This window comes from Vitis riparia, chromosome 13 (genome assembly GCF_004353265.1).
Source record: "Vitis riparia cultivar Riparia Gloire de Montpellier isolate 1030 chromosome 13, EGFV_Vit.rip_1.0, whole genome shotgun sequence".
NCBI lineage: Eukaryota > Viridiplantae > Streptophyta > Magnoliopsida > Vitales > Vitaceae > Vitis > Vitis riparia.
The window spans coordinates 14,058,819-14,130,907 of record NC_048443.1 but is presented as its reverse complement, the minus strand read 5'-3'; the positions used below and the strand labels follow the sequence as shown (position 1 = coordinate 14,130,907).

At 30.8% G+C, this 72,089-nt stretch overlaps 3 protein-coding genes across 4 annotated transcripts; 1 reads left to right on the top strand and 2 right to left on the bottom strand.

Annotated features, from left to right (window-relative positions):
- The first annotated feature begins 12,976 nt into the window (after window positions 1-12,976).
- LOC117928960 (RPM1-interacting protein 4) lies at window positions 12,977-24,893 on the top strand. 2 transcript variants are annotated; one of them, XM_034849118.1, is made up of 5 exons: window positions 12,977-13,174; window positions 15,185-15,393; window positions 23,385-23,942; window positions 24,285-24,476; window positions 24,576-24,893. In XM_034849118.1, the coding sequence occupies exons 2-5, from the start codon at window positions 15,382-15,384 to the stop codon at window positions 24,603-24,605; spliced, it is 792 nt and encodes a 263-aa protein (XP_034705009.1). In that variant the 5' UTR covers window positions 12,977-13,174; window positions 15,185-15,381; the 3' UTR covers window positions 24,606-24,893. The 2 variants fall into 2 exon arrangements, with proteins under 2 accessions (XP_034705009.1, XP_034705010.1); XM_034849119.1 differs by lacking the exon at window positions 15,185-15,393 and having other exon boundaries at window positions 12,978-13,174.
- A 12,163-nt stretch (window positions 24,894-37,056) lies between these two features.
- LOC117928342 (putative xyloglucan endotransglucosylase/hydrolase protein 1) lies at window positions 37,057-38,862 on the bottom strand. The gene is made up of 4 exons (XM_034848239.1): window positions 38,667-38,862; window positions 38,444-38,544; window positions 37,525-37,730; window positions 37,057-37,438 (listed from the first exon to the last, which is right to left on the bottom strand). The coding sequence occupies exons 1-4, from the start codon at window positions 38,860-38,862 to the stop codon at window positions 37,057-37,059; spliced, it is 885 nt and encodes a 294-aa protein (XP_034704130.1).
- A 15,999-nt stretch (window positions 38,863-54,861) lies between these two features.
- On the bottom strand, window positions 54,862-60,144 carry LOC117929380 (E3 ubiquitin-protein ligase RNF4). Its single transcript, XM_034849682.1, has 6 exons — window positions 59,933-60,144; window positions 59,096-59,338; window positions 58,907-58,961; window positions 57,892-58,007; window positions 56,740-57,009; window positions 54,862-55,229 (listed from the first exon to the last, which is right to left on the bottom strand). Exons 2-5 carry the CDS (start codon window positions 59,312-59,314, stop codon window positions 56,770-56,772), a joined length of 630 nt encoding a protein of 209 aa, XP_034705573.1. The 5' UTR covers window positions 59,315-59,338; window positions 59,933-60,144; the 3' UTR covers window positions 54,862-55,229; window positions 56,740-56,769.
- Between the last annotated feature and the right edge of the window lie 11,945 nt (window positions 60,145-72,089).

The window sequence follows — 72,089 nt, the reverse complement described above, 5'->3', positions numbered from 1 at the left end:
TTACATAACACGTGTATGAGATTATGTGGTTCATAACATATTGCATGATCATGTTCATGCCACCTTGCATGGCATGTTTCATGACATGTGCATGACTTTATTTTGGAAAACTTGGAAGACTAATTAGACTCTTTTGATTTTTGTAGGACTCCTCTTATGGTGTACATGGCTATCATTGAAAAAAAAATATTGAAATTGAATTTTTTTTTAAGGAGAAAGACTAAGGTTACCATGATGGATAAGTGAAGATTATGAAAAGGGGTTGTCTATTTGACTCTCCCATAAGTGTACATGATCATTCTTGGAAATTGAATTTGTTTTAAGAAGGAAGACTAAGGTTATCATGATGGATAAGGGAAGATTATGAAAGTGGGCTACCCATTTGACTCTCCCATAAGTGTACACGACCATCCTTGAAAAAAAAATTTGAAATTGCATTTGTTTTAGGAAAGAATATCAAGGTTGCCATCATGGATTGAGAAAGGTGAGGTGGCTATCCATTGACTTACCATATGGACTAGGAAAGGTGAGGTGGTTGCTCATGGACTTTCCAAAGAGAATAGGAAGCATACCTTTGAAAAGAAGATTCAAACAACATCTTGAAGGAAGGTTAAGGCTAGACACAACAAATGAGGAATTTTTTTTAAGGAGAAAATGAGTTGCATTAGGGGTATATCCGATCACCTTTAAGGATGAGAGAAAAGAAAAGAAAAAAAAAATACACACACACGATCTCTTGGAGAGTTTTCTATAGCATGCATTGAGGGTCTACCCTTGATTCATGCATATACTACCCCATTGAAGGAAAAATAGAGAATACACATTTGAAAGAGATTACACTCCTAAAGGGTTGATCATTGGAGATTTTTCCTTCTTTCTAAGAAAAAAGGTAAGTTTCTTCTACTTTGTTTTGATTTTTATGATCATGGATATTATTTTTCTTTCTCTTTTGGTTCATTCTTGTTTTTTGATTTGAAATAAATTTTGGACACCTTCAATATGACAATGATTGAAGGATTTTAGTTAACTCTTGATGAGTAATGAGAGAATGATTGAGATCTTTTTGAAAGGAAGATTTTCTTGTTGGGTTCTTCATTGATGATAGTTACATAATTGTGATCTTAAAAGAGAGGACTTTAGGTTGATTCTTGATTGGTAATAATTGCATTTTTATGATTTCTTGAAAGAGAAGTTCTTTAGTTTTTTCTTAGTTTTCTTGATTATTGATGTTTGATATCTTCTTTTTTCATGATTCAATGTGAAATTTTGATATGTTTTAATATTTTAATGGATGAAGGATATTTGGTTAATTCTTAAAAGGTTGACTATTGCATATTTTAGTCATGGAGATTAATTCAATGTCAAAATTTGTTTTTGTTCATGATGTTTGTGAATCAAATATTAATGTCACATGTTATGAGTTCGAGTTTGGAGTTTAAATTATTCTAGGGTTCTTCTCACTTATCATGAATCATTGGATAAATACTGATAGTAGGTTTTACATGCCATTTGGTTTAATCTATTTCATTTTGTTTTTAGGTGCTTTCCTTGTTTGAGTTTTATGATTTTATGCATTTCAAGATTTTCAAAAATGTTTTCAATCATTTCTTAAATAAATTAATCCTTGAATTCCTTTTCAAAAACTGATTTTAGTTCATTTTGGATATGATAAACTATTTTTTCAAGAACATATGCAACCATTCTTTTTCGGTATGCACGCTTACTTTGGTTTTTACAATTTTCGATTTTATGAACATGGATAAAATTTACCATTTTAAAATTAATGGATCAATTCCTAGCTTCCATAATCTTTATCATAATTATTGGAGGTTGGAAAGAGAGGATTTAATTCATATAAATCAAATTGGGACTTGGTGAAATCCTTACATTCAAAATCTTTCAAAGTTGAAAATCTCACTACCATTTTTGTTAAGCTATTGTACATTTCAAATTGAAAATTAGAATTTGACCACGTAGGGGTTTTGTAATTTTTTTTTTTTTGATGTTTGCATAGCATTCTAAACATCTTAAATGTATTAAACAAATTTATTTTAACCCTAAAATGTTTTTCTAAGTAGGCGATTTAAATAAGATTTTCACTGGGTTAAGATTCAATACTATTTTGGACACTCAAATTGATTTCATCAAATTAAATTAGTTAGATTTTTTTAATTCCATTGGATATTTTTGTCTCAATATAAACCTCTTGAATTGTAATTTAGACACTTGAAATACTCCAAACCGATATTCCAATTGAGAGATAGAGATTTCCCTTGATGTACCCACTACACTATCCTAATTTTGAATTGAGGGGATGTTTGCTTACTTTTAAAATTAATTCATGTGCTTTCTAACCTTTCTATTATTTTTCTCAACAATTAAAAATTCTAAACATGTTTTTTTATGAGTTTTGTTTGAGTTTATCACAACTCTAAGTGGGTTAAAAAAATTAGTTTATGCATGCTTAGAATTCGGTCTTGTTTTGGACCTTTCTAGATGTTTAATAAATTGGGATTATTTAGAGCTTTAATAAATTGTTTGGAAATTTAGGTGATTATCTAGACATGTAGGAGAGGTTCCTTGATTTTTTTTTTCAATTAAATTGACATTCTAGATATTTGTTTAGGATTTTCTTTATGAAGGCTTTTGTTCTAATTATATGTTAGAAATTTTGTATTGTGCTTAACTTGTTAATTAATTTGGTGTTGATTGACATATCATGACTTGATCTTGGTTTTTTTTTTTTTTTTTTGGTAATATAGACATAATGAGGATGTTGTATGATTTTTTCCATGATGAAATAATGTTTCTAGGTATTTATTTAGGATTTTTTAAAGTGAATTTGACTATTTTGACCACTTATTACATGCTTTGAATTAGACACTAATTTTGGTGTTTCTAGTTCTCTTGTATATTAGTTTAGCATTGACAATGAATAGTATGTATGTCCTATGTGATAGCTAATGTTTCTTTAGATCTCAAACTAATTTTTGACATTTTATGAGGACTTGCCTTGTGATAGTGGTTGCATGAAATATGCACTTTTGTGTTTAGATTTTTCTTGATATTTAATTTTTTTAAGTTCTTGCCATTTCATTTGGATTGTATATATGCCATGTATAATACATATTGATATCATCATTTTTGTTATTATAATTGTTCTAACCCTCTCTAGCTATATGTAAGTTCATTGTAAGCTATATATGCTATCCGAGCATGTCACTCACATCTTCTATCCCTTTAGTTCTATAAATAGACATACTTTGTGTGTGAACATATTCATACATGATATTACTTTATTATGGTTTGATTAGTGCTTGATTTCATGAATGAGATGAAATGTGTATTGTATGTTGTATTATTTGTCGAAATAACTTTGATGTTTTCATGAAAGTGCTCTGGATTACTCACATACACTTATTTTCCTTTCTTATGTGCTTGAATTTTTTAATATGAATAGAATATTATTTGGCTTTAAATATAATCACCTTTGTATCCTTGATTTATGAATTAATTGTCATGCTTACCTCATCCTAGTTAGTAGAGATCTATTTTTAGGGCTTAGAAGGGTGTTATCTTTATGATACATTCTCGATAGGTAACCTGACCTTCGGACTTAGACTCAAGTTTTCAAAGACACACTTTTCCAAAAATAAAGAGTCATTTTTTAGGGTTTTATTTTCCCTTTATAAAATAAATAAAAATAAGTGACAACTCCAATTTTTATCAAAATCAGTTTTCCACTAAAAAATGAGTCTCGCCATCGAGTAGGGACGTATATGCAAAATATGGATTCACACCATATTATAATATTAGTCCAAGTAATTAGTTAGGCTAGGTCCATTGTAACAAAGAAAGTGATAAAGTAAAATAAACATGATATCTATAACAAAGAATAACTATGCATATAACATAATTGAGCATTCAAGACATTTGATAATTAATTTTGTAAAAACATAGTGCTCTAAAACTACATGTCTTTTTACAAGGTATCCTAGTATCATAAGAATCAAACCTACCTGGAGCAAGTCATGACCTTATTACTAGTTAGAGACCCTTTTAAATTGATCTCCTTGCCTTAACCATGAAAGGTACCTAAGGCAAGATCAACATACCTTAAAGTTTGGCCCTTAGACTATGCAAGTAGGACAGCGGTGGGTGATTCAACCACTTCATATCTAAGTTAAATGTGTAAACATTATCCTTGAACTATTGATGTCACCAAATAAGGAATCCCATTGCGGGGATGGTCGCTCCCACTACAGACTTGTTTAGTCTTGTCCATGTGAAGAGTCCATATTTTCTGATTCTTAGGGCTCGACTCACCGTGAGGATAGTAATAAACTCAAATCAAGATGGGCGCAATAATGGAGGCCATGGGCTTGCCTAGGGCCCTATCGCAGTTCATCTTTTGAGATAGATAAGAGCAATTTAATCCTTAGTAATTACCTTGATGAATAGATTATCTACTTAAAATTTTTCTAAAAATATTTATTTCCTGATTAAAAGCATAGTATAGGAGAATATTAACATGAAAATTTTAAATTTTCCATGAGAGTATTTTTCAAAATAAATTTTGATAAAATATCTATTCTGAAAATTTTAAAATCTATTTTCATAAAATTCTCCTTCTACATACAATTCCAATTAATAAATATTTTATTTAGGAAATGTTTTTCAAAGAAATCTATTTCCATCAAATTACTAAGTCTTTTGGTAATAAACTTTAATGATAAATTAACTCTAATAAAAATTTCATAAGTATTTATTTTCCAAAATTGGAAACTCTAGTGTAATAAGGAAATTAATAATTTGTGAAATTTTGAAAATCTTGAGAGCACCTTATCTAAAGTTAAAGTTCCTTTCTTAGATAAGGTGCTCTCAAGATTTATTTTTAGACCTTTATTTTTGAAAAATGATTAAGACCTTTATTTCCTTTTTAAAATTAAATTCCTCACAAATTTACTTTCCTTATCTTTACACATTTTGAAGTTAATAAATATTCTCATAGAAACTTCATAATAATTTATTTCATTAGATACTACAAAAGTCATAACCTTTTAGTAATTCTTAATGGATAAAATATTATCTATGAAAAACTTTTAAAATGTTTATTTCCTTAAAAGATATTAAACAATCATTTTTGGAAAGTACTTTCAAAATATTTTATATCTCCATTAAATTAATAAAGCTTCCAAAAATATTTTGGCAATCATTCTTATCATAAATTCACTATCATGAGATTTTGCGAATCCATTATTTATCATTTAAATTGGGACTCCTATGCTAAAAGAATTGCATTTTTATTCCTCATCATTGAACTATTCATATCCAAATTTAACAATTTCCTCATTCACTGAGGGGAAAGCCTTAAAAACCATCATAGGTGCAGTTCTCTTTCTCTCAAGGTGGGAGAGCTTATGCCTTAACCAAAATGATAGTTCCAAAAGAAATAACATTCTTATTAGCAATAACTAGTTTAAATAAATAAGCTTGAAAAATCTTCTCATGAAAATTTACTAAGAATACCATAATTTTTTCTTTAGGTTTTAACATTTATTTTGGTAACCTTCTTAATTATAAATAATCTATCATGAATTTCCAAAATCAACTTATTTTCTTTAAATTGAAATCTTGTGAAAAAAGAAAAAAAAATGTTATTTTATAAAAATTTGGAAAATTAAAAGCTTCTCCTTAAAAAGAAAGATTTTATTCTTAGAGATCTTAAAGATTTGAGAAGATTTTATAAAAAGAAAATCTCTAAGAATTAATTTTAAAAAGGAAATAAAGGTCTTAATCATTTTTCAACTTATTTTTTCTTAAAATAAAATTTCTTAACTATACACATTCCAATTTAAATAACTTTTCCAATTTTGAAAAATTCATGAAAATTTATTTCCAATTAAGAATACCAAAGCATCTTAAGGTCACATATGAAATATATAAAAAATATATGATCGATAATAAAAAAATAATTAAACAAATAAGTTCTTATGTCCTTTAAGGATGGTAACCCAAGAACTTGAATTTTTAAAATCCAAGGTTACCAAATCAAACCAACAACAAATATAGGGTTAGAAAAATAGAAAACAACTTCACAATCTTACTCCTATTGCCAAACAATCGTCATTTGTAGCGCCCAAAATTTTGAAAAGGGCATTGGATGTAACTTTGAGCATTGGAAGGAGTGCTCGATCACTCGAGTCGCTCGAGTGTTAAAACTACTTAAGCATTAATCTAAGCGCTTGAGAGTTACATCTGCACCTGCATACCCTAGTTTGTACAACCTTTTCTGGCTACTTTTCCATTGAAAAACTCTTCTTTGTTGATATGTTTCTCCATCAAGGATATTTTTGAACACTTGGATTGCAATTTTCCTTCTCTTGGGTTACAAAAAACAGATAAAAAAAATGATTTTTACAAGGAAGAAAAATCCTATGCTATTGGGATAAAGAATGGAAAACTTAATGTAAAATAGTGCAAAATTCATAATTGGTAACAAAATTTTAGTTGTAAATAAAAAAAAATGTCATTAAATCTCATATTTAATATAGTAAGTGTAATTGACTCTCTTTAGTGAACTGTTGAATCAGTTTTTGAATAAGCTTTCAAGGGAGTCAGTATTTTCCTATGAGCTCCAATGATCCTTGCTCAAGCTCAAATTCTTTATGAACAAAAAGGTTTGAGGGAAATTGGAGATTTAATCATATGTGTGCGTAAGGTTATTTAAGTAAAAATACAAGGTTGTAAAAGAACTTATGATTGTTTTTTTTTTTTGGTTTTTTTATATTAGTTTAATTAATTAATTAAAGTTCATTAAGACTAATTAATTAAGTAAGATCCATTGGGTTATATTAAGTGACACAATCCCAAGTTGAATCAAAGTCACTTAAGTCCATTGGTTCCTATATAAACCTCTTAGGTTTTAAGATTAAACTTTAATTTTTCAAATAAATTATTTTTAAGAAACCTTAACCCTTATCTCTCTCCTTTTTAAGGTCTATAGACACTTTACAAATGTGCCAAGGACTAAAGATACAACCATAAGATAGACGATCACAGGGTTTTTGAGATCACTGCATCAACTAGAATAGGATTTAGGAACATCTAGATTTAAAGGCATGGTTTTTAACACTTATATGTAACTTTTTATTTCTTTTGTTGTTGATAAATTCTAGTAGTCTTAGGATATAGAGAGCATGTACCCATCTGATTTGGTATTTGCACATAAAGAACCACCAAAAAGGAATACATACTTGGAGAAAGTATCACCTGATAATTGAGATAATTCAAAGAAGTGTTGTGATTGTGGAGCATATTTTTTTTTACAATGCCTAGTCTACTTTGATGGCTAGTGGGAGATTATTGTACAACCCTTAAAAGCATGATATGATGTAACAAAATGAGATTTCATTAATATATTTACATATTATGATTTTATTTTCCACTTTTCTATCCATGTTTGCATTCATATTTATCTAAGCATTCAAGTTGACATCACTTGCATCGTACATAACTTGGGTGCATTTGGATTTGCATGGAATACCCAACTCATGGGTATTGAGATAGATCCCTTAAAAGCATGACATGATGTAACAAAATAAAATTTTACTAATTATAATTTTAGTTTCTACTATTCTATCCTTGGTTGCATTAATATTCATTTGAGCATTCAAGCCTACATCATTTGCATTGTGCATAAGGTGGGTATAAGGAATCCTAGATCACTCCATTCTCTATCCTAGGCTCAGGTTAGGTGCAAGAAAATCTCCCTAAACTTCTAGATCCTATGCAAAAAAAGCAAAAGACAATTTTTTTTACATTAAAGGTTCTAGATCAATGGTTTAGAAAACTTTATTGAAGATTTTGATGTTCTTAAATCAAATATATGTGGTAAATAATCAAATTGTAGTCATTGAAAGTTTCATACTCACAATCTTTTGCCCAATGACTCTAACTCGATCATTGGCACTCAAACAATGGGGTGTTTTAGAGGGTGAATGTTAAAGCTCTCTCATTTCTCTATGGATGGTGGAAGATGACTAAAAAGTAAAAAAACCCTAACCCTTAAAAGGGCATTTATAGGGTCCTTACTAGACTTATGTGACTTGAGTCCATTAAGGACTTCAGTCATTTAATCAAACCCAAAAAATGTCCTAATTGATTAATTAACCCAATAGACTTGTCTAATTGATCAACTAGCCCAATCCAGACATGTTGTTCACTAACCAATGTAAAACTTTATGAAATTACCAAAATGCCTTATAAGTGAACCAAAAGCTAATTCAACCCTCATAAACCATGCCATTAAGGTATGTAATTTTGAGCGGGGACTATTGGGACTTATAGGACAGTATTGGGTATCTCATAATACAATTCTAAAGTTAATTCAACATTCCACTACAAAGGATCAACTACATTTTATTATCCTATAGAAATGATAATGAGACACTAAGTGCTTGAGTTCATTACTTGCTATCTATTGTATACATTCTCCCTATGAATTAGTGTTCGTAATCTAACAAGGTGAAAACTATCAACCTCTCAATACTAAATCTACTTTCCTTGAGTTACAAATTGACCTATTGTACAATCAAATGCCATATCTAAGATCACAAAAAGTTACGTCAAGCTTCTATTAAGGAACTACTATGACCATAATTTATATGAACAAACTTTCTCAAGATCACCTAAGAGGACAACTACCTTAATCCCATGAGATAACATGGTGTCTCTATTGAGAATGTCTATTGCTACAGACTTCCAAAAATAATGACCCAATCCATAAGGAATATATTATCACTTTAGGATCTCACCTGTAGGTTAAAGTCACTAGTAACTTTAGCATAAGCTCAGTAGTCTCTCAAGGTTGAGAGACAAGACAAGACAACAAAACAACTTGGTTAAGTCATGACTGCTCAACAACCTTATGTTATGACTTACCATAGGTTTTGTTCAATGTGTAACCATACACATTAGTGCACTTACCATTAAAAACACATCTCAATGGCTAAGACAAATTATTTCTCCAATTAAGAGGCAGTGCACTACAACCTCTAATAGGTTATCTAGGCCCATGAAACGAACATGAATAAGCCATCCACTTGCAAGGAAGTAATGACTTGGGTGTTTAATACAATTCCTAATGCACCAAAGTCACGTATAATGCAAAAGGTGTTGACTAGAATGTTTACATAGTATAATGCATGGAATGAGGATAAAGAAAAGTGAAACAAAAACTTTATTAATAAATAATAAACTTCAAAGTTTGTTACATTATATAATGCTTTTAGGGGTTATATCCTAACATTGGGTGCATCAAGATTTGTATGGAAGATCCAAATCATGTGTTCTTTTCAAGTTGATGAGTTCTTCATAGCCAATTAATGGACTTAGGCAATCCACATGAGTTGTTCATGTCATGCTTTTAGTATGCTTACATAGTATAATGCATGGAATGTGGATAAAGAAAAGTGAAACATAAACTTTATTAATAAATAATAAATTCCAAAGTTTATTACATTATGTCATGCTTTTAGGAGCAATATCCTAGCATTGGGTGCATTAAGATTTGTATGGAAGATCCAAATCATGTGTTCTTTACAAGTTGATAAGTTGTTCATAGTCAATTCATGGACTTAGGCAATTCATATGAAGTTATAATATACTGTCTCCTAACTAGAGGGATGATGACTTGTCTTGGTAATTAGGATGAGGTTCTCATGGTGAGTGTACTAGTGTATAGGGTTACACATTGGATAGAACTTACGATGAATGATGACATTTACTATCAAGGAATCATGATTTCACCAAGTTACTATGATATAGGGACTCTCAATCTTGAAAAAAATATTAAGCTAGTGTTGAGGTTTTTATTGACTTTCACCTAAGAGTGAGATCCTAAGATAGTCATATATTCAATACATGTTAAGTAACTATTGGCTAAGGCAAGTAACAACAAATATTCTCAATAGATGCACCATGATATCTCATGGAATTAATATAGTGTGTCCCTTTGGGTGATCTCATAGGTTTAAATCTATGGTGCTCTAGTAATTCCTTAAGTGAGATTCAACATGTCTTATATAGACTGCAATGTGTTAGTTAATCGCAAAATTGGAGGATCTAAGTAAGGATGAAAATGTCAGTTTTCACGGATATATCAGTAATTGGATTTTACAAATATATCGAGATATATTGACTACAATTTTGATAGAAAATGGCTATAGGATGAAAATTGATCATAACACATAAATGTTGGGAAAACTAAAGAAAAAATGACATATATATATATATATTTTAAAACCATTAATATTAAAATGATAATATGTTTAGCTTGAATATATTGAAGAATATAAAATAAATGGTGATATATAAATAAGTGTTTTTATTTACAAATATTGATAATTTTATCTATAATTTCATAGGGTAATGAAGTACAATCAACTTTAGAGGGAGGTTATGAGGGAGTCAATATTGTCCTGTATGTCTGAGAAGGGCATTTTGGATAAAATCTTAATGTTGCACACGAACTTATGTTATCTATTTTGAGTGTTGACTCATGAATGGTACGTCACACACCCAAGAAATTGATTAAATATGACCTAATGAATTTTCATCTCAATGTAATTTCATAAGGTGATGGAATGTAGTTGACTCTTGGACATGAGAAATTGATTAAATTGGATTTAATCAATTTTTACCTTGATGTAATTTCATAGGGTAATGGAATGCAGTTGACTCGTGAACCTGAGAAATTGATTTGATTGAATTTAATCAATTTTCAACTCAATATAATTTCATATGGTAATGGAGTGCAATTGGCTTGTGAACCCAAGAAATTCATTAAATTGGACATAATCAATTTACTTCTTGATGTAATTTCATAGGGTAATGAAGTGTAGTTGACTTATGGGGTGTTGAGTCAACTTCAGAATTGGTTTTAGGGAGAATCATTATTTTCTTATATATTTAGAATGACATTTCAATAAGAACTTAAGGTTGCATACATATTTTTGTTATATATTTTGAGGTTTTATGGAAAATTAATCATTTGTGTGCATAAGGATGTTTTGATAAAAATGCAAGGTTGTACAAAAATTATTGATTAATTATTTTAGTTTCTTCTAGATTAGACTAATTAGTTAATTATAGCTTAATAGAGTTAATTAGTTCATTAAGACTTAATAGACTAGATTAAGTGGCCCAAACTCAAGTTGGCCAAAGTCACTTAAACCTATAAGAACAACGATATAAACTCCCTTAAGGTTTAAGATTAGCTAATCCATTCATTTCATTATTCCAGAAAAGAGCTCTAGCATCCAATTTTCTCTCTTTCAAGTGTGTAAGCACTTTACACAAGTGCCGAGGATTGAAGACAAAGCCATTTTGTGAAAGATCGCAAGGTTTTGAGATTCTTGCATTGATTAGAGCGATATTTGGGAACATTGAAATCCAAAAAGTAAGGTTTTTATAACATTTAGATCTAACTTTTATTGCTTCCATTGCATTTAGATCTAATAGCCCTAGAATCTAGAGAGCATGCAACACTATGACATTGTTTCCAATAATGAATTCCTTGCAAGTTTATGAGTTATTTACAACTGATTTATTGACTTAGCGAATTCATCTGAGGCTATAATGTGCTCCCTCTTAATAGGAGAGATGGCTGATTATGACGATCAAAATGAATTTCTCATGGTGAATGCATTAGATTTGTCATAACCCTATGATCTAGAGAACATGCACCCCTATAATACTATTTCCAATAATGGGTTCCTCAGAAGTTAATGAATTATATACAATCGATTTATTAACTTAGATAATCCATCTAAAGCTATAGTGACTACCTTTTAATTGAAGGAATGACTTGTCATGGTCATCAATATGAGTTTTTGATAATGAGTGCGCTATTCTATATGACATATTGAACATGACTTATGGTAAATCATGATATTGACTATTGAGTAGTCATGATTGCACCAAGTTATTATGCCATATGAATCTTCAATTTTGAGAGAATATTTAGTTAGTGTTGAGGTCTTCAATGACTTTAACCTATGAGTGAAACTTAAGATGATCAATAAACAAGTTGTTTTTAGAGTTACCTTTAAATTTGAAAGTACTTGCATGTATAAAATAAGTAATTTAATATTTTCTAATCAATTTAATAAAATGTTTACAATATTGTTTTTAACAATGTTAAAAAAAATCTTTCAAATAAATTTGGTAAAAGAATGCTTTAACTTGAAAAAAAATTAGAGTTAACATTAATTTTAAAGGGCTTTTAGTAAAAAAAAAAAAAAATAAAGCCTTGTAAAATAAAGAATTAATTGGTTAAAAGAGATGAAATAATCCTCAATTTATGAATTTAATCTCTTTTGTGTTTTTGTTTTAACCCTTATATAAATTCGATTATTTTAAGTATTTACATTTTGTTTTAAAAGAAATGATTATTTTTACAAGAAAAGAATGAGAGTATTTTTATTAAAATGCGATAAAAAAAATGATGAATGGTTAGATTTCTAAAATTAGATTTTCAATTAGCTTTTAATCCTACAATCCTTAAATAAACTCTAGATATGAATAGAGAAATGAATGTACCAAACTACCAATAAATTATGTCGTTGAAGTTTCAATATCCAGTCCCCCGTGTGGCCTCCACCCCATACAATATAATAAAATTCAAAAAAAAAAAAAAAAGGAAAAATGGAAAAGAAAAAGGCTGGCTGGGAAGAGTCAGCATAAAGTTCTCTTTGGAAGCAGACAAACACGCCCTTATGACCGCTCTTAATTTTAGACAGCCGCCTTCAACCATGACAGCCTCAACTCAACCACCAGTTTCCTAATTTCTTTGCCAGAAGGAAATGTAAAAACAAAAATTAAAAAATAAAAATAAATAATAGCCTTTTTCGAATGGGTTTTAACTTTTAAGAAATATAGGGGAGAAAAATCTCTGAGTGAGGGAGACGTTTGAAACTGAGAAGAAACCGAGACTTACAGAGAGGAGAGAGAAAGAAAGAATGGTCAAACTTTACCGGTGGCGCCGGTCAACGGTTGATAAACTCCTCTCTTGCTCTCTCTAAAATCATCTCTTTTGGGGTTGAATTTTCTTTAAGGGATATCCTCTGCCATTTTGGGATCTTGTTTCAATCTTCTGAAGAGAGAAATGGCTGTAAGTTGGCTTAATTCATTTCTGCTTTCTATTCATTCTATTCCTGTTTGGTTGTTGGGAAAACAAGGGAGAAGCAAATAAGATGGAGGAAAATTTTTTACTGGTATTTTGTGTTGTTTGGTTTCCAAGGAATGGAAACTCACTTCAACAGAGTTATGGCTGCATTAGGCTCAGTTGAATGGCGGGCTCCCATATTTGAGCTTCAAGATTTGGATTTATTTTGTTTTCCTACCTTTTCTCAACAACCAAACAGATAATGTTATTTCCTTTATTCTACAACCTTTTGTAAATCTTTGTGGGATGTGGACGTTTCATAGAAATGAAACTTGGGATGCTTGAACTGGGTCCTTTGGTTGGCCTGAATTTTTACGCCTTCCCGTAGTGAATATTCTGTTTGTTGTTTGGCTTGGCAATGTTGTGTTTCTTAATCTGTTAGAATTAGGAATTTCCATAATAAGATGGGGTGTTTTGATTATAAGAATTTGTTTTGACTATGCTTTTATAGATTTAGACTTGGTTCATTTGGAAATTGTAGATCAGTGGGTCAATCTATGACTTGTGCCTTGTCGGTCTCATCATTCTGAAGTTTCTTTCAGCTTTATCTATACGATGATGAACAATATAATCATAGTTTTCTTTTTCTTCTTCTTTTTCTTTCTTTTTCTTTTTTTGGTAATTCCGTGTGTTCCTAGCGTGGTTGGAATTTGGGAAATTACAGCGTCAGGTTCTGAGAGTTATTCAGGAAAATGTAGGGAATAATTCAGAGAATTTATGAGGAATTTGTGAATAGGAGAAAATCTATGCCTGTTAATGAAGTGTGTAAGATTTTTTTCAAGTTAATAATTTTTCAGAAACATCTAAGAAGTTCAGTAATGATTCATGAATCATTCACTGGAACCCTGGATAGTTCTAAATATCTTGGAAAGATTGCAACACATACTCAGTTCAATGAAGGACTCAGAACAAATTCGGGAAGTACAAGAATAGCTTTCAGGATTTTATTACTAGACATGTGGTTCAATTAGAAAACCTGAATGAATTGAGAATTTGGAACTTTTATTTTAATGATTTCTGGGATTGTTTAAGTTAAAAAGGAGTTTCAGATTTAGTAATTTAATTGATTGTGCAAACTGTATTGACTCGTAGAGTCAGTGTTCTGTACTTTTTGATCCTCGGAAGTTGAAGTTCATGTTGAAATATTCTGGTATATGGACTGCATTTCATTGCTAATACCTATCATTTTCAAATGTTCTTACAGCCTTTTGTTTTATTTGTGGTTTTTTATAATCATATGAATACATTCCTGATATTTTATCATAGAGAGCAGATATTACATGGAAAGTTTGTGTGGAGGTTGAGGAGTTAAAATAATTGCCTCTGATATATTGTTGGAGTGAGAGTTTCTAATTTTGGAGTAGAGTTTGGAACTCAGGACTTGTACTTTCTTTATCCAAAAGAAAATGGCTTTATCCATTTGTTTTTTCTTCATATGTTTTGACAAAGCTAAGAGAGATTATTGTGGTTAACTGTGTCATTTGCTTTTGATGTTCCAAACAAATGCTATGTCTTTGCAATTGCATGGCAAGAAAATGTTTGTACAAAAGTTCTAAAAATTTTAACAGTGGATGAATACGATATATATCTTTGCAATTGCATGACAGATGTTTTTACTTGTCTCATTCATCTCATATCTGCATTACGCTTAATAGTGATAGCAGAAGCTAATGTTACATCCCTCATCAACAGAGTTGATGCACTGCTGATTTACTTGATGTATTGTTTAGGTCTAGAGAAAACCTCCTTAGGCGATTTTAAGGATTTCATTTCTTTCTCTTGTTTTTTTTTTTTCTGAGAAACAAATGGACTGTGAACATATGGCGTATTTATTGGTGCAAGTTGCACACTTTCGTTGTTCGAATCTTTACAATACTCTTTTCTAAATTTCTTTGATATTATTTTGACAAATCAATCAGAGATTTATTGATTTTTTTTTTTTTCTAAAAATGTCAGATAGCTCCAAGCCTTTGAAAGTTCTTTGATTTGTCGATTCCAAACATTCTGAATAAACTCAAAGGGGCAATCCTCTGTATTTCCCCCTCTTTTCTCCTTCAAAGACATGCCAGCTACATAGAATCTCCTTCAGTGACTCTGCTTCACAAAAGAGACTCTAAAGCTAAAGAAACCACAAGCTACAATAGATCCTCACAATGAATAAGGAGGTATTAGCCAATTCCTTATGTTTTCACACATGCACAGCTCAATAGGATCATTCCTTTTGTTATTTGGCCAATTGTAAAGACCTTTTCGCACATCGCTTGAAATTCAAGAGGCCTTCTGCTCTAATGGATGTTCTTTCTATTTGAAAAATAGAGAAACAACTGACCATTTGTTACATCATCGCCTTATTCTTTTGACCTCTGTCTTCTTGGAAATAATCTGAGAAGAGACAAAATTGGATAAAGAAACAAAGAGATGGAAGAAAAATTGGCTAGGCATGCCAATTAAGACACTATGTTAAAGACAAATATTTCCCTACTATTGCAGTTGGACTCTTGGAAATAATGTCCTAGGATGCAAAGCCCTCTCACGACTCTGCTCCGAGACTGCAATCCCAGGGAAAAAAAGAAGTTATCAGAGCCCAAGTTGAAGTGAAAGACGAAGATAAAACTAGATAGAAAGTAATATATTTTTGTGTGTATGCGTGTGCATATGTATGCATATGTATCAGTAATTCAAAATTTATTTTAATATATATTCACTGAAAGGATATGACTGTTCATGTTTTATCATAACTCAAATGAAGCAATGCTACCATTATCATTCATGAAGCATTGCTAGATTTCATGTTTTCATTCGAATAATGAATTGTATCATTTTAAAAGTAATTTTATATTTGTGTCTCTAGAATTCTTATTGTGCAAACACCTAACAATTAATTGTATTTTGAAAAAATCCTAACTTGTCTATGGTTCTTTCTTTGACAGTATTCTGTGGTGACCTAAGCATATTCATAGAATTTTTAAATCTTTTGAGGATTTCATAGAAGGAGATGAGTAGAGTGTTTTTTGTGGCGTGCTCATCTTGCCATGATTTGGCTGATTTGCCTAGTAGGATCTAGGAGGATAAAAGACATTCAATAAATGAAATTTGAGAGAGTATTTTTTTAACCTCTCTCTAGAAGATTGTGGTAAGAAGGGCGTTTTATGGCATTCTGCTTTACATCATCTCTGTGGACTGGAGAGTCGTTTGTCATGGTTGAAGAAGTGCCTGTGATTTGTTGCTGGGATCCTCTTCCCAGCGATAGTTTTATAGATTGATGGTTGTGATTTGGGAAACTCAGGTTGGTTGGGCATTGGAGTGTGATAAGATAACATGGGGGAGAGATGGTGCATCTTTTTCCCAAACCAGTAGGAAACGTGATGACCATTGAGGATGAGCTTTTAGCGCTCTTGGAAGGCTTGATTATTTGGTGATCTCCCAGTAGAAGGGGATTCCACCATCGTTATTTCACAAAAGGTTCCTTTAAGAAGTCGGGGCTTTTGGCAGCTTTATCACTGGTTGAGTAGGATTCGGACCCTTGTATTAACATCACTGAAACTACTATTGATGAAACTATTTTCTTGCATGATCATTCTTTAATACTAAACTTTAGTATCAGCCCATCGCTGATTATTCGTTGCCCCCATCTTGTTAACTACTAGTGACTAACCCATTTTCTTGGGAGTATAAGCAGTTTATTCAGGCAGATACAGATCACTACTTCATCCCTCTGCCATCTTCATTTTTTCAACTATGAAACACAACAATAGACAGAAAGGAAGTGTGAAATGGTTGAACTATCTTTTAAAATACTAATTGGTAAATTTATTGAAAATTCCAGAAGATGAATAACACAAGATAAGGGGAAATGTGGGAATATTAGTTATCTTCTGCAGGGTTGTTGGAATAATTTTTAGTGGCTGATTTCATTTCTCTCTAATTAGATATTATAGGAAGTTAGGAACTGACTGATGAGAACAAATCAGTCATCGGATCTGATGATCCTTCTTGGTGATGCTAGATGAAGAGTATGGGGACATGGGGCCATTATGCAACAGAAAAAACATTTGAATGGGTAAAAGTAGAATTAGAAGTGTGAGGGTGTGGTTGATCCATCCTGTAGGAAAATTAAACGTACCAATCTCTTTCTCTCTCACACCCTCTCTCTTAATTTTAGTGAAAAAAAGAAGACATTGAAACTAGACATAAGAAGAAAAAAATCCAAGGCTTTTTAGACAGGTCCATGATTTTCATGAAGAAATTTGAAGTTTGCTGCTGATCTTATAGCTGAGAAACCAGCACCATATTCTCCCTCACCGTTCTCCATCCTTATCAAGGAAATGAAATTTTAAAAATAAGCTGCAAAACAAGGCATTAGAAGCAAAAAGACCCAAAATCCCCTTAAACAGGCCAAGTTGTTTTTACAAAGAAGTTATGAGTTTGTTGCTTGTCTTATAGCTGAAAAATTACTGCCCTGTTCCCATATGTCATCATGCACAAGATTGAAGCATCTAAAGTTGAAAGACAATTAAAATATGTCAAAAAAGTGGCCAAATTGCCTAGAATTTAGGAGACCATCCGTGTTTGATTTAGTGCTACTGTTGCAATGGCCTTTCAAATGATCCAAGAAATTTCTGTCTCTTGATCTTTAATAGAACTCACAATATATTTTAATAAAGTTTCGAACTCTGGAAGGTCTAGAATATACAAAGTAATTTGCACGCATTGCTTGTGCAATACATCCAATTTGGCTTACTGCAGTGGGGGATTGGTCGTTGGAAAGGGAAAGGTTGCTTTGGTTGGATGCCTTTAAACTGTATTTTTTTTCCCACTTCTAGTTCTTTCATTTCTTCACCCCAATCTTTTTGAGATTCATATGTTGGAATAAACTTGGTGTTAGGATGATAAAATTTTGTAGGCTGGCAATTTGTTCTCAAGAAAGATTGACCTTGGAGTATTGTTTTATTTGGACCAAGAACAGAAACGTACAAGAATAACTGGTCACTTTAAGTGGCAAAAGTAATGAACAACATTGGATTTTAATTTCACTGGGGAGCTAAGGAACCCAAGAATAGAAATGATTGATAAGAGTTGACAAGAAGAACTTCTCAGATTGCCTTTAGAACACCATCATATCTCATATTTGAGCAACTTCTGATATATGCCTGTTCTTACATTTGTCTTGCATTTCAGTGAGGGTTTGAACTCAAGATATTTGATGTTTTAAGCTTTTTGCTCAATAATTCTTATCACAACATAAATGCATGAGAATAATATGTTAAAGCAAACTAGGTTAGGTACCTCATGTGATTATGAATCATGATACCGAAGTAAGAAGTGGGTATTATAAAAGGCAAAAATAGTTGGAGCATCCTGGTCCCCAAGCATGAAAGTGCATAATGGAGAAGCAAACAAATTTTATCATTATGTATTGAAAATAAAATAATTATTTGTTCAATCCTGTTATAGTTATATTTCATAATGACTGAAGGAAAAGATGTTAATAATCAGGGAGTTAAATATACCAAAACTCTTTCTTATTTAACCAATATGTTAAGAGCCTTTAGATTAAGGTCTATATCTTGAAGTGATCTCAAAACACAGAGAATGCACCCATTTGCATTTGTTGATTATATGTCTATGTCCTCTTTAATTCAGTCCTTTTGTTGCTTTTAAATGCATTGTAATCTTGTGGCACATTAGCAATATGTGATATGTAAGTCTTAGGAGTACTGAGGTTTGCATTTTATTTCCATATTATGTCAAGAAGGTCAAGAATATAATCTGTAAATGAAGATACCCTCACTTAATCCTATACATCTTCTCCTGGGAGAACCCCCCTTTATTATTTATTTGCTTTATATTTATATTTATATTTTTTTTACATTCTTGTTCCAATCAACCACTTAAGCTTTTGAATCTCCTCTAAGCTAACTCTTATATCGAGAAGAAGTTATTTAGGTTTTCTGTTATCTGTCCACATGATTTCCATGGTGTTTTATTAAATGTGTTTAGCCAGAGTGCAAAGAGGTCCTTCAACTTCTACAATTAAACTAATCTGACAGATACGTCCTTGTGTAGGGGAACTGTTATTAGTAATATAGTTAGAAAATAGTCCTCACTGTCTCAAGAGCTTGTGTACCTTCAACAGAAGTTGATTGGGCAAAAAAACATCTTCTTTTGAAGGATCTCCAGTGAGAAGCATCACTTAAAGCTCAGCAATGATATTTTATATAAGCTAGTAACTAGACACCTCCTGCAGTCTTCTTATCTGCTATGCAATTTTATAAGATGAATTTAACATTCTATCTACAAAACTATAGATATGTTATATTAACAAATAAAAAATACATTGGAAGGAGATCCTTTGTCCTAAATAAAACATAGAACCAACTTAGCACTAGTAACAAAATGATCTATAAGGTAGTTTACTGATTGTAAACGTATATGCGAGTCAACACACTTTTTCTCATGATATTTCCCAGGCTTGTCATGCATGCATTTTGTTTTCACCTTTCTTTATTAAAAAATCCTAAAGTTTGAGTTGAAGAAATTTTTATAGAGGATTCATTTCCAGAGAAGAGGTTCGCCATGTTGATTGTTGATGTGTCTATCTTTGAGTGAAAGAATGGAGCAGATTAAGAGGAGAGATCCATGGTGAATCTTGTAAGGAGCTTGGTGTTCTCTATCTGGTGGTTCTTCACTTTTCTTTTCTTAAATTGGAAATGGGAATCCTTTGGAAGTGTAATGTTTGTATTAATGAGATGTTAAACCCTATTTCAATGCAATTTGTCCCTAGATGTTAGTGGGTCCAGTTTCCTCCCCTACTGGCCAAGACTTTGTTGACATATGATAGTCTACTCTTACTAACGAAAGCCCCCATCTCTAGCCATCAACCAAGATCATCAAACCAATCCAAATACCTAGAGATGAGAAGTTCAGTACCACCATTGTGGTTCACTGAGTTTGTATAGGATCCTTGAGCCCTACTCTCTCCCTGGGCAGACGTTTTATTATCAGGGTGTGGTCCTAGAGGACATTTCCAAGAAGATAAGCCAATTTTTGTAATTCTGAAGATTGATTAATAAGAATGAGCCCCTTGATGTGTCAGCAAGGGGACTGAGGCTTGGAGTCCTTTTCATCCATGGCTAGAAGGAAATGAGTGGACAAGCACAATCACACATATGGGCCCAATAAGATCATGTAGGAAAAAGCTTTTGGACAGATGCTGCTCAGTATTTGGTAGAGGCATCATAGGGCTGTGCATCATGACCATTGATATTATTATTATTATTATTATTATTGGTCTGGCCTGCCAAACTAGCTAGGACAACCAAAAAATAAAAAATAAAAAAAAATCCCTTTTAGATAGTTTTATCATCTTTCCCTTTTTCTGTTATTTTTCTTTCGCCCTCAAACTGAAGTCAATATCCTTGAGTTACCTGACCCTCACGATTCTGTTGAGATCGAGATGTAAGACTATGATGGTGGTTACCCTAGACCACTGTTTTAGTGTGTTTTAGACTCTTAGATACTTTGACTTCCACTGCATGTGTGGGATAGAGCTTTTAGCATGTCACAATTCCTAAGTCATGGCTATGTAAATGTCAGTTGTGTCATCATTATAATCGTAAAACATGTGGTGCTGAACTCATCTAATGATTGTGAGGGTAATATTAGTAGTTAGTGTGCTTTTTCTCTATGGTGCTGATGTTGACATATAGTCACTTGATTATTTCTCTTCCTTAATGGAAGTTCTCATTTGCATAAAAAAGATTTCAAGAAAACTCCCATGAATCAGGTCTATCTGCTACTGTAAATAAAATAAATTCAATAAACTAAAATAAAAGTGAAGTTGAAGAAAAACCTTGAATAGATCCATGGAAGTTGGGCTCAAGGCCGTCTTCCTTATGGAAAGAGTTGCTAATTAGGTGAATGACTTGAGAATAAGAAGATTGGCCTACCAAATTTTAGCCAAAAAGGAATCATTAAGGAAAAATAGACATTACTCTTTTGAGAAATTATCAAGAAGTACATATGAACTGAAACTCTTATCCCCAGCGTCCTATTCCTTTCAACTTATATGCTCTAGATTATTTGTTTTGCTTCTCCATGATCCAAAGTGTTGAAGTTTACCTTTGACCTAGATCTTGATTCCCTAGGGAGTGGAAATATTTTATGAAAGTTCATTAATTGAGATGAATTTATGCAAAATCAGTATTTTGGCCTCAATTTTTCCTAAACTCTGATCTCCATGGAGATGAAATTTAAGTGATCTTAATAGATTGAGAATAATTATGGTATCATTTAAAACTGATGACCAATGGTGATTTAGTACTACATCTCGTAACTGTATGATATTAGGAAACATAATAAGCTTTTTGAAATAATAGGCTGTAGGGATAAATTGTGTTCTATGTGTGTGTGTACTGATCTTTGAAGAACTTTGTGTTTCACTGTTTGGAAATGATTTTTAAAGGCCCAGATGTTCCAATGGAGAAACAAAGTGGTAACCTAGAGAGAAGTGTAGACCTGAAATGGAAATAGAAAATCTCTCACTATGCTATTAGAACTCCAAAATGAAAAAGTGTAATGGATTTCAATTTCTCCAGTAAGGACAAGTTCAGCAATACTTGGATATCACATATCATAATAAAATTAGGGTTCCAAGATAGATCAATCAGCTAATAGCCTAATAGCAATCGAGTCTTAGAAACCTTAGAACCAGTACAAAAGGTGAAACTTGTGAAATAGGAAAGTTAAAGATGGAGAGGAACATCTCCCCATTAGAGATACAAGTTTCTTTCATATTTATGCTTGCTTGTTCGTTTGCACGATGCTGTATCATTACGTTGGTTGGCAGATCGTCTGCAATTTATTATTTGATTCATTCTTAGTGAACAGTATTTTTGTACCCTACTTACAATTTAAAGGAAAATTATATTGTTCCTAATTATGGTCAAATTTGGCTCCATAAGCCTTATTCACTATTTGTTTTCTTCCTAGGATTGGAAATAAGGTGTTTCTGTTCATAAAATTACCATTGACAAATAATTTCTCATGTGAAGTACATGATTGTATTACTTGTCCTAAAAGATTATTTCAATAATTTATTTAGGCATAGAACTTCCACGTCCTCAATACTGTGACAAGAAGTTCTTATTATCAAAATGGGCGGGGGGATGATAGTCAAATGCGTTCAGTTAGCAGTGTTGTTAATTACTTCATTCAGTCTTTGTTGTCATTTGGGTCATTCAGATCTTCTGTTTCCATATACTTCTGTTTGCATGAACCAACTCTTACTACAATAAATTCCATCCAAAAATTTTTCAGGCATGTACGTCAATTTGAAAATAAAAAGGGATACAAAAGAAGCATTATTGGATGATCTGTAGTAGTTACATTAGGCTTGTCCAGTCAGTTCATAACCCAACATCAGAAAAATGCATTCCCTATGCCCAAAAGGCATCTTCAGTGGATGGTGGGTAGGTGTTAGATGTGCAATTTAATATGATTATTTGCAGTTATATTTTGGATGGGTTTGGAACAATTTCCTCTCATTTGTAATAACCCTTGTGGAAAGATGTGAGCCTGGATTGCATGAGGAAAATACAAAGGAAGTTTTCTAAGGTGTCTGATAAAATAGATGGGACAAAATGGACCACGACACTTCTGTGCAGGGATAATGAAACATCTCTTTGTTTATGCCTGCTGCATACAGTTCCATAAGTGCAAACAGAGATTAGATTTAACATCAGTAATAAAAAAGAGAAATTCCACTCATAAAAATATACCAAAACAGTTACATAGATGAGGGCTACCTGGAACATGGCTCAGTTTTGTGCTACATAAATTTAACCATCTTTTCAGTAGTCAACTTTATGAATGACTTGGTGAATGACAACAATATGTCGTTAATTAGCTAGAGCTTGATTAAGCACTCATCCTTTGGAACCGAATTATAATTTCATACCTCCTTTACATGGTCTTTAACATGTATCTCTCGTCGCTGAAAATTGTTTTAACTCGTCAATTTTCTAAATTTATATCCCCAGGTAAAATGAAACATATTTATGGAAGTGTCTTAAGCAGGAACTCCATATTTTTTTGAAGTAATTTCATTTAACAGATGAATTGACTGTGGGAATAACAAGATCCTCTTTTGTGGCAGCAACGTTCTCATGTACCAAAGTTTGGCAATTGGGAAAGTGAAGAAAATGTTCCTTACACAGCCTACTTTGATAAGGCCCGAAAGGGCCGAACTGGAACAAAGATCATAAATCCAAATGACCCCCAAGAGAACCCGGATATGTTTTCTGATAATGCATCTGAAGCTCAATCTCCCCCCAGAACCAGAGCTGAACAGGAGGAATCGATGGGGCAGCAAGTAACACATGAACACCGGTTGAGCAAGGAAGATGGTGACCAAAAACAGGTCACTGATTCTCCAGCCCGTAATGACAATTTGGGGAGAAGACCTTCTACTGAGTCTACATATCAACGCCAGGGAGGTCGGGGAATGAATTCTGGTGAAACTTACAGAAAACCAAGAACAAGTGGCGGATCTGAGCATAGCATTGATAGGTCGCCACTTCATCCTCATCACCAGGCCAGGATTGCAGGAAGAGGTACTGGGTCACCTTCCTGGGAAGGAAAGGGTTCATCATATGATAGCAGCCATGGCACTCCTGGAAGATCCCGAATGAAACCTACTCGAGGCGATGAAAGTGTAAGCTTTTTACCTGTTGTCTTACCAGTGGCATAGACTTCGATAGCGTATAAGAAGAAACGAAGAGGACTGATATTCATTAATAGAAAGCTTGGCAGATTATCATCACACTAGGCTGCATTTGTTCCAGTTGAATTTTTTTCAGTCGCTGCTTTTTGTTAAAATCGCTTATAATACATCTTTGTACACCTGTGGGAATAATTCCATTTCCATCTCATTGCGCCTAAGTTGAAGTAACTGCTTACTGATCTTCTTAGCCTTGGTTTCTTTTCCATAGAAAAATCAGCTTTGTTTTTCTAAATTGTTCCTGACAAGAGTGTGATCTGGGACCTGATGTGGCAGCCTGACAAAGGTGCGGCTGTTCCAAAATTTGGCGACTGGGATGAGAACAACCCATCATCAGCAGATGGTTATACTCACATTTTCAACAAAGTGCGGGAGGAGAGGCAGACTGGAGCAGCAACAAGGGTACCGGGCATGGCTTCTGAGCCCTCTTATCAAACCAATCGGAAGCATAGTACCAGCAGTTCTAAGGTATACTTTATTAAGTTTCCATGTCTCATAAGCTCACAGCTTCTTATATATACATTCTGCTTCTCAAATGTTCTTACTTTCCACTCTCCTTTTCTCCAGAGCTGCTGCTTTCCATGGGGCAGAAAATGAGGTCTGTGAAATGTGTGGATGAATGCAAGGGTTGTGGAGCTGTAAATATAATATATACATATGAAGTAGCTCTTTTTTCAGAGTAACTTCCTAAAATTGTATTTTTTTTTCTCTCTTTTTGTGTGCTATGCTATGATAATAAACTTGAGATTGGAACAACTTTTTTTCTCCCTCTATTTTCTATTTTCTTCTTTTTGGATTTTGTCTTCATTGTAATGTAATGAACAACTTATCTCTCATTGCCCAATTATGTTGAGCTGGAAGAAAACCAGATCGAGATTCTTTTAATCCCTTGTCCTATGTTTCTTTTGTTTGGTCTTTGTTTATTTTCTTTCACATCTAGGCCTGTTTAGAAGTGATTTTTGTAAAAATGATTTTAGTCTATAGGATAACACACGTCTCATAACACTTTTATATGGAGTGTGTTTGGTAGTGATTTTAGAAAGTATTTCTATCATTTTTAATATTTTAATATTTTTAATATTTGAAAATTTTTATCATTCAAGTGTTAGAAATACTAGAAACGTTTTCTAAAATTACTTGAAAACGTACTTTTAAGTTTAAATATAAATTCTAAAAATATTTTTAAATATTTTTTTATAATAAGATAAAGGACAAAAAAGTGATTTTTAAAACAACCAATTACCTAGTGTTGTTGCAGATTTTTAATAATGATTTTTAAAGTTTGTCGGATGCTTAGGCCTTGTTTGATAATTATTTTTTAAAATAATTCTGAAAAATAATTTTTGAGAATAGTTTTTAAAAATTGTTTTTGATGTTTTGTAGAACAAAGTTTATTTAGAAAACTAAAATGTTTTTAACATTTTTCTAATATTTTTAAACATGCTTTAAAAATAAGTTTTATATCTAGTACTTTATTTTTAATTATTATATATATATATATATATAATTATTTGTTAAAATAGCTCTTAAAAAAAAAAGTAAAAACAACTAAAAGACGTTATTTAAAAATATATTGTTTTATGTTCTTAAGAACAAATAATAAAAAATGGTTTTCTATTGTCAAATGTATTTTCTTGTTTTTTGGTTTTAGAAAACAAAAAATTGTTATAAAATACAATTGCCAAAAACAAACCCCTAATTTTTATAAGAAAAACATTTTTGAATCCTTTAGAAATGATTTTCAAATGAATTCTAAGCTATTTCAATCAGTTTTTCAGAGGTTTAATTTTAATTTCTTGAAATGATATAAAATATAGTTGGGTCATTTCTCCATTTTTCTTTGCTCTTTAAGGTGCCTTTCAAAATAATAATATATGAAACTTCAACACAACTTAGAGTTTATTTGACAATAGTTTTACAATAATTTTTTTTTTTAAAAAAAAATCATATGATTGGTGAACTTTAATAAATATTTTTAAAGTTTTAAAAAATCACTTATATGACATTTGGAGACATACTTGATAGGCGATTCACCCAAAATGTTTCTAAACAAATTATTTTAATTAAAATCATTTCAAATAAAACTACTTGCAGGCACACTCTTAATTAACTCAACAAAAACATATCATGAAAGCCTTGGCTTTTCTCAAATTTATCCACAATTTTAATTTTTTTTTATTTGATCTCATTTTTTATACTCTTTAATGGAAGACATTTCTTTACTTCCGTTGCATGGTACTAAGATTCTTGCCTTTTGCTCAAGAATCAATTAGGTGACATTTGGGAAAACTTTTTATGATTTAAGATGATTTCAATCCGGATTTGTTGAATTACAAAATTAAAGTTCTATTATATTTATTTAATTAAAATTTATCACTTAATTATTTTTATAAGTATGAAGATTCTTTGGTAAAATCAACTTAAAATTTTCTCAAACCTATAAAACTGAATTATTTACCTAGAAAGAATTAATGGTGAAAGCTTATGAAAAGTTAAAATTTTGGCAAAAATGCTAGGTAATAATTTGATACTCATTGAACTTATTATGTCGACAATTAAAAGTATATGATGAAATTTAGGTTGTTGAATTGCATACAAAGTAATGATATTAAATTGTGTATATGACATGTTGTGATTTGTCAAAACACCAAGACCAATTCTAAGGGCATGATAGCAATTTCATATTTCAAGCATGAAAACTCAAAGTGAAATGACTTAAACAAGCATCTTACATCCATCAGTTACTCTTGTTTAGTGTCGGTCGTGTCCTAATTGTCCAACCTTTTTATGTTATTAGTGTCACATTCAAATTGTTTGACCTTTTTTAAGTTTCTGTTAGTGCTTGGTATGTTACTTTATTATCACACCACATGTGATTATGTTTCATGTTAGTGTTGAACCCAGATTGTTCAACCTTTTTATGTTTCTTTTAGTGTTACGACTTGATGATCTAACTTTTTGATGTTCCTTTATTGACATGCCCTCATTGTTTGGTCTTTTAAGTTTCTTATTAATGTCACATCCTAATTGTTTAGCCTTATTATGTCTCTTTTAGTGTTGCACATTGACTTCTAACCTTGTTATGTTCCTATTAGTTTCATGCTTAGACTACTTAGTCTTTTTATGCTTTCTTTAGTGTTGTGCCTCAACTGTCCAACCTTTTTATGTTTATATTAGTATTGCATTCTAACTATCCTATCTCTTTATATTCCTTTATTGTTGTGCCCTAACTATTCGACCTTTTATGTTTTTTGTTAGTGTCACATCTTGATTATCTAACTTTTTTATATCTCTTTTAATGTGGTGCTTTGATTGTTCGACCTTTTTATGTTTTTTTTTTATTATTGTACCCTAATTGTACGACATTTTTTATGTTTCTATTAGTGTCGCATCCTGATTGTCCAGTTTTTTTATGTTCCTGTTCGTGTCATGCCTTAATCATTTGGTTTCCTTTTGCTTTTATTTTAGTTACCTTGAGTTGCTCCTTCATTCACTAGTTTCCTCTCTTCTCTTACTCCTTATCTCATTCTCCCATTCATTCCCCCTTTTTTAGTAGTAGGAGCCCTTGGAGTTCCTCATAAATATCATTTGAGTTGCTCATTTGGTAGAGCCTTCCTTAAGTCTCATGCAGATATTTCATTTTTGTCCTTAACAACCATTGAACACATTTCATGATCTTAGAGCTCATGTTATTGGGAAAATTTTTATGGTCTTTGTTATTCTTTAGTATAATTTACATCATTTCACTTATTGTTCATATTTTCAATTTCATTTCAATTTTCACATTCTTTACATTTGTGAACTCTATCGAAGAAGGGCATATTTTTAGATTTCAAAATTTATCTTGAGCCATTTTTTTGCATAAATTTTAAACCCAATCCATTTATATTTAGCCCAATATTTCAACTCCACTCTTATTTTATTTTATTCATTTTTTATTTTTTAGCCCATCACATTTAGATTTTCAACATTTTTTTAGACCCACATTCAACTTTTTCAAAATAATAAATCCGAACTATTTTTTTTTTGTTAGATCCTCATCATACGTTTCAAACCCTAAAAAACCCAACTTATTCTCTCTTCCTCTCTCTTTAGCTACAACCTACCTCCCATTTCTTTCATTCCTTCTTTTTTTCTTTTTTTCTTTTTCTTCCTTGTATTTTGATTCTCACCACAACTATTGTTGTGCTTATAATAGTCATTGCACCTACTATCGTTACCATACCTACTACTATTTCAATGCTTCTATCTTTGCCAATCGCGTCACTGACACTCATTACTGCTATACCCTAATGCCCACTAACACTACACTCCAATGACCCCCTCCTCCTCTTTCTCTCTGTTTCTTGCTTTTTCTTTCTTTCCCATCCCCTTTCCCTTTCTCCATGGCCAATTATGTGCTCCCATAGGTGCCTCATCACATGCTTCTACCATTGTGGCTTCTCCCCTATCTCTAACCATTTATCCTTGCCCTCACCACCGATTTCCTCAACATCATTGCATCTACAATTGTGGGTTTGATGATAGGGTAAGTTTTATTCAATTTCTACAATACATGTTAATTTGCTTTTGATTTTTAAGCTTTGGATCTTGGTTTTAGTTTGATTGGTTTAGGCTTGTTTGTTGTTGGTGTAATTTATTGCATTGGTTTATGATTGTAATTTGAGCTCAATGGTTTGGATCATTGGATTTGGGCTAATCTAGTTGTTTTTGTTGATTTAGATTTGGTTATACTATTGGGCTTAGGCTATTTAATTTTTAATTTGATCATTGGGCTTGACATATATTGTGGCTTAAAATTTTTTTGGGCCTTGCATATTGTTTATTTGATCCACTGATTACTTAGGTTTTTTGTGTTATGTGTTAGGATTGAGCCCTAGAAAGCATGACATGATGTAATACATTATGATTCATTTATAAATTTTTTATCTATGTTTCTTGGTATCCTATTTATTATCTGGTATGCATTAATTGGTTATTTAGATATACACACCCACATTATTTGCATTATACATGACTTGGTTGTATTATGAGTTGCATAGAAGATCCAAGTCATGGTTTCTTATAGAGTGATAAGTAGTCTACAACTAGTTCATGGATTCAAACAATCCATTTAAGCCTATAGTACACTACCTCTTAAATGAAGAAATGACTTGTTTTGGTCATTAAGATGGTTTTTCTATGGTGAGTGCACTAGTGTATGTGTGGAAATCCGATATGATTTGAAGGGTGATTTGTAGGATATTGTGATTGAGGCCCTAATTATGGTAGATATTGTGGTGATTTGTGTGATTTTATTTTTTCCATATTTTTATTTATTTTTCCATATTTTGCTCTCTATGTATATGTTAAATAGGGACCTGATTATGTAAAAAACATACAATTGGATATACAATTCAATGATTCTCAGTTTCTTCATGGTATCAGAGCCTGGATTGCTCTAAATACCCTAATCAATCCATGGTTGTCCAAAAAGGAGACAACCATGAGTCTAGTCAATTGATAACCCATGAAAAAGAGTCGGAGATAAACTCCTCAATGGGCTCGGCCGGTGCATTCGACAACTCCCCACTTCATCTTACCATTGAAAAATTGAACCGTAAGAATTATAGAGAATGGGCATAGGCAATCAAGCTTGTTATTGACGGAAAGGGAAAGCCAGGGTTTCTTACCGATGAGACTCGACAACCACCTCCGACCAATGCAACAGCATCCCATAAATGGCGGTCCAAAAACTCCTTCATCACCTCAATTCTTGATTAACTCCATGAAGCTAACCACTTCCCAAATCTTTGAACTCAAGACGCGACTTTGGCAGATGAAGTAAAGAGATCGGGAAGTCACAGAATACTACACTGAGATGTTGGGTTTATGGCAAGATCTCGATCTCAATTGTGAAGAGGAATGATAGTGCATGAGCGACAATGTGCGCTTCAAGAAGAAGATGGAGAATGAGAGAGTTTTCGAGCTTCTAGCAGGGCTGAACTGCGAGCTTGACGACGTTAGGAGCAGAGTTCTTAGTTGCCAGCCACTGGCCTCCATCTGAGAGGTCTTCTCTGAGGTGTGATGAGAGGAAAGCATAATGAGAGTGATGTTGAGGGAACATCTCATGACTAGGCCTGAGGCTTCAGTCCTTGTAACTCATGGACCTCAAGCTGGATCTGGTGGGCCTCACGCTAGATCAGGCCCAAGACAATCTAAGAGGACTTATTGTGAGCATTGTAAGAAAATAGGCCATACTAAAGACACTTGCTAGACTTTAGATGGCAAGCCCGCGGATTGGAAGCCCAGATAACCCAATAAAGCCCATAGTCATCAGGCCTCCATCGAAACCTAGGCAGACAAAACACCCACAGAAATTCATCAGTTAACTTCTAGTGTGGGGTTTAATCCCAACCAGCTTGCGAAATTATATGAGCTTTTGTCTAATTTCCAAGCCTCTAGTCAGTCTTCTACTACTTTGTCTTTTGGTTTTTTAGCCCACAAAGGTACCTTTTTGACAGCACTTAGCACCATGTCTCATATTACTCCCTAGATTATTGACTCTAGTGCATCTGATCATATAATTGATGCTCATAATTTATTTTCTACATACTCTTCCTGTGCCGGTAATTTAAAAGTAAAAATTCCAGATGATACTTTATCCCCAGTTGTTGGGAAAGGGAGTATTCGTATTTCTAAGTCTATTACTCTCAACCTTGTCCTACATGTTCCTAATTTATCTTGCAATTTGCTGTTTATTTGCTAATTAACCAAACAGTCTAATTGCTTGGCTAAATTCCTACCCTCTCATTGTGTTTTTTAGGATCTATCATCGGGGAAGATGATTGGCAGTGCTAAGGAACGTGAGGGTCTATATTACTTCGACGAAACTAATGTGCATGGACAGTGTCCTCATACTATTTGTAATTTTGCATCTCGACCTAGGGAAAATGAACTTTTTTTATGGCACAAAAGGATGGGTCATCCTAGTTTTCAATACTTGCAACATTTATTTCCTTCACTATGTTCAAATAAAGCTTCATGGGATTTTCAGTGTGAAGTGTGTGAACTTGCCAAACATCATTGTGCATTTTTTCTTACATCTAAGTATAAACCATTCATACCATTTACTCTAATTCATAGTGATTTATGAGAACCCTCACGTACCCCTAATAGGACACATAAAAAATGGTTTATTACTTTTATTGATGATCACACTCATTTGTGTTGGGTATATTTGTTGACTGATAAAACTGAGGTTCGATCAGTCTTCATGAATTTTCACTCTATGATACAAACTTAGTTTCACACTAAAATTCAAATTCTTTATACTGATAATGGTACTGAGTATTTTAATCACTCCTTGAGCACTTATCTACAAGAAAATGGTATTATCCATCAAAGTTCTTGCGTTAACACCCTTCAGCAAAATGGGGTTGTAAAACAGAAAAATAGTCATATTCTTGAAGTTGCTCGTGCCTTACTGTTTACCTCTCACATGCCCTCACAATTTTGGGGTGACTCCATTTTGACTGCCATATACCTTATTAACCGAATACCTAGTCGGGTCCTATCTTTTGTCACACCCCTCCAAAAATTCCAAGACTTTTTCCCCATTCTAGACTTGGAGCACATCTTCCACTTCGTGTCTTTGGGTCCACTGTGTTTGTTCACACTCACGCACCTAAGCGGAACAAATTGGATCCCAGAGCACTTAAATGTGTCTTTCTTGGCTACTCTTTCACACAAAAGGGCTACAAATTCTATGTCCCAATTTCACAGAAGTTATATGTTAGCCTAGATGTCACATTCTTTGAGCATACTCCCTACTACTCACTTCAGGAGGAGTTTGTGAGTGAAGCTAAACCACCCTTAACCTTAGATGACCTCGATATTGCTGTGTTCAAATCCACTCCGTGCCTTATATCTACCCTTTCGCTTAATACAGAAGGACACTTGAACTCAGGGGGAGATACAAAAATACAGACAAATAGGGAAACACTCGTTTACTCAAGGAGGCCAAAATTGAAGTCCAATGAGATACTCACCTCTGAAGCACTAAAAGAGTCAGAGCCGGTGATAGTTCTAATCCCTTAAGAGTCTGGCTCCAAGGTAACAGATGACTTACCCATTGCTCTTAGGAAGTAACCTCATTCATGTACTCTTCATCCTGCCTCGAAATTTGTGTCTTATAATGCTCTTTCTGCAAAGTGTTATGCTTTTACAACTAACCTTGATAGAATCTAGATTCCTAAAAACATTCAAGAAGCCTTGGAGATTCCAAAATGGAAAAAGGCAGTGATGGAAGAAATAAGGGCATTGGAAAAAAATGGGACTTAGGAAGTAATGACTTTGCCATGATGGAAGAAACCGGTGGGCTGTAAATGGGTATTCAAAGTGAAATATAAGGTGGATGGCACAGTAGAACGATACAAAGCCTGTTTGGTTGCAAATGGGTTCAGTCAGACCTATGACATCGACTATATCAAGACATTTGCACCAGTGGCAAAGCTAAACACTATATGAGTTCTTTTATCCTTGGCAGCAAACCTAGACTGGCCACTCCATCAGTTTGATATCAAGAATGCCTTTTTGAATGGTGAGTTGGAAGAAGAAGTATTTATGATGCTACCACCAAGGTTTTGCAAGGAAGAAGAAGAAACCAGGATATGCAAATTAAAGAAATCTCTGTATGGTCTCAAGCAATCACTGAGAGCATGGTTCGATAGATTTACAAAGGTGATTAAGAGCCAAAGATACCAACAGGGACAGTCGGATCATACTATGTTCTTCAAATAGTCCAACGATGGAATGATGACTATCCTAATCGTGTATGTCGATGACATCATTCTCACTGGAGATAACACAAGAAAAGTGGAGAGGTTGAAGGTCTTAGCCACAAAGTTTGAGGTAAAAGATCTGGGTCAAATGTGGTATTTCCTAGGAATGGAGATCACCAAATCAAGGAAGGGAATTAGTATTTCCCAAAGAAAGTATGTACTCGACTTGTTGACTGAGATTGACATGCTTGGTTGCAAGCTAAGCGATACCCCTATCAAGGTAAGAAAAATGACAAAAAGCGATGGAAAACCCGTGGATAGAGAGAGATATCAACGACTAGTAGGTAGATTGATCTACATTTCTCACACTAGACCAGACATTACTTTCGCTGTAAGTGTGGTTAGACAGTACGTGCATTCACCAAAGGAAAGTCACCTAGAAGCATTGTATAAGATCCTTAGATATCTAAAGGGTTCTCCAGGGGGAGGACTATTCCTTAAGAAGGGTGACAATAAGAAGGTAGAGATCTATACAGATGCAGATTGGGCGAGATCAACAGAAGACAAAAGATCTACTACCAACTATTGTACCTATGTCTGGGGGAATCTAGTAACATGGAGAAGTAAGAAGCAGAGTGTAGTAGCCAAAAGCAGTGCTGAGGCTGAATTCAGAGTAGATGCACAAGGTATGTGTGAAGGACTATGGTTGCAGAAATTGTTGGAAGAACTACACATTACAATAGAGCTCCCCATCAATCTCTATTGCGACAACAAAGCCGCCATTAGTATTTCTCATAATCCTGCTCAGCATGACAAGACCAAACATATAGAAGTGGATAGAGACTTTATAAAGGAGAAAATTGAGAAGGGGACTATTTACATGAATTATATCCCTACAAGGGAACAATTGGCAGATATATTCACCAACAGGTTATAAAAATCAAGCTTTGAAGATTTTATTTGCAAGTTGGACATGATTAATATATATGATCCAACTTGAGGGGAAGTGTGAAAATCCGGTATGATTTGAAGGGTGATTTGTAGGATATTGTGATGGAGGCCCCAATCATGGCAAATATTATGGTAATTTGTGTGATTTTATTTTTTTTTCCATATTTTGTTCTCTGTGTATATGTTAAATAAGGACCTGATTATGTAAAAAACATACGATTGAATATACAATTCAATGATTCTCAGTTTCTTCAATATGTGATGACATTAAATAGGACTTATGGTGAATTATGACGTAAAGTTATCGATTGTCATAATTCACTAAACTACTATACCACATAGACTCTTAATCTTGAGAGGATATTGAACTTGTGTCAAAGTCAATAGGAAGCTTTGACCTATGAGTGATACCTTAAAGTAGTCACATATCCCTATAGATTGGGTTATTGTTGATAGAGGTTGGTGACAACATGAATTTATTTTTATGCCCTCATTATCTTCATGGAGTACCAGAAATATCACTAACCAATATAGGAATAACAAGATTGACCTTAAAATTTCTAAACTCTCTAGGTGTGCCAAGTGTCTCCTAAAATTATTCTTTATAAGTTAATCAACTATGTAGTTTGATTTCCTAGTTACTTTTAATTATTTAAATTAAGTTTGAAATTTTAATATTTTGAAGTTTTGAAATTTATTATTAAGAGGAATTAAATTAGCTATAAGAATTAGGAAAAAAAAACCCAAATAACATTTTAAAAAATATTTTTGTTTATTCCAATTTAACAAAAATCTTCAATCCTCTATATTAACATTCCTTAAAAAAAAAAAAAAAATTTAGTCCTTACATTCTCTTCAAGCTCAACCATCCAATCCTCTATCTTTTCCTTTCCTTCCATTTCAGGATCAAATAGATTGAATATCATTTCACACTCGTTATAAAGACACTATCGGTAGTTGTTCCTCTTACATAAGCTCATAGTTGACAATACCTACATAGGAGAGAATCAATCATTATAAATGGAATTGAAATTGATCATTGACTTCAGCATGAAAGCTTGAGTGAGTATTCGAACTATCTCCACAATCCCATGAGGTATGATTTAACACCCCAAAATAAACTTTAAGGGCAAAATAGTAAATTAAAAATTAATTAATTAAACTCATTAAAGGTAAAAGAGTCATTTTACAATTAAAAATCTTAGGTATAAATTAAATTTTCCTCTTATCTTCCTTATTTAGAAAACTCTATTAACCAAAAATCAAAGAATTGGAGAACGTAAGGCTAAAGGTTTGAAGGTCTAGAGTTTGAAATTCAGATTTTTCCAGGTAAGATTCTAACCCTAGTTAATATTTTATATTTGTTAATTAGTTTTGAACACTTTAGATATTCCTTGGAATATCTCAATTTTGATTAGAGTTCGTTTAATTAATTTCTAGGTCAAAAAGATTAAAAAGTTATGAACATAATTTGATTTATTAATGGAGATTGATAAATTTTGATTACTCAAATTAATAGATCTAGATAAATAAAAAAAATAAAAAATTATATAGTTTCAGATATGAAAATTACATAAAACTTGTGAGTGGAAGTTAAAAGTTTTGACTTTAGAGTGAGAAAAAAAATGAAAGATGCGTAGGAAGGATTTGGCATGTTGAAATAAATAAATAAATAAAAATAAAAATAAAAATAAAAATAAAATTACATGGGGTATTTGTTAAGTTTAGGGGATTTAAATAATAGTAATAATAGTTTAATGCAAATAAATATTCTTAAAATATTTAATTTAGATAAGTTAGAAAAAAAGAAATAAATTATTGTTTAGGAAGTTGAAAATATTATTGGATGGTAATAATATTAATATGAGAAATTAATTAGGATCTCTAATACTAAATAACATATTTTTAGGATTGTCAAATTTTTACCTTTAGATAATTGTGTATGAAATGTTAGGTGAGGAGTAAATTTGTCAAGTTAAATACTTCAAGTTTTTTAGCGCTTCTTCAAGGTAAGGGAAATTAATGCAGGTTTTTATAAAAGAAAATAATTTTCTTTTTATATTGTATTTTGAAATGTGTAAAAATATTATTTTTATCTTTTCGCATGGATCAAATATGTGTTTTGTATAAAAAGTATTTTTTTTGAGAATTTTCTTTGTTTATTTATGAAAAGTGAAAATTTTTGGAGATATGATATTTTGTTTTGCAAGTTTGAATTAATGAAATAAAGTGTTTGACTCTGGTTTCTATAGCCCTAGTCAACGGGTTATAATTGTTGATATATTCGATCCTAATCAACGGGTTATAATAGTTGATATTATATGACCCTAGTTAACGGGTTATAATAGTTGACTTTATGGCCCTAGTCAATGGGTTATAATTGTTGATATTTGGTTTTGTTCACTTTAACTATAACAAATTTGAAACTAGCCACTCATTTGTGAAATCCCACCTAATTGGGCACCATTTTTTGATAACCAGAGTAAAAATATTTTGAATGCATTTGATTTGGTTTTGATAAGAAATTATTTTGAAATGGATATGAGAAAGTTTGTTGAAAAGTTTGAATGTATTAGTATTTTGAATTCATAAGTTTTTATGAAAATAAGTATATGTTATATCTCCTAGTTGCAAGCATAATTGAAAAATGTTTGATCCATGAAACTGTATTAATGTTCCTTATTGGGCTTTGAGCTCACCTCCCTTCGTTGATATTTTTTTTCAGGTATTCTCAGTTCGGGCGAGGAGTGATGGTTAGGTTGGGGAATTTTTCTTTGTTAGGATTTTGGTTCAAAACTTTATTTTGGACATTGCTTAGATGTTAAAGTTTAATTCTTGTTTAAATTATTTAAATTTGGAATTATTTAGACAATAACACTATGATTGATTTGTTAGTTTTTTTTAAAATTGATACTTGGAGATTTTAGAATTTTGTCTTACTACTCTGAACAGGAATTAGGTAATTGATAAATTTCCAGTTACAATATAAATGTTTGTATCGTTTCCACCTTGAGCCTTTGGACTTAAGGTATGAAATGACCATTATGCCCTTGAAGTGGGTTTTGGGTTGTGACATATGATATTTTGTTTCATGGGAATGATTATGATATTCACATGAACTAACTATATAGGGAACCTTAATTTGGTAAGGTCCTACGGGCCTAGAATGCCCGTGGATAGTAAGTGTACAATAATTACATAGGCTCCATGGACATTATTTTACCTTAATTTGCAACTATAGATTAGTACAAATACACCAAGAATGTAATCATCTGCAAATAATTATTATGCATCCTTCAATATAAGATTGGTAGACAACCATTTTGATTACAAAATCATTCTAATGTTCGCCTTGGGCATTCTGGGTGAAGGCTTCCCCTATCAGAACAATAGCTATAAGTCAAATATTTCCGTCTCACCTTCTCATAAGTGACGATTTCAGTCTGGTCCAATCCCATGTACCTCGGTCCATTCCACCTATAGTGGGTAGAATTACATTGACTAGTACTGTCGATGTCTTTCAAGCAGCCATTAATATTGAATCCCTGAAAGTAAGCCACAAAGGGTGCTTGAGTCCAGTTAATTTGCTGCCCATGGGCTGCCCAAGTTGTGTCACTCCATAAACTTCCCACCACACTCATTGCTTGGGAAGGATAATTCACCCCAATGCCTGTATTGTTTTTAAACACTCTGATAGGGATTTTGTCCACATAAAACCTTCAAAAAAAATATCAGAACCAGGTTAAGAAGTGTTTAAGTATTGTCCAAGAAGGAAATTGACTTCTATATACACATTCTCTTACACTATCTGATGTTGGTTCCATAGAATTTTATATGTATGAAAATCAGCTGTGGGATCGAACCAGAGAGCAACCCTTTCTTCCCTACCACCATTATCATTTGAAAACACATTTGTTTGCAATGTGTATGGCGTTCCATGGCCTCCTAGGAACTCAAAATCAAGTTCATCATGATTTCCAGCAGGCTGATTATTTTGCTGTGAAGTAAGCTGTCATGAATCACCATTAAGCTGATCAGTATTTATCAATAAATTACTGATACATCACAACAAAAAAATGAAAACGAAAAGGTACTAAACAAGAAAAGAGATTGAGGTAAGAATTTTAGGGTATGTTTGGTAACTATTTCTATAACAATTTTTTAAATAATAGTTTCTAGAAAAAAAAAACTCATTGCACAACCAAAAAAAGAAAATAGTTTTTTTTTTTTTTTTTTTTTTTTTTTTTTTTTTTTTTTTTTTTTTACCTTAAAGACAGAAAATAGAGTATGTTTTTAACAATAGTTTTTCAGAAAAAAAAAAAACATAAAAAATTCATTTGACAACCAAAAAAAGAAAGTAGTTTTTTTTTATATAAAAAAAAACAGAAAATAGGTTATTTTCAAATAATATATTTTGGTTGTTTTAAGTTATTTTCACTTTTTTAAGGATTATTTTATAAAATAATTATATAAATATAGAAAATAATTAAAATAAAACACTACATAAAAAAAGTTAATTTTAAAATATATTTAGAAAATACAAAAAACATGTTTAAAATATTTCAAATTTTTAAATAGACATTTACACTAAAAAACACTGAGAGCAATTCTAAAAAAAATTGTTATTAAAAATTGTTTTTAAGAACCATATTTTAAAAACAGTTACTAAACAAAGCCCTTAAAACCCTCTTATTTACGAAAAAGAAAAAACAAAATCTTTACATAGAAGGTAGTGATGATTCCTAAGGAGTCCTTGTTTGGTATCTTCATCCTCATTCGAAAGAATCCGGAGCCATAAGTATGATTGGACATAAACCCTGACCCTACATCCGTTCAAGAACAAGAATGGATGTAAGATTTAGAAGTTATGATAAAGATGAACAAAGATCAGTAGACCAAAGTGTTATATATACATAGAAGTTGCATGTGTGAGAGGAATACAAACCAGAATATTCGTCTATAGAGAGCCGAACTTCTGTCCCATTGTTTATGGAGGAGAAATGATAAAATCCCCATGTGTTATAGTAGTTTTGATCAAAACTAACTTTATCAGGGTTGATTGCACAAGTGCTAAGTCTAAGATAAGCAAATAGAGAGACGAAGGAGAAAAAGGGTAGATAAGAAGACGTAATGAAAGGCATCGAGCTGATTGTTTGAGAAAGTGTTTACACATGGAATCATATGAATGTGGTTGCATAGTTTGATGTAGTTTCGGAAACTAAAATAGAAATTTGTTGGGTGGGTCAAGCTTGCATTCATTTGTGTCTGTTTCATTCCTTGTGTATAATGCATTTATGCCATGCATGTGTTACATGCAATTTTAAAAGCTAGGTTGTTACATTTCTTTATAATTTATGCCTTTTTAATACAAAGAAGAAAAGATCATTCATTGTTGTTTCCAAAAAGTAATGATTTTGAGGATGAAAATTGGTCAATATTAGGCCTTCATGGATATGGGTCAACGTTGGTGTCAAGAATATGATGAATATTTTTCTTGCTATTTGACCCAACAAATATTGTGCCTTGGTGAAACCATAACACATTTCCAATACATTTGGTTAAATGGACCTATCCAATGTTTTCAAAATCGGATCAATCGTTGAAGCAAAAAACTTAGAACTTTTTTATAATTATATTCAAAAACAGTTTTCTGTTCTCCAAAACAAAAAATTCAAGAAAACACGTTTAGTAATAAAAAATTATTTTCTGTTTTTTATTTTAAGAATAAAAAATATGATGTTTTCACATAACATCTTTTAGTTGTTTTATTTATTTATTGTTTTCACTTGTTTTTTTATAATTGTTTTAAAAAATAATCATACAAGCATATAAAATGATTAAAAATAAACACTAGATATAAAAATTATTTTTAAAACATATTTAAAATAGATGAAAAACATTTTAGGTTCCAAACATATTTTTGTTATATAAAATATTAGATAACAGTTTTTAAAAACCATTTTTTAAAACTATTTTGAAAATAATTACCAAACAAGGCCTTTCTAGTTCATGGTTTATTGGTCATATCGATAGTTGAATTGTAATCAAATTGATATGATTATATATATATATATATATATATATATATATATATATATATATATATATAATAATTAAATTTTAAAATAATTATAAGAATTTAAAATAGAAATAAATAAATAAATAATCAATAATTTTTATTTTTAACTTTGATATTATAATTAAATTATACATAAGTATAAATTTATTAATATTTTAAATTTTTATAAATAGAATAGGTATAATATTTAAATATGAATATGTTGAAAATCAAAGAAAATTCAATTATTTAATTTTAACTATATGTTAAAAGTTATATGTTTTGATTTTATAATGGTTAAAAATATAATATTATTTAATTTATATTATTTTTATATTTAATATCATAATTTTTTTAAAAATAATTACTTTTTAGATTTTGTTTGCAATATTAAACAATAAAATATAAGTACTCAAGTAGTGTCATGTCACGCATTGAAGTATAAAGTCAAGTCCCCATCCCACATCGAGCTTTAAGTATAAAGTCAAGTCCCCATCCCACATGGGATGGAGATCAGAATAAAGAGAGCTTTAAATCTTCTCATTCATCTATGCTATAATGCAGTGTCGTAATCTTTTTCATATTTTTTATAAATATTTTCACCATTATTTTATTTTATCATTTTTTTCTTGGTTACATATTAATAGTTTATCTAAATCTTTTGTGCTCCATTGGAAATTAAATTAATTAATTTTTGTTTATAAAACTAAATTAATTTTTTTAAATAATTAATTAAAATAATTTAAATATTAAAAATCAGAATATCTTGTAATCAATATCCTATTTAATATTAAATAATATTATTTTTAATATGATATCAATATATCAACGGTTAACATAATTTAAACTTTTATAAATATTATTATTTATAAATAATATATCCATAATAATTGCGATTATTTTTATATATTGAATTTAGTACATAAAATTAATTAATTTTATAGCACATATATTTTAAATACTTTTATTATTGAAATACATTATTAGTTAAAAATATAATTATAAATAAGAAGACCTTTAAGTGATAACTTTAACAAAATTGTTTTTGTCTTTTCTTTTCTTTTTTTCTTGTTTGGAGAAAACTGAAATCACCTTGATCTTGATTTTATAGCACAAACAATTTACTTTTTATTTTTTATTTTTTAAGAAATCTTCTTTTTAAGAAATGATTTTGTTTGGAAAGTTTTTTTGAAAGAAAATTTTTTAAAATAGTCTCTTTAAGAAACAATTTTTGCTTATTATTATTATTATTATTTAAGAAACAATTTCTTTTTAGAAATCACCTCTAAAACAATTTTTACTTTTATATATATATATTAAGAAATTTTCTCTTTCACCTCTTTAAGAAACAATTTTTGCTTATAAATTTTATTTTATTTTTTTTAAGAAATCTTCTCTTTTAAGTAACAATTTTGTTTGGAATTTTTTTTTGAAAGAATATTTAAAAATTGTCTCTTTAAGAAACAATTTTTGCTTATACTATATATATATATTATGAAATCATCTCATTAACAAATGATTTGTGTTTGATTTGTGTTTATAATTTTTTGTTTTTGTTTTTTATAAGAAATCATCTCTTTCAAGACACACGACTTTTTATTAATTTGGATATTAGGCCCCAACTTTTATAGTACCTTTCTTATGTGTTAAAAAAACAATAATTTTGGAAATATTTATTTTATTGTAGTATTTTACAATTTTTTTTAATTTAGTTTACAATTATCAAACACCCCTTGATTTGTATATTCATCACAGGATTAATAACCCCTTGATTATTTAGAGGGGCAAAATTTTCATGATAATATTGTATCGCTGCCGATCGAAGCACGATATTTCGATGATACATCGCAAAATTTTGACCCTTGTTGGATACTATGCCACCTGAATGTTTACAAACTTGATGGAATGTACTCGAAGAAAATAGTGATAAGTAGGTGGAAAGGAAGAATCTCTTCCCGGACCAGATTTGCTTGACCTCCTCGGGCACTTCCCTTTAGCATCTGGCTAACAAACTGTTGAATTAGCAGTGGTATTAGAAATATAAAAGAAAAGGAGAAGAGTAGAAAATTTACTCAAGGTTCTTGACCATCGATCTTCCCATGAAACTGAACTCTAATTGGATCAACAATTTACCATAAGATTGAAGGAGAAGCTTTATCCCTCAAAAATTCCTATGGAAAATTGTTGACCAACTAAAGGTCATCTATGGCTCACCATGACCATAACAAAATTCTTTATGCATGTGAGAGAAAAGGAGAATTCGTTTATATAGGGTCTCATAGCAGGTATTGTTGAACCTCATCCGAAGGATGATGATCAAAACTTTTGATCCTGGTCATTCAATTTAAAGCAACTTTGTTAAAGCCTTAGATATTTAGAATCTAAATATATATGGTATTTAGAATCCAAACTCCATTGGTATGAAAATCCACCTTAATGATTGTATCCACAAAAACCAAATCTACTCTATTGAGAAATCCATACCTAGGCATCAATGGAAAGTTATGTATTGTAGTGGTATAGGGCGCCTTGTTTTCTTCGGTCTTAATTGGCTGAAATAAAATGCTTGGTAATTTTTTAGTGACCTCATTCTATGATGGCTCTATATCTAAATATGACTTTGAATTTTGGTCAATATTTTTTCTATAGGAAAAGATATAGATTTTCATCAATTTAAAAATGTTGACAATTACCCTTTCCTCTTGATTTTGAGTGTTAGTGGTAAAGGAATTTATTAAGAGGTAACTCCATTTTTTTAAAATTAATGCATATTGCATATACAAGAAAAATTAATATTTATCTTTTGATAGGCAAAAAGAGAAATATATTGAGCACCAAAAAGAGCTAACACAAAATACACAAAGTACACAATGCAACGACAAAGCAAAAAATAAAAATAAAAATAAAAGGGAAAGGAAAATAAAAACAAATACTCCTCCCTTTACTTGCAACCTGAAACAACAAAATCAAACTCGGACATGGACATGGACCCAAACTATAGGGACCCTTTTGGTCTGCACTAAATAGTTCCACTTAAAAGAGGATTTGAGCTATTAATTTATAACTTCAGTTTTTCAATTGCGTTATTATTCTCTTCTTTCCAAATGGTCCAAAACAAACATAAAAGAGAAACTTTTCAGACTTTGTTCCTCTTCTCTCCAGCAAAACGACCCTACCAACTTAATAATGTTTTTTAACTAAGGAATACACAACCTATATAACTCCAAATAAGGAGAAGACCAGTTGTTGTAATAATCTTGCCTTGGAATAATGGAAGAGGATGTTCTCACTAGATTCCTCCTAATCTTTACATAAAAGTCATCTATTCAATAAAGTCCAACATGACCTCTTCATGTTATCCATAATTAAGATTCCTTTCCAAGCTACTTCCTATTTTTTTTTAAAAAAAAAAAAAAAAAAAAACACTTACTTTGGTGGGAGCCTATGAATTCCAAATAATATTTACCAAAAAATGATTCTAATCTCCTTTGCACCATCCTTTTTTTTTTTTGTTTAAAAAATAAAAATTTAACTAAAAAGTTGCCTTCCTCTACAACCATCACTTGAGATTCAAAATCTTGTGCTAAAGAGCATAGAGGTTTGAATCCTGTTCAAGGCATAATATTGAGAATGCTCATTGAACGAGCAATTCAATAAAAGATATTGGACCGAATCAATATTGATGATGCAACCTTGTCATCTACATCCCTTCTCATTGATTTTCCTTGCAATCTAAAAAAGAATGCTTCAAGTGTTGGGAATACTTGGGTATCATCTCTATTTGCATCCTTGGATTGTTAGGGTGCATGCAACTTTTTCCTATGGCTTTCTAGATCTAATCATAATAGAAGCTATAACATTAAAAACTTCAGATCTAGATAAGGAAAATGTCATCCTTATGATTTGGATGTTCCTTGATCAAATCCAATCCAATGAAGAAGCTTTGTAGGCATTGTAGATCTCGTACACCAAATAATCTTCCTCCCAATAACCCTCTTTCTTATATCTAGGTGCTAGAGGAGGTGAAATCCTCTTTGGATGGGTGAAGGCTCAGGTTCCTCATTGGAATTTGAATAGCAAGAGCACAAAATGAGACCCTAAACCCCTAAGGGAATTTATATAATCTTTCTCATGGGCTTAAGTGACTTAAGCTCATCTTAGGCTTGGTTAACTTAATCTAACCCACTTGATTTTTAATTAATTAATTAATCTTAATGGGTTCTAATTAATTAATTAGCCTTATTGAGATTTAATTAATTAATTAGTTTAGTTCAAAAAGACTATTCATAAGATCAAGTACAATCTTGCATTTTTACCAAATGTCCTTATGCACTCATATAACTAGGTAACCTAAAAATCCTTTGAAAAAAAGTGTCACTATGGAATGTGAGCTTGAACAAGGACCACTAAGAATGCAATTATGAAGTTAATTCAACATCTCAGTACAAAGAGTCAACTACACTCCAATATCCTATGATATTAGAATGAAATATAAACTCGAGTCAGTGACCTACAATCCACTATATGTAAACTCCTTATGAACCGGTACCCATAATATAATGAGATATGTGTTATCAATCTCTCAATATTACTTCCCAATCCTTGAGTTTTAGATCTTCCTATTTTGTGATCAACTAACATACTCTATCTCACAAATAACATATGTCAAATTCCAAATAAAGAATTATTACAATCATAGTAGTTCAATCTCCTCATGAACTTGTGTTTGTGGTTTAATAAAGAAAAAGTTATCAACCTTTCAAGATTACATCTACTATATATCCTTGAGTTGCAAATCTTCCTATTATGTGATCAACTAACATATCTTAACTCACAAAGAACTTATGTCAAGTTCCACTTAAGGAACTATTATGGCTATAGTTTACATGAACACATCTCCTTAGGATCACCCAAGATGATAATTTGTCTCAATCCCATAAGATATTATGGTGCCTTTGAGAAGGCTTATTGTTATCAGTTTCCATCAACAATGACCTAATCCATAAGGAATATATGATGACTTTAGAATCTCACCCGTATGTCAAAACCATTATTAACTTTGGCACAAGCTCAATATTCTCTCAAAGTTGAGAGACAACATAATGAAACAACTTGGTGAAGTCATGACTACTTGATAGCCTTATATCACGACTTACCGTAAGTTATGTCCAATGTGTAACCATACACACTAGTGTGCTCACTAGAGGAAACTCATCTCGATAGTCAAGACCAGTCATCTCTCTAATTATGAGGTAGTGCATTACAACCTATAATGGGTTGCCTAAGCACACAAACTAGCTATGAACAAATTATTTATTTACAAGGATTTCATGACTTGGATCTTCCATGCAACTCTTAATGTACCTAAATCATTTACAATGCAAGAGATGTTAGATGAGAATACTCGTAAAGTACAATGCATGGAATAAGGATAGATAAAAGTGAAACTAGAATATGATTAAGTAAATAATGAATTATAAATTTGTTATATCATGTCATGCTTTTAAAAGGCTTTATTCTAACATCTAATCCTTAGAGTTCTCCACCACCTAAATGCCTAGACTTAAGGATGAGTCATCAAGTGGAAGATTAGTGGTTTGTAAGATCTCTAGAGACTATTTTAACATTCAAAAATGTTCTTCACTACAAGGAACTGATCTATGAATATCCAGATCTTGGTAGAACTTCTAATATATAGATCTAGATCCATAAAAAGTTTTAAATTTGTTTTGCTTCCGTTGCTAAGACTAGTAGCCCTAGGGATAGTATCATGGACCTAACAAGATTCAAGGCTTGGGAATAGAATAATCCAAGTTTCCCTAAACAAAGGAACCCATGGCTTGGATTTTCTTTACAACTCTTTATGCACCCAAGTCATGTACAATGCAAGTGATAGGGGGTGAATGCTCAAATAATAATTAAAATAAATAAGGATGAAAAAAGGGAATCAAAATCTTAATAAATACATTTGTTAATTATACTTCATTTTGTTACACCATGTCATACTTTCAAGGGCTCTTTCATAACATCAATATAATCATACTCCCAATCATAGAGATTTCTTAAGAAACATGGGTTTGAATGCCCGCAACATTAGCTTACTCCCAAACATTTGCTAAGCAAGCATCCTTTGAGGTAACTTAACAAACAAAGATGGGAAAGAGCTTCTCAAGAAAGTGTTCCAGCAAAAATATCCCTTTAAAATCTTATAGTTCTTCTATTACTCACAATAAAATAAATCTTACTTTTGAAAGCACCCCACCCTTTCCTTATTGTCTTCCACAACCCTACATTATATACACCCCCCACCCTCTATAGAGCACCAATTCTCTTCTTCTTCCCCAAACTTCCTTATAATAAGGTGTTTCCACAATGACTCCCTTCTAACACAAATCTCTTATACACTTGCCTAGGAAAACGTTATTCAAAATAGAAAGATTCCAAAAGCCCAACTCTCCTTCCCTTTTTGGCAAAAAAATCTTGGTCTAATTCACCTAGTGGGATGTTTTTTCAAGAGTTTCCCTTCCCTAAAGAAAAGCACCTTGAATTTTTCAAGTCTCTGGCTCACTTTTCTTGGAATAATAAAAAAGAACACGAAATAAATGGGAAGACTAAAAAAAGTGCTTTTAGTAAGAGTTAGCCATTGTCCTTTTGACAAGTATTGTTTCTTTCACCTTGCAAGGTTTCTTAAGAACCTCCCATCCCCAATGTCCCACGCTGCCTTAGATTGAAATACTACACCCGAAGGTAAACCAAGATCCTCGAAAGGTAGTAATCCATCTTATACTCCAAAATATCCACTAACTTCTCCCCAATAAGAACACTCCCAATTGAGATCAATTCACTTTTTTCAAAGTTAATTTTTGACTCAAAAATTGCTTCAAACCACAAATTTATATAACTTTTTTAGGCTATAAAGATATGTAAAATATTTTTCTATATAGCTTCAGATTATAAGAATGTATAAATGAATTTTTCATATAGCTCCAAGTTGCTAAAATAACTATTATATTACTTCTAACTATAAAAGTACATGAGATTTTTTTTTTCTCTACATAACTTGTGACAATGTAACATAATAAAATATATTTTTCTATATAGTTTCTAGTCATAAGAAGCAACATTTCATATTATCATAGGGTAAAATAATTAGAAATTACAGTTGATTTAAGAAACTTACATAATAATTAGATAATAATTGAATAATAAAATGAAAAAATAATTCCATCAATTGCTAACTATGAATAATTTTATTTAAAAAAGTAAATAAATTTTGCATAGATTTTGGTTCTAAATTGTTAATTTAATTTTCACATAATTATATAAAAATAATTATAAAATAAATTTAATTCTAATTAAAATTCTTGTTGTTTGACTTCTTTTCTTGAGGATAAGTAGCACCTCCTGAATAAGATTTTCATGTCCATTGTTTGGTAATTTGAAGTTCATTGAAAAAATAATCAAATATGATAAATAATTATTTAAAAACCTTATAGATTTTCAAATTCTTTATTAACAAGAATATAAGGAGTGGAGAATCTCCACAAATAATAACATTTGATAAAATCAATATATCATTAGATAATTATATTATCAAGTAATTGATAATTTTAATTATTTTATAAGTCCTTTAACACCAATAAGAGAATAAAAAATTAAGAATAAAGTATTATTTATTTAATAAAGAGAAAAAAATAGAAGAAAATATACTGTGGCTATTAAGAAAAATATTAATATTCTTATTTTTATCACTTTTGATTACGTATAATAATTATGTAACTTCTACGTATACATTACTATTGGTTATAAGAATTTAATCATTTATTAATCTACTAATTTTATTTTTATTTTTTTTCGTGCCTTTTGGTTGTAAATAATAGTTCTTATCTATAGAACAAAACATTATCTATGTAGCTTATAGTTATATGAGTATCAATATTTATTAATGTAATAGCGTTTTCTACATGATTTCAGGCCATGAATAATTAAAATTGGGTGATACAGAAAAACAAAAATTATTGTAATATACATTTCCATGAGTATTGATGTAGAAATATTTGTAGTAGGAAATAAGCCTTTTCTATTCTTCTTGAACATGGAAGTAACAAGTAGAAACTTCTTTACTTAAAATCAATAAGGAGTTTGGAAGAAACACACTGTAGACCCCTTTTGTGGGGGGCTCGGGGGGAGAGTTTTTCTCTCTTCTTTGCATTTCTTTTTGAAATAAGGGGGACCCCTTTTTTCCTGGAAAACTAGTTGTAGAGACATGAAAAGAGCAGGGATGGCCATGTTGGTGGTTGAGGAGCCATGCCTGCTGATGAAGACATAGGAGAATGGGTGATAGGGGACATGAGGGTTTTGAGGTCAGGGGGAAGCTGAGGACGAGGGGAAAAAAAAGAAAGTGGGTTTAAGGGGGAGGACTAGAGAAAATAAGCGAGATGTCTGAAGAGGTTTGGAGTAGAAAGTAAGTCGTATCATCTTCGCTTGAAGACTTAGGTATGACCTTTATGAGCACTTTCATTTTGTATTTCTTGTTTTTCTTCTCTTCATATTGCTGAGTTTAAGCATATTCTACTGGGTTTTGTTATCATATTCGCTCTATTTTATTTGCACTCTGGTTCCTTTGTTTTCTCTCTCAAATGGCTCAGAATATGGTTTACCTTTTTCTTCTTTTTGAGGTTGATGTTTGAGTAAATATATGAAAACTAATTGCTCATCCCACTAACTGGCAAGACCCCACCTCTGCAAGCGGCCACAACCCAAAAACAGTCGCCCAAACAGGCTCCCCTGCATGAACCTTGAGTTACACCTCACCAAATATCCAGGATACTCACCCGCTCACCCTCATGCACCTCCATCTTCATACCCATTTTCTTTCAAACCTGTCATACATGCCCGACACCACATTTTCCCTCTCTACGTTTTCCATGTCCCACCTCTTTACGCCATGTGCATGCCCATTATCTCTCATGCACACCCCCAGTTCTTCATCCCCCACCTCACTCATCCATTATTGTTCCCACCACCTTTTCTCTCTCTAGCCATCATACCTATTCTCTTCTCACATGCATGAAAAACTTGCATGATTGCCCCCCCCCCCCCCCCCCCCCGCCGCCGCAACATCCACGTAAATACCCATCTCCATGCAAATCCTACCCCTCACCACCTTTTCTCTCTATATCCGCGTACCCACCATCACTCAGACCTCTATGCGCGCGAGCCCTCTTCAGTGGCTAGGGAATGGGCAGCAGCCAAGCAAGCCTTTCGTTCCCCACGAACCTCGTCGGAGTCGCCTTTGGGGTTCAGCGCCGCTGCTTCAGTTCAGAGCGCCTCTCTCTAGGACGTCGACGGCAGCCCGCGCGCCGTCCTCTTTGACTGCTTCCGCGATGTGGTCGACGGTGCCATCGGCGAAGACATCCATCTGTCGGTGTCGTGGCTTCGAAAGCCATATATCTCCACCGTCTTGGCACCGCCCTCGAAGCTGCCACCTCTTCCCTCTCCTCTACGTCGCTGCTGGTGGAGGTCTTGCCTGAGGGAGCTGCCCAGATGGAGAGGGATGCCTTGGGCTGTGATGGAGTTTGTGTTGGTGACGGGCTTGGGCTTGCCCATGATGGACACTGGGCTTGAGAAGAAGCCCAGCCCAGGTATGTTGATGGAGAGCAATATTCTCTTAAATGAACGGGCTGTGTTGAAAAGGTGGGTGCCTAGGGCTTGAGTTGGAGCCCAATCCAAGCATGTTGACGGAGGGTAGCTTGTTTTCTCAAATATATGGGCTGTGATGGAGTTAGAGTTTGGGCCTGTCCATGATGATGGACATGGGCTTGGTTGGAGCCCAAGCCCATTTGCATTGATGAAGGACCTCATGTCCCCTATGCTAGTCACTCTCATGGCCCATACCCATTTCAGGATAGCCCATTTGGCTACTTCATTTCTAAATAAGTTTTTAAACCTCTAATTTAGTAATTTATTAAGTCATTCATTCATTTTTATTTTTATCTTATTTCATTTTTACCAATTTAGTTAACTCAAACTTAAAGACAATTAAAAGACAAATTATTATTGTTAATTATATTTTTATCTTGAAATTTATACTATTCAATTTCACTAGTTTAAACATTATGATTGTTAATTATTATTATTATTTCGTATGTATCTATTTATCATCTTTTAAAAATCTCATTCATTAAAGTTAAATTCTAATCCTTCAAAAATCCCATATCTTAATCTAATATTTCAATAATTCGTTTAAATCTCATTTTCATCAATTAAGAATTATTATCATACATTTATCTAGTTATTTAAAGTCTAACCCTTTCAAAAAATCACATGTCTTAATTTAATTTTTCTATAATTGGTTTAAATCTTATTTTCATCACTTAGAATTATTATCATGTATTTATCTAGTTATTTAAAGTCCAAACCTTCAAAAATCCCATGTCTAAATCTAATATTTCAATAATCCGTTTAAATCTCATTTTCATCAGTTAAGAATTGTCATCATGTCTTTATCTAGTTATTTAAAGTCTAACCCTTTCAAAAATCCCACGTCTCAATTTAATCTTTCAATAATCCGTTTAAATCTTATTTTCATTAGTTAGAATTATCACCCCATATTTGTCTAGTTGTTTAAAGTCTAATCCTTCAAAAATCCCTTGTCTTAATTTAATTATTCAAATATTCGTTTAAATCTTATTTTTATCAATCAGAATCATTATCTCATATTTATTTAGTAATTTAATTTTTCAATAATCCGTTTAAATCTTATTTTTATCAATTAGAATCGTTATCCCATATTTATCTAGTCATCTAAAACCCAATCCTTCAAAAATCCCATGTCTTAATTTAATTTTTCAATCCTAAAAATTTCACTATTCATCTAAATCTTATTTTCATCATTTAGAATTATCATCCCCCACTTATCTATTTATTTAAAGTCCAATTCTTCAAAAATCCAACGTCCTAATTTAATTTTCAATCTTAAAAATTCCACTATTCATTTTTATCCGTTTAAAATGTTATTTCCGTTTCATTAGCGTTATCATTCCATATTTATTTGTTTGTTTTAATCGTTAAAATTTAATTCTCAAGAACCCGACTTTCCAAATCTAATCCCCAATCTCTAAAAATTTCATCTCTCATAATTATTTACCTGATCTTTATTATTTCACCATCGTCACTATCCCATTCATTTACTTATTCGCTCATTCGCTTATCCACTCATTTTAAATCCCGAACTCTCAAATCATTTTTAAATAACCTTCGAGATTCCAATTTTTCAAATAAATTTCAAAAATCCGATTTTCTCTCAAATAGTTTTAATTCCATTCTGGTCTTCAAACAATCTTCTGCTCCTCTTGGTTTTAATAAGCATGAACGAATTTCTCATAATTCCGAAATAATGGAGTCTGTGACATTAATTCATGCAAAATAAACGAGTTGTGGTGAGGGCCCTACATAAGTGATTTTATGAATTGATTGATTGATTTGATTATCACACATGACTAATTCATTCTGCTTTATGATATGCATGAGATTATTCTTTTAATTGTGTACTAACCCTCTTTCTTGATAGCGCATTGATCGATTGATGCCAAGGTATGCCCCGTTCTCACTTCGGTCGATTCTTTATTGAGTGTTTTGATTCCCTCACATGCATGATCACCTTGAGTATTCATTGATTTCCACATCAATTGCCACAACAGCTTCATTTCATTAGTAGAGACCCGACTTTAGGGACTTAGAGGGGTGCTACGGTCTTTACCGTACCTTCCCAATAAGTAACCTGACCCTCGAGCCCGATCCCGTTTTTCGTAGATCACCTTTTCCAAAATAAAGAGTCACACTTAGGGTTTTCTTTCTTATTTTTATTTACCCATTTAAAAATAAAACAAAAATAAGTGGCGACTCCAAGTCATTTTCTTAATCCATAAAAATCATTTTTCAAATTAAAATCGAGCTCGCCATCGAGTGGAAAACGCATGAGCCGAAATGCGGGGTCCACACACACTTTTCCATTGCAAAACAAACTTCATTGACTCAGGATCATGTTGATAACATGTTGAATAAAAATAACCAGAAAGAGAAGAAATTGGAAGAAGATCATATAGAATGGCGATAGAGAATCGAATGTTATTTCATTAACAACTCTCCTTTTATAGCTATTCAGGATAGATAATTAGAAAGAAATTTACATTGGTATGGATGATCAATTACAAATTCCTATAATATGATAAATTCTCATATTTTATAATAAAAAATGTATAAAAAATTAAGAAAAATTATTTTCTTGTATTTGATTTAGCATAAAAATATGAAAGCAAATTAAATATATTTTAAAATAATTAAAATTTTATATATTTTAAAATTATTTAATTTTTATACATATAAGCAAAATAAAAATAAGTAAAATAAATTTAAACAAACATATAAAATAATTTAATTACTTAAATTTATTTTTATTTTCTTGTACCTTTTATTTCTTTTTTTCTCTATCTCTACCTTATTTCCTTCATATTTTCTCTCAAAATTTCAAAGATCAAAACATTGGATAATAATTTTAGAAAACAATTATTATTTTATATTGTACCCTAACCCTTAAACTATGTTTGGTTCCTAGAAAGTGCTGAGGAAATTAAAAAAGAAATACAAAAAAAATAATTTTCTCCCATTCAATTTTATTATATAAAATAAAAAAATATATATATAATTAAAATTAATAAAAAATTTATTTAAAGATAAAAAATAAATTAAATGAACTTACAATAATATATAAAATAATTTATCAATTTTAAATCTATTTTTACTTTTGTTTCGCTTTTTCCTTCTCTCCATCCACTTTTTCTCCTTATTTTTTCCCCTTACTTTTCCCCGTATTTTCAAGAATCCAGCCTAAATATCTTTTTTGCGTCATGCATTGTCTGATATGTGCAAAAAAAAAAAAAAAAAAGTGAACAAAGATGAGGGCGGTACGTAGGGTTTCGAATGTGAAGTCTAAAGCACTCTCAGTTTTTTAAAACACAAAACATCGTTGGGTTTTTTTCCTCATCCTTTTCCCAGCAGTTTCAGTAGCTTGTTTGAGAAATGGGGGCACTTGTCTTTGGAGGAAGATGATTCGATGACGTGACGCTTTACAAATTTCTTTTCACTACCGCCAATAGAGGCTAGTTGCGCCACTGTTTTCAGAGACCACCTCCTATGGTCGTTTCTCTGTAGTAGCAATGGTGGCAATGGAATCAAAGCCGTATGTTTTTCTGGGAAAGGCTATTGGGACGCTAGAACACACAACCGCTCTACCAACAAAATTGCTTGCTCTAGTGGTGGTGTCGATCAAGGGGAAGCATGACAAGGGTGTACGACAGCGACAATGAGAGAGTTTGTAGCCATCTTTTCCTCTTGCTTCTCCTTAATTGATAAAGCCCTACTTCGTCTTCAATCCTAGATTATGATTAGGGTTTTGTCTCGATTTCAAAAGTTGTTATCCCTTTTCATGGGGGTGCTTATGTTGATGCCATTTCTGAAATATTTTCGATCTCTAAACATTTCCACAATATGTTATCGACTGATATTAGATTCGTGGGATATTGAGGATTTTGGGTTCTTGAGAAAATTCAAGGGAAAATTTCTCCTAGTACCTGTAGAATCTGTTTATTTTTATATATTTATATCAAAGCATATATTTACTTTCGAAAATAATATATCTTTGGAGATTTAGAATTTGAATGGTAATTTTTTTTCAAAAACATTTTTTAAAAATAGTTTTTGAAAATTATTTTTTAATGTTTTATATAACAAAAATTTGTTTAGAAACCTAAAATATTTTTAACATATTATTAATTTTTTTAAATATATTTTAAAAATAATATACAATGTTTTATTTTTAATTATTTTACATGTTTATATAATTATTTTTTAAAGTAACTTTTAAAAAATAAGTGAAAACAATAAATAATAAATGATTAAAAAAAATGTTACGAAAATACCTGTTTTATGTTCTTAACAATATAAATAGAAAACAATATTTGATTGTTTAGCGTGTTTTTTTTATTTTTTTATTTTAAAGAACAAAAAATTATTCTAAAAAAGAGTTAACCCTTATGTTTTTCAAATAATTTTAAATTAAAATAACCAAATTTAATAATATTATTTATCATTTCATAAACGATGGATAGTTTATTTATTTATTTATTGTTTATTTCATAAAATATTATTTTATACACTATTTACATTTTGATATAAATATATAAAAATAAAAAAAACCGCTATAGGCAAGTTAACACAACCAAAACCTTAATTAATCCCAATTTCATCCATATAATAACTAGACCAACCGGAATCTTAACCTAATTGATCTATACGTAATGCAGAGCTTAAAAAAATGAAGTTTAATTGAACTTAGTTGAATACCACATATCAATGGTCAGATTAAAGTCGATTGTTTCTTAATTCAACTTGAGCTTGGCTTAGGTGTATCATAACCCCACCCAACCCGCCTTCCTTACACCCTACTAAAAGGGAGTCTATAGCCAAATAAAAATACTTAAAATAAATCGGTATTTAATAAATTAACTTAATAACTTAATTTAAATTATTAAATAAATTAAATATATTTTATAAAATAAATATGCCTTAAAATAAAAAACAACTTTAAGTAATAAGTAAAAACAATTAACTTATTTTTAAATCCGCATATTTATTTTACATTTTTACCCTCATTTACCCTAATTATTTTTTTACGATCTCTTTTTAGTCCATGATCTCCATTATTATTCAAACTACTTTTGTCTTAATTATAATTTATAAAAATAAATACATTTGATGATTTAGAATAAATTTTAAATTAATTTTATCAAACAACTTTAATACTTAACAACTGATTAGCTTAAAATAAGCTTAAGTCATTAAATAATAAGTATTAAGTTTTACCAAACACCCTCTAAACCAAGTATTGTGATACTTAACATGTGTTAACTAGAAAAAGCTACACAATAAAATTAAGCCGGCAATCATAGAAAATACAATGTGCTAGTATGAACCAGACGATTATGCCATCTAAATTCCATTCAATTGATTAGCCAGAGTACCATCTTCTAAAACCCAGAGCCCTAACTCATTAGATTTTCTCAAATCAAAACACTAAATGCCATTAAGCTCAGTTTATAGATAAGTTATACTACTACTAGAATATCCTGAAAATAACAAAACTATAAAACAAGTACACAAATATCTTAGTCAATTAAATCATCCACTAACCAGAAAGATTTGGCTCCACAGACCCACCCATCATTGCAACAAGGCACTTACACCATGACCATAAAATGATTATGTAATACCAATGTTAAAAATAAAAGAGTCCGATGACATGCCAAGACCCATCATTTCATTCCTCTTTCTATCCTCCAAAAGCCAGTCTTTATAACCCTCCTTATATGCTGAAAATCTTTAAGCCTATGCCTGTCATAAAAGTAGAGCTTCAATAACAGATCCGATGACCCAAGTGTATCCTCTCTTACTCACCCACCCAACAGATATGGCATGTTTACGAAAATATCAAGAGAAGATGAACATAGGCTGAAGTGAAGAAGTTAATACAATTAACTGGAAAAGATTTCAGCAAGAACTTTGAGTTTAAGCTTCAGGCAAAACTTTGTGTCCATTACTTTCAACCAAAACTCATTGAAACATTCAGTAATTGCAAATATTTAAAAAGACACTAAATTGTTCATAAATATCAAGGGCATGATTTCAATTTGCATCATTCATATATGCCAATTTCTATGATAAGCAATGCACGTAGATTTTACTAACCAAAACAGAAGTTAAAGCAGCTTTGATATTAACAACAAAATCGTTGAATTCATGAATGGGGTTGATCTCAATTCTAATCACAACATATATTACTTTTTCCTTTGATAAATGCTGGGCAGAGATTCACTAACAAAAAGTAAATCGCTGGGCTGACATTCACTAACAGAAAATTATATTGATGCTAGGATTAAAAACAAAAGCTTTGGATTCAACTACATATATCTGGTCAGGGTCTAAATGATCTAGTAGACTTAAAAGGGTGGTCATTTTTTTCAAATGCAAACAAATTTTCTTTTATATATGAGAACAAAGCAAATTGAAATTCATTGTACCAACTAAAGGAATTTACTTCCATTATATTCAAATAACATGATCAGATGCTTTCTTAGATTAAGTGAATCAAATTTAAATATTCTCCAAAATAATTGAAAGAAAGGTATAAAAATTATAGAAAATAGGTTGCCGGATCACACACAGGATGTACATGAGCACAATTTGTTTTAAGCTCCAATCTTGTGTATTTGTTTAAAATTTGCCACTTTACAAATTAAAGAGGAAAAAAAAAAGAAAAAAAAACAGAAGTTTAAGGTGTTGTTTGGATATCCTATAAAATGCAAGCTTTTTGCGACTTACCTTAAAAATATAATGAATTTTAAAAACTGTTTAAAAATTTGAGGTATTAAAAATATTTTACTACATCAAATTTTAAAAGTGATTTGTAAAGATAGAAGGTAAGTCCACACTTTTCATAAAAGAGTTCCTATATTTTATATCAAAGTTACTACTATTTTTTATTTTTAAAAACAAAAAACTTGAAGTGTATCCAAAAGAGCACTAAGTTAAAAAATTAAACAGTTCAAAGCTCAATTGCATGTAGGCATTCATTTTCGTATCACTCCCTTGGTGGGTATTGGTATAATATATACTCTAATAAATCATCATTTACTTAGTCTTAACTTTGCATTTCACATGTTTCAATTTTCAATTTTGCATATCTTATAAACCTCATAAAATTAAAAGCTTTTCATTCTGCTTGCTAAATATGTACAATTTTTCAAATGACCAAAATAGTGTATCAAAATTTCATTCTGCTTTCTAGACAATTTTCTACTATCCAATTTTAAAAGAAGATTGGGAAGTGATAGAGCAAACTTACATAATTACATGATTGGCGCAGGCATCACACTCAGCTGGCTGCAGGAAGGTAAATTCTGATGGTATCTTTCATGGTGACCCTTTTCCTACAGGTAGGGCATTTACCCTGGGCAGATATAGCAGCCTTAATGCACATCTTACAGAAAATGTGACCGCATTTTGTTGACATCTCATCAACTAACTGACCCATGCAAATTGGACAGTTGAAGGTGGGCTCCTTGGGTGGCAGAGGCGGAACATGCCAAGTTTGTTCTGGAGGCTTATTCTCTCTCTGTCATTAAGATAGTGAGGCTAAGTACTGAAACTTACATAAACCACATCAACACATGATCACAAGCACACATACACATGCAAGAGAGACTGCCATAAAGATAGTGGAGGTAAGGATTGAAACTTACGCAAACTCAACAGTAACATGAGTTCACATGCACACAAGCACATGAAAGAGATAGAGAGCATTTTTAGCTTCAAAAGCATCAGCATATGTGCAGAATCAGGAGTAAAATTCACAAAATCATAATGCATTCAACATAGTATATCAATAAAATAAATTCAATTTCATCTAAGAAAATCTAATTTGTATGAAGAGTACCATCACCTTGTTGCATGATCCATAGCAAACGTAGCACATGCAATTCAAGCCCAAGTATTAAAAATATTCATGCCATGAGTTTGATCAAAAAAAAAAAAAAAAATATTCATGCCATGAGAGCCATAACTATTTACAGCCCTAAAAGACAATGAAAGTAACTGGAACATGAGCAAAGAACAGATTGAGGATTCAAAACTCAAAAATGAGTCCCTCTTTCTAATGCTGTCCCTAGACTGCATCCAACACCCATTGTCTGGTATACTAAAATTTTTTTCTACTCATGACAACTTCTAAAGTCAACTACATTGACAAAATTGTTTTGATACAGTGGTTAATAAGAGAAGAAAAAACATTTATACATACAGCACCCAAACAAATAAAATACGGAAGAAATGTAAATCATTATGATTCAAGAGTCACTTGTCCGGTTCCCAACCTAAAATGCATCAAATAATTAATACAATATCAACAAAGAGGACTACAGCATAGGATTTTAAGATAAAGAAAAGAAAAAGGAGAATGAACATTATCGCTTTCAGCATGAAGTAATGATGTAATTACCAACAAGCTGTTACTGCTTTCCAAGTTTATATAACGATCATCATTGATAATTGTTTGATTTGGAGGAGCTCTTCTACGCTTGTTGCGGTTATTAAGAGGTCTTGTTGTTTGTACTTCTGCAATGGTCAAAGTGTTTTGTGAGCTAAACCGAGATACAAGAAGGGGAAAGTATATTGTATCAGCTAATAAAAACACATGAAAAAGAACACAACCACCATTGAACTTGGTGTTTCTCAAGCAATTAAACACAATAATATATAAAGACTGAAAAATGTTCATAGAGAAAAAAAACTATGCATTAACCATTGGGTTATATGAAGATATACACAGATATACGAAGGGTGTAAAAAGAAGGAAAACTACTGTTCAACTTGGTGTTATACATATATAGGAAGGGTATCAGCTAATACAAATACAAGAAAAAGAAGCCACTATCCAATTTGGTGTTCCACAACAAGCTATCAAACACAATGATATATAAAGATTAATTATTTGATTGATTGAGGAGAGAGCGCCGCAATAACCATGTTGCTGTGTACTATACAGATATAGGAAGGGTAAAATATATTGTGTAAGCTAATAAGAACACAAGAAACAGAAGACTGACCCCTAATCCAACTTGGTGTTCCATGAGCTATTAAACACAATAACCTAATATTAATACTTTGATTGATAGAGATACGAAGGCGACAGTATTTGTTACCAACAATCTCTAGCAGTCTATTGATAGCAGATACCATCGCCTTCTTATCTCTGTCAAACAAATTATTAATATTTATATGCTATTCTCCTTAAAAAAAAAAAAATAATCAATCTCTGGCAATCTGGGAAGGTAACTGTATCAAAAAATTGTTAAGCAAAAGGTGCCAAAAGGTAATTGTCTATGAAGACCACAAAAAGACTAAAAATAAGTGTCTGCTAAAGATTCTATGGGGATGTTTGGAATTATTTTGGCACATACACAAAATTGCAAAGCCATTTATTAAATGAAAAATTAAACGAAAACTTTAATTACCCAAATCTACATCAACAACTGTCCTTCCACGAATCCTTCTGGAATTGTTTCTAGCCTAGAATGAGATAACAAGAAAAAATATGTATATGATTAGTAGCAAGACAATGTAAGAAAAAATAAAATAAATTTAAGTAGAGTAAAATGCATTACAAATATATTCAGAAAAAAAAAATGAAGAAGAAGGCTTACTGCCGCAAAGGCTGTGGCTGAGGATTCAACAACTTCATCATCAATGGCCTCAACATCAATGGCAGCAGGGGGTACTGGCATTGTTCGGATTGAAGGCCCCTCCTGGTCCCTCGTATCAGTGGGTGGTGCATCATTGAGATCCAAGTTCAGAACTGTCTTCCTTCGCCTACTGCTCCTTGCATACCTCAATGGAACTTCTCTTACCCCACTAGCGCTCATGATGTGAGTACGAGTATGCGTTCCCTATCAAAAACAAAAACAAACATCTTAATGCTCCAGAAACAGCGCAAAAACAGGACAAAAGCTAAAATTCTCAATCACAGAAAAAAAAAATCTGAAATTTTATTTTTCTTTATTTTGCTCCCTTTTTTCATCAACCAAACAGGGGCAAATCTCTCTTGTTCCAAAACCTTATCCATAAAACATGAAGAATTTTCAATTTAATATGCATATTTCAGCAAAAAGAAAGATCTTGGACCAAATTGTGTCCAATCGGACACAAAATAATGGCACAAATTTTAATCACAAATTCAAGAACCAAGACCAAAGATTAAAATCGATTTTACCTAATTTTTCTATTTTGGAAACCTAGATGCACAGAAAAAAAATCCAGAAAGAACAAGGTTTTGCAACTGAAAATTCGATTCTTTTGAACCCTAACAGCAACAAACAACAATGAAATTAATAATAATAATAACAATAAATTAAAATAATTTTAAATTTTTTTTTTTTTTAAAAAAAAAACAGAATCGATCACTCAATCAACCGACCTACCAAACACAAAAACTACGAAACAAAGAAAAAATGAAAAAGATGATCGGAAATGGAAGATCAGACCTTATTAATAGGGTTTTGAGGAGTGAAAAAGAGGAGGATTCGGCGCAGACACACTACGATACAAACAGGCTAAATCTAGAGAGAAACTCCAAAGCCTTTTGCTCTTCTCTCTATGAATTCATGGGTGTCCACACAACAAAGATGTTAATGCCTTCCTAGAGAGAATCAGAAGACGACTCCGCTCAGGAACTTAGAGGATGGCGACGCAAAGCGCGTGCAATGATACGCCCGCTTGCCAGGGCGCGTGTTTGATTTTTGATTTGGAAAAAAATCTACCGTGTTTGAGATGGGCTCCACGGACATCCAATGGTCCAAAATTAATAGGATAATTTGATGCTTAAAATACTAGAAGGGAATGTAGTTGATTAAACCCTTTAAATTTAATTCATAAAAATTAAGGCTCCGTTTGGCTATATTTTTGAAAATTTATTTTTAAAATTTATTTTCAAAATAGGAAAAAAAAAGTTTTAAAATTATTTTAAAAAATAAGAATGTTTGACAAGATGTTTTAAAAAATAATTTTTTAAAATAAAAATAAGAAGCTTATTTGGATGAAAGAATTTGTATTATTTTTTAAAATAATGTCTTACTTTTATTTTATAAAAAATTTATAAATTTAATTTATAATAATACAAAATTAAATTCAAGTTAAGCTTTATTAAAAAATAAAATTAAATCTACAATTATATATGAGTTAAAGATAAATAATTTTTTTAATTATGAAACAATTTTTTTTATTTTAGTGAAACAAAAATTACTACAAAATAAAAATAATTGTAACATTTATTTTTAATACAAGTCAAAGCATTTTAAATTTTTTTTTCAATTTCTTGTTTGACCATGATCTCTTATGCTGGTTTGTTATTAGAAATTATTTTTAATTTAAAGAACAAAAAAAGCTTTTTAATGTTTTATAAAAATAAAGATATTTGACAAGTTGTCTTTATAAAAGAATTTTTTTTAAAAAAAAAAAACAAAAACAAAAAGATTTGTTTGGATAAAATGTTTAAAAATATATATATTTTGATTTTGTAAAAACATCTTAAATTCAATTTATATATTATTAATTAATTAAATTTAGTTGATGTCATACTAAAAATGAAAATAATTTTGTAATTACAAATAAATTAAAAATTAAATAAGTTTTAGTAAAACATAAATAGTAATATTATAATAAAAACATAAATTATATTTTTAGTATAAAATATATTATTTTATTATATGTTAGAAATATAAGAATATTAACATCTTTGCATTTTTTTTGTTAAAAATGAATAATACTAATTATCAATAGTATTTTATTTAAAATGAATAATTAATAAAGTTTTACTTTTTTAACATATAAATGAACCAAGTTTTTTATTACATATGCACACATTTAATACTCAAATTTGAACATAATATTTTAGAATTTAATCAATAATTAATTGGATTGGTTTTTTATTGCAAATTTTTTGAAAAAAAATTAAAGGGTTTATTAAAGAGTTTAAATTATTAGTTATATCTTACTCAATTTATAATGTATTTACCCAATGAGAATTTTTTAAAAGAAAAAAAATAGTTGTATGTATAGGATAAGTCATAATTCGTGATATATCAGTTTTCCTCTTTTTTTTTTATTTTTTTTTATTTTTCTAATGATTAGATTTATTTTTGAGTTCTAAATTATTTTTAAAAATTGTTAAATTCATTAATAAATTCAATAAAAAGTGTCACTTGATTTGGTGTTCGGAAAATTTATAAAAGCATAATGATGCATAAAAAAAATATAATCATTATTAACCACAAGAAATAATAGTATAATAAACCAATATCCATAAATTTATGATATTAATAAGTTTATTATTTGAGTTTTAAATTATTTTTAAAAATTATTAGACATGTTAACGAATTCAACACATTAAGTCCTATTTAATTTAGAGTTCATTTGCCTAGTGAAAAAAAAAATCGAGAAATAATATTTTTTAAGTAAAAGAAAAACAATAGAGTTGTTTTAAATCAATTTTTACTCATAATTTTTTTTTTGTATTAATGAGCTTATTATTTAAGTTTTAAATTATTTTTAAAAATTAATAGATTTGTTAACAAATCCAACGCATTAATTTTTGTTTAATTTGAAGTTAATTTGCCTAACGAAAAAAATGGAAAAATAATGATTCTATATAGAAGAGAAAAATAGAGTATGTATATTTTTCCATTGCTTTTAAAAATTGGTGAAAACAATTTTTACTTGTTCTCTAAAAGTTGTTTTGTATTTTACTTTGTTTTTAAAAACTAAGAACAAAGAAAAATAAACAAAAAATGTTATAAATTTTTTTAAATTATTTTCTATTTTTAAAAACAGAAAACTATTTTTAAAAACTTCACCAAATAGACCCTAATTTTTTAGAGAGATTGTTGATAAAAATATTTTAGTATATATGTTTAACAATTTCCTAAGAATAAATTATATATATGAAAATATCTATAAGGGTGTATATTGATAAAATTTGAAACCATTTTACATATTTATACTAAGTTTTAGGGAATATAATAGAAATTAACTCAATATTAAAAAGAATTTATTTATTGTGCGAATTTTTTTATGTTTCCAATACTTTTTTTACTGGGATTTTAACATTTTTATCAAGAATCAAACTTCAGTATCGAAGTATAATTTTTCAATACCATACCACATGCTTACACCAACCAATAATTTATAGTTATGTGTATATTAAAATATAACATAAAAAATAAAATATCAATTAAAAAATAAATACAACTAGAAGAAGAAGTTTAAATAAGTTTCAATTACATACATCTCACAAATTCATATTTTAATACCACTATTGCGTCTTTCATGTTGTAATTACATTTGTTCTATACTTCAATAACATTTTTTGTATATTGACCATATTTTTTATACACAAGTCACAATTTTCATACCTAAATTGGTTATATGTTTTATATCTTAGTATCTTGATCACATTTTTTATACCCTAATATTTTAGTCACATTTTTCCTATCTTGATCACAGTTTTTGTACCTTGAATATATTTTTCGTACTTAGATTACAATTTATATAACTAAGTACCTTAGTCACATGCTTAATACCTTAGTCATATTTTTTTGCACCTTAGTCACCTTCTTCGTATCTAGATCATATTTTTGCATTCATTAATACCTTGATGACATTTTTCATATCTTGACCATATTTTTCATACTCAAGTTACTTTTTTCATACCTTAATACCTAGGTTAGGTCATATACTACAGAAATAGGATTTTAGGTGACGGTCACTAACCATCACCAAATCTTATCAATCCATGACCAAAACCTATTGTCACGGTCTTATGAAATTGTGACCAAGCGTCACAGTAGGAGACACAGGTAAAGGTATTGGTCACAGTTTCCTAAGTGATTGTGACCATATGATTTTTTTTTTATTTTGTGACTGTCATACAAAAATTGTGACCAAAAGTTAGGAACACTTTGATGCTTTTTTTAGTTGATTTAGTCATGGTTAAGTAATCAATCGTGACTATATGTTAACCTATAGTCATGGTCAAGTAATAAAACGTGACTAAATGTACACTTATAGTCATGGGTTAAGTTAGCAATCGTGACTATATATAAGCTTATGGTCATGGTCAAGTAAGTTACCATGACTAAATGTCAACTTGATGGATTAAATGTAAACTTATGATCATGACTACGTGAGTGATCAGGACTATATGTAATCTTAGTGTCATGGTCAACTCCTTAATTATGACTAAATGTAGGTCTATAGTCATGGTTAATTAAGTGATTGTGACTAAATGTAATCTTATGGTCACAGTCAATTCCCTAATTGTCACTAAACATAGGTCTATGGTCACTGTTATTTAAGTGATCGTGACTAAATGTGATCTTATGGTCATGGTCAATTTTTTAATTGTGAGTAAATGTAGGTCTATGGTCATGGTTAACTAAGTGACCGTGACTAAATGTTAGGTCTATGGTCGTAGTTAATTAAGTGACTATGACGAAATGTACACTTATGGTCATAATTGTTAATGACCGTGGCAAAAATTAATCATATGATGTCCTCTAGATCACTAAATTTTGGTCACAATTCATTATTGATCGTGACTAAAAGTAGACTTATGGTCACAAGTTTTTAATGGTTGTGACTAAAATTTGTTATATTTAGATATTGGTATTTTATAAATTCAAATTTCTCAAATCTGTTATAAATATGAACAAACTCATTTTAGACCTGTACATGCAATTAAGCAATTAAAATAATTTCAAAATTCAAAATTTCAATTTAGTACAATATATATTACAATCAATTATCCCAAGCTAGTTAAAAATGTATATATCAATATAGGTCATTAAATAACAAAAACATAATAATAAATTAAAAAAAAAACAAACAAATAACAAAAAAGATTCAAATTTAGTTTCACATTCTAACATAATATAACAAGTCAACCAACCAAACATCACATAATAGTCATAGGAAGCTAAAAAAAAGTTAGGAAAATCTATCACATAAATAAGTAGCATAATCTTCAAAAAAGTTAAGAGAATCTATCATATAAAGATGCAGCATAATCTTCAAATTTCTAATGCCTTTGTTGAAATTGTTACATCATTTGCATCACCTATTCTTGAATTTGTGCTTGCATTTTTCTTTGCATTTCCATCATTTTTTCTTCAAACTCTTCTTTCACTTCTTCTCGTGTTTTCCTTCGAACTTCTATCAACCTCTCTTCAAATGTTTCATTCACATGTGAGAGTTCCTCTTTCACATTTGAGAGTTCTTCAGTTGTAGTTGTAAACTTTGTTTTGCAGCTATTAGTAGAACCAAAGATTGAGGTGGGAGTAAGACCAAATCCATACCCTCGAACACGACCATGCCTCTCTAGACCCATGACTTGAGTATATATCTCATCTACAAATGTAGATGCTCCAGATGATGTAGAAGCGGAAGAAGATGTCTCATCAAGTTGGGATAGTAATTGTTGAAATTGATCATGAAATTGTAAAAAACAAAAATAATTATTAGACTTTTAAAATAATTTTAGTATGTGACTACGATTAAAATACAAGTATAAAAAATTTATTTACTTCATTACCATAATCTCCTTAGAACGATCATCAACAGGCATCCCATATTTTTTTGTGTATGTCAAAGCAAACATCTCAATTATATTAGGCTCACTTTGATCATCTTTCTTTTGTGTTTATTCTTACAAGTAAAATAATTGAGTTATTTATGATGAATTATTTATGTACAATCATATTAATAATAAATTTCCAACTTGTTCATATCAAATTTGAGCATAACTTTTTGATCCCGATGTATGCTTTATCACTTGCTTTGCCCTATTTGTTTTTTTTTCTAAGATATCCTAAATCAATTAAAAAATAGCATGTCACCTATATAGGTAATAGAAACATAATAAAAGTTATATACATGAAGTATTAGGTTAGATATAACTAATAAATATCATTTTATGTGAATATGAGTACCATAAGATACACTATCAAGAAAAAATCATTATATTTACCTTGGCCTCAAGTATACCCCAAAAGTGGATGAACCACCTCCAATCATCATTCGATAAGTGTGAAAGTCGATGACGCAATTTCTCCTCATCTGTATTATAAGGGTTATAATTCTTGGTCTTTGTTTTATTTCTGTAGCTTCTAAACAAATTTCCATAACATTGAAGAATGTAACTCTTACATGTTTCTTCTGGTTCATATTTTTCCTGTATTGTATTAAAATCTCATGTATAAATAAGAGGTATCATTTTTAAACAATAGCATTACAATTTAGATTGAATAGTAACTAGCATATACCAATACTAAGGCCCAAATATTTTCCTTCACATCTTTACGAACATGATTCCAATCTTGAACTTGGATGGGTACATTATGTTGAGATCGCACCAATGCCCCCATATAGCTTGACAACCTTTCCCTTTTCTATCATAAACAACTTGTCCTTTGGTATTGAATCATGTAGTTTTTTTTTTCTCTGGTTTCATGCTAAGTAAATCTAAGTTGCGTGTTGGGCCACGTGTCCTCTTTTTGCTAGAGAAGGAACCTATTAAGAGTAATAATGAAATTAAAAAAAACATAATTTATTTATCTTATATAAAATTAAACATTAAAAACCTATCATTCAAGAAATTAAACATATGTAAACACATTTATCATATGTAAAGTTAAACATAATCTTCTTAATTATACCAACAATAGAAGGATCTGAAGAATCAGAAGGACCAAAACTACTAGGAGTAGTAGTTGCAACGCGTTGTATGTCTAAGAGTTGTTGTAAATTGTCAAACTCATATCTGGAGACACTGTTTGTACTCTTTCTCTTCAATGTGACATTTCCTACATAATAAAGTAAATTAGAAAATGTAATATAAAATAAGTTACATAAATAATATGAAATAAATTACAATTTGCATATCAAATAATATATATTCATGTGCTTACCAATATTATTAGTTACACATCATCTATATCATCATCATGAATAAATTCATTATCTTTTTCAACAATGTTTTCCTTGTTGTGATAGAAGAACATCCGTTTGGACAACTTCTCCTGTAATATCATTTTTATCCCAATTGATTAAACCATTCTCAACCAACTCATGCACATCACGTTGACTATGAAGTTTTATAGGTTGTTGATATGGCTCTCGATCATTAGTAGATACTTTCTGATTCATATCATAAACCCCTTGAGTTTGTATCTCTACAACGGTGTGCTAATTTTCCTTATTTGAATTTTGAACATAGAAGACTTGTTTTGCTTGAGATGCAAGCACAAATGGTTCATCTGTGCATATGATATGTTCAAAATTCAAACATGTGAACCCATATTCATCATTCTTTATCCCATTTCCAATATTGATTACATCCCACCAGTCACACTTGAATAAAATAACTCTATTTCCACTAAGGTAATGTAATTCAATTACATTAGTTAGCATACCATAGTAAGAAACATGACTAGAAATTGGATTCATATCTCTTGCACTTGCAAAAATTGATACCTCTACGGTCACAACTCCACTATTTTGAGTTTTTTTTTTCCCATTTTCTCGTTCTCTTGTGTGAAATTTGAACCCATTAATGATTTATCCTCTATATAACATGTAATTGATGTACTTGGTACACGAGACAATGATAGTATGTGTTAAAAAATTGGACCTTTATGTCACATTTGTATAATCTATATATTCAAATATAAGATTTTAATACATATACGTTTATTAGATAATAGAACAATATATAATGAATGTACTTACACGTTTTTCAAACCAACTAATGAATTTTCTTGTGTGAATCAAATTTACATCTCGTGCATGAATACGAGGCTTAGCTCTAATAGATTGCTTATGCTCTCTGATATAAAAATAATAATTATAATGATCACAAATACCAAAATTAAATTTTTGCATAAGAATTAGTATAAAGTTTTATTCAAATAAGTGTCCTACTCAATAAATGACGTCACTTCCTCACAATTAGTTAACACATATAAATGTGCTTGGGACTATTCTTCTGTGCTAAGAACATGAGATGTTGACTTTCCTATTATACGTTTCATGCATTTGCAAATGGTTAAACTTCTATTTGTTATGTTATTTTCAATGACATAATTTATTTCTTCATGGTCATGCTTTGTTTAAACATCATGCAAATATCTTGAACAAAAGGTTGTACATTCTTCTACTATGTACCCCTCTGCAATAGAACCTTCTGGATGACTCTTATTACGTACATAAGACTTTAATGTGTGTAAATATCTACCATTCCACAATATGATAGATTTGTTTTATGAACTATATTAAACCTAATATACACAAGATTAATTGAACGAAAACATACCGCTCGATAGGATACATCCATCGATATTGCACTGGTCCAGTGACCTTTGCCTCACTTGCAAGATGAATAGGTAAATGCACTATAATATCAAAGAATGATGGATGAAATATTCTTTCTAATATGAAAAGTGTGACTATTATGTCATTCTCAAGATGTTTTCATTGATTAGTCTTTAACACTTTAGAACACAACTATTTGAAGAAACTACATAGTTCAACTATAACAACATAAACATTCTTATGTAGAATTCCTCGAATTGTAAGTGGAAAAAGTTGTTGCATGAGAACATGACAATCATAAGACTTCAATTCAAATATCTTTCTTTCATTCACTTGTCCATAGAGAGATGTTAGAAGCATAACCATTTAGAACCTCTATTTCTTTAAAAAATTTACAAATTTCATTTTTCTTATTTGAAGTTAGTGAATAGCATGCAACAGGCAATATAACCCTATTCCCTCTTTGCATGGGGTGAAGTTGATCTCTGATACCCATAGCTAACAAGTCAAGACAACTATTGAAGTTATCATTTGATTTACCATTGATACTCAACAAGGTGCTAACTATACTATAACATATATTATTTTCAATATGCATTACATCCAAATTGTGACACAAAATGAGGATTTTCCAATATGGCAATTGGAATTCTGTTTTTTTTTTTTTTCAATTGTGCTCAAGTTCAACATGTTCTCTTTTTCTTTTTGCTGACATCTTATTTTTTGATGTCTTTCCTAAAGTAATATGTTTCATTCCATCTAATTGATGTAGAACATCTTCCCAAGACAATTGTTTAGGTGCTGCTCTATGCTTCTCATTTCCATCATAGAACTTTTTATCATGTCAAAATCTATGATTAATTGGCAAAAATCGAAGATGACCCATGTAATACCATTTTTGTCTGTTTTGTAATCGATATAAAGAACAATCCTTATTACAAATAGGATAAAAAAATTTCCCTTTAATGCTCCAACTTGAAAGAATTGCATATGCAAGAAAATCATTGATGATCCATAATATAGTTGCACGCATACAAAAATTTTGTTTTGTTGAAGCATCATATGTTTCAACTCCAACCTCTTATAAGTCATTCAACTCATCTATCAATGGTTGCAAGCATATGCCAATGTCATTCCCAAGTGCAGTTGAACCAGGAATAAGTAGTGACAACATGAAGAATGTCTGTTTCATACACATCCAAGGTGGTAAGCTATATGGAATAAGAACCACAGACCACATGTAGTATGAAGTTGACATATTCCCAAAAGGATTGAACCCATCACTTGCTAAACCGAGCCTAACATTTTGAGGTTCTAGTGAAAATGAAGGATGTGTGTTATCGAAGTTTTTCTAAGCCAAAGAGTCCACTGGAGGCCTCATCATCTCACCTTCCATGCGACCATCAACATGTTATTTCATGTAAGAAGTTGTCTTAGATGACATATATAACCTTTGAAGCCTTGATTTTAAGGGAAAATAATGCAAGACCTTATTAGGAATTTTCTTTTTCTTTGATGACTTAGTGAACTCATTTGTAGAATGATCATCACTTGATTTCCATCTAGAGACACCACAAACAACACCCTCATTTGCATTTGCATGTTCTTTTGAATACAACATGCAATCTAAGGGGCATGCATCAATCTTAATATAATGAAGGCCAAGGTCACAAAGTATTTTTTTTTTTTTTGCTTCATAATAGTTGCTTGGCAAAGTCTCACCCTCAAGAAGTGTCTCTTTCAATAATTCAAACAACATTGTAAATGACTTATTGCTCCATCTATTAAGACACTTCATATGAAATAATGTTATGATAAAAGACAACTTTGTGATTTTTTTACACCCTGGATATAGTTCGTGTTTTGCTTCCCTTAACAAATTATAAAATTTGTTTGCATCCTCATTTGGTTTTTTTAACTCCTCATGCATATGTAGACTTCTTTTAGGTTCCTCATTTGACATTGACATTCCAAATGCATCATTTAACATTTCTTGTATCTCATCATGCATATCAGACTCATTAGTGCTAGTATTTGTAGGTTCACAAAACTCATATTCCCCATGCATTAGCCATCGCACATAATTTCTAGCTATCCCATTGTCCAACAAATGGTCATACATGATTTCTCGTTTCTGCATAAGACAATTATTGCAACGAATGTAAGGATATGGAAGCATTTCTTTTCCCAGTACATTACTAAAGGCAAAGTCTAAGAACTCCAAAACTTCTTTCTGATATTTACTACTTACTTCCTAACTTCTGCATCTAACTCTTATCCATTGGCATTTTTCTCGTACTTTTTCAAATTAAACCCTTCAATCACATAACAATGAATCTTCATATCAACTTATAATGAATGTGATATGCTTTTTATCATCTCAAATTCATATATTTGGTAGTGGTTCCTATCCCATTTAGAAATACATAATCCCTACGAATCAATTACTAACCTGCTTAGTTTCATTTTGATAAAATTTCGACAGCATTTCCCCATAGTTCTCCAAGTACACAAATTGGCTAAGGTATAAACATACTATTAGTTAGCTTAACTAAGCTGCTAACAAATTGTCACCTTGTCCAAATATACACATAGAGAACAAGGAAAATTATTGTCAAAACTTATCAATATGCTAAAGCATAAGCGTGTAATTTCATAGATATTATGTATTTCTAAATTGTCCAAACGGATAATTCAAGCATCATTTGCAAACAATTCTACCAATCATATACAAAACATATAGGTTGAAAACTTGAATATGACCACAATAAATAATCATATCCACACTTCTACAACTTATATGATTTCAGTATATGATAAAAGAGACATTTGTCAAGCAAAGATATTTGAACAGGATTTCTAGGGTTTCCTAAAATGAAAATGAGTAAATGATAAAATTAATGACAAATACTATTGGAAAATATATAGATTAAAACACACAATGAGACTAACATATTTGAAAATTTATAGAAACAAATTACTAACATTTCTATTACATAAAATCAACGAGGGTTGGTTCATAGATAACAATACTAAAATATAAAATCATAGATAAGGCCTCACAATAGATACGCCATATGCATATCTTAGATCATGAAGTAACGAAATAGTAAGGTCTGAATAAGATGAAACAAAATACAATAAACATGCTTAAAAATTCAGAATTGGCTAATAAGTATGCATTCATAAAAATTAGTCTAAATAAAATACCAAATGAGAAATTCTAATCCTAAGTGTGAACAAAATTAAAATTTGGGCTTAGAATCCTAACTCTTTATTACACCCTAAGTAGTTTCAGAAATCAAAATTATATTTTGGTATTATTCTCTTTTCTTTTTTCAATAATTTTTATTTAAAATTGAATTGTGAAAAGTGTACAAAGTTATAAGTATTTTCAAATTTTCAATATGCACAAACTTGTAAGTATTTGGAAATTTCATAAATTTCTAATTTGGGTACAAAACAAAATTTTTCTAAATCTTAAAATATTAGAAGATGTTTTGAAACTACTCTTTAAAAAAAAATCTATTCTTTTTCAAGAATAGGTTTGATATTGTTTTTTTTTAAAATAAAAAATAGTTTTTGTTGAGAAGTTGTTTTGAAAGTAGGATATTATTTGAGAGCATATTTAATTAAAAATATTGTATAAGTTTACTATCTTTAAACTTTAAAAACTAATTACTTTATTTTAAATAAAAAGAAAAAAGACAACTTATAAATAAATTCATAAAAAGAAAAATATAAATTTGAGAATAGATTTTACTTGTATCACTTTTAAAATTTTTATTTTTTATTTTTTACTTTTGACAATAATTAAAAATGTAAATATTTCACTAAAGTCAACCATCATATGCTAATAAAATAAAAAATAAATAATCTTGAAGGTATTATTTAAATAAGCTTTTTCTTTTTTTTTAAAAAAAAAAATTTTAACATAAAATATAAACTTTGAAAGACTTATCTTAAAAAATTAATAATTTTTTTAAAAACAATTTAAAAAAATTAATGTAGCAAATCATTTTTACTACATCAAATTTAAAAATTTTTAAAACTGATTTTTAAGAACATAAAATAAATTCATAGTTTTATAAAAAGAATTCTTACATTTAATATATAATTTATTATTGTTTGTTTATAATAAAAATAGAAAATATATGCAAATTATGATTCCAGTAATGTGAATGTGTGGTGTGGACCCCTATACATATCATGATTCCAAATCACATTCCAATTTAAAAAACAAAACAAAAATAACAAATCAATTTATGTATTATTTTT

Bases quoted from the DNA above. Each gene is read 5' to 3' on its own strand.
- LOC117928960 (XM_034849118.1), top strand. The intron at 23,943-24,284 runs GTAAGCTTTTTA...CTGATGTGGCAG, and splicing joins CTACTCGAGGCGATGAAAGT to CCTGACAAAGGTGCGGCTGT. The intron at 24,477-24,575 runs GTATACTTTATT...CCTTTTCTCCAG, and splicing joins ATAGTACCAGCAGTTCTAAG to AGCTGCTGCTTTCCATGGGG.
- LOC117928342 (XM_034848239.1), bottom strand. From the start codon at position 38,862: ATGCCTTTCATTACGTCTTCTTATCTACCCTTTTTCTCCTTCGTCTCT. The intron at 38,545-38,666 runs GTTTGTATTCCT...GAACGGATGTAG, and splicing joins CTCTATAGACGAATATTCTG to GGTCAGGGTTTATGTCCAAT. The intron at 37,731-38,443 runs GTAAAGATTTTG...GATTCATGACAG, and splicing joins GAATCATCACTACCTTCTAT to CTTACTTCACAGCAAAATAA.
- LOC117929380 (XM_034849682.1), bottom strand. From the start codon at position 59,314: ATGAGCGCTAGTGGGGTAAGAGAAGTTCCATTGAGGTATGCAAGGAGC. The intron at 58,008-58,906 runs GTAATTAAAGTT...TGACCATTGCAG, and splicing joins AGTTGTTGATGTAGATTTGG to AAGTACAAACAACAAGACCT. The intron at 57,010-57,891 runs GTAATTACATCA...TCTTAATGACAG, and splicing joins AAAGCAGTAACAGCTTGTTG to AGAGAGAATAAGCCTCCAGA.